This window comes from Urocampus carinirostris, chromosome 20, assembly GCF_059441175.1.
Source record: "Urocampus carinirostris isolate Australia breed hairy pipefish chromosome 20, RoL_Ucar_1.0, whole genome shotgun sequence".
Classification (NCBI taxonomy): domain Eukaryota; kingdom Metazoa; phylum Chordata; class Actinopteri; order Syngnathiformes; family Syngnathidae; genus Urocampus; species Urocampus carinirostris.
In genome coordinates this window covers 8,144,613-8,216,701 of record NC_142368.1, presented here as the reverse complement: position 1 = coordinate 8,216,701, position 72,089 = coordinate 8,144,613, and the positions used below count along the sequence as shown (strand labels likewise).

The 72,089-nt window shown below is 39.1% G+C and overlaps 1 protein-coding gene across 6 annotated transcripts; it reads left to right on the top strand.

Annotated features, from left to right (window-relative positions):
- The first annotated feature begins 14,537 nt into the window (after nt 1-14,537).
- On the top strand, nt 14,538-71,349 carry vegfab (vascular endothelial growth factor Ab). 6 transcript variants are annotated; one of them, XM_088324617.1, is made up of 9 exons: nt 14,538-14,612; nt 16,676-17,345; nt 27,554-27,596; nt 29,539-29,735; nt 31,559-31,635; nt 33,850-33,882; nt 41,631-41,663; nt 64,313-64,444; nt 66,634-71,349. In XM_088324617.1, the coding sequence occupies exons 2-9, from the start codon at nt 17,292-17,294 to the stop codon at nt 66,653-66,655; spliced, it is 591 nt and encodes a 196-aa protein (XP_088180743.1). In that variant the 5' UTR covers nt 14,538-14,612; nt 16,676-17,291; the 3' UTR covers nt 66,656-71,349. The 6 variants fall into 6 exon arrangements, with proteins under 6 accessions (XP_088180743.1, XP_088180745.1, XP_088180742.1 ...); XM_088324619.1 differs by lacking the exon at nt 33,850-33,882; XM_088324616.1 differs by lacking the exons at nt 64,313-64,444; nt 66,634-71,349 and adding an exon at nt 53,346-54,601.
- Nucleotides 71,350-72,089: the final 740 nt, after the last annotated feature.

Genomic DNA, 72,089 nt, shown 5'->3' with positions numbered 1-72,089 from the left:
TGGCGCCAGCTGTGGCTTGTTGACGGATTGGCTTTCCTGCTATTTAAACCCAGTCCCATACCTGTCAACCACCAAATGCCCGTACAAACTGTCGTATTTTCCCGTACAAAATACAAAATAATCCTACACCATATATATTTTTTTTTTTCGGAATGATGCATGATGGGAAATCCCCAGGCGGCAGAAGCATGCGAATGACAAATTTGCGTTTTTCCGTACAGATTTTTTTGTACGTCGTACTCGTCTTAAAATGCTCAACAAACGTACTTTGTACGGCAAAACCGTACAGGTTGACAGGTATGCAGTCATGTCACTCTTCTTTTGTCAGTCCGTCTGCAAATCTCCGTGTATACTAGGCTAGCCTTTTTTGACCCTGACTCTCGCCTGTCCCGTTTTTGCTCTCATTTGTCCGGCTATGACCTGTTTGTATCCTGAACAAGTCTGGTCTCCCGTCCCGGCTTACGATCCCTTTTTTGTTCCCGACTACGTCTACTCTCCCGTTATGGCTTAAGAATGGTTTCCGACCCCGACCACGTGTTGCTCTCCCAGTTCCGGCTACCGACCAGTTTTCCGCCCCTGACACCGCCATCGCTCGCGAAAGAAGATCCACTTCCGTGTTCGGATCACAATCCGAGTACGAGAGCGACTGCGTCCTGCGCCCAGTGAACAGCAGATCGTGGGCGCAGCCCTACCTCTCTCTTTCAATAAAACTTGTGGTAAACGTCATGTAAGTGGGTCCTGTTTCCGTTCTGGTCCTGACAGCCGCTTCCAGGACAAGTGGAGATTGCAGTCTTTCTCACCGAAACAGCTGCCAAATTATTTGCCATAAACTGTGGCTGTTTTCAAAGAATATAATATCAAAAGGCACTGCCGGATGAAACATGCTGACTACAAAAGGCCTACTGGAAACAAACGCTGTGATAAGATGAAGCAACTGGAAGCTGTTTTAAGGCACAGCAGCGCTTTTCCAAGAGACCCTGCAAGTCAAATGAAAATGCTACAAAGGCGAGCTACGAGGACACTGACGTAGACCAATACCTATCAGACGGTGTGGGAATTAAATAGTTTTTCACGGTAATGCATTTATCACAATTCGTGCTATTCTAATGGACTCTTTCCATTGATGATGGATGGTCCGTTTATTCAGGTGAAATCTTTTGCGTTTGTGTTTGCAATGATGCCGTGTACTCGGGGTGGCGGTAGCACCACAATGCAACATAAGAGCCTGTGTGTATTTGTACGTGTCTTTGGGAATTGCCTGTCGTCGCTACGCTAACACAAACACACCTGGAAGATGCACTAACATCAGATAAAGGCTGTAAAGGCAAAGCACGATAAACATTTAAAAGACCTAGCCTAAATCATACTTATTTTAAAGGGGGAGGTATTTGTTTGTTGAGACTATCTCTTGGATGCTATTTGAAGACAAGTAAAACAAAGAGATTAGTCTTGCTTAACTCCGCAAACAAACCACAGTTTGCATCTTGCCAGCGACATGACTCATGTCTAAAACTTTCCCTAACCTCAAAGGTTTCAGCGGGTAGAATAACTTTTGTGTTTCTTTAGTACGCCTTCAGGGAAGACAAATGTAATCATAATAAAACTATTAGCTTTGTTCCTTGTTTTTTTTTTGGCTTGTACTAGCATGTTCATTAGAATTGTTTGTTACATCAGTTCTAAAACAGAGGTGGGTTAACTGCGACCCAGGGGCCACATAAAGTTTTTTAAATGGCCTCGGAGTGCATGTAGACACGTAGACATGGTCAAGACCATCTCCTGAAGTTCAAACCGAGCATCAGTATGGGGAAGAAAGATGATTTGAATAACTTTGGAACGTGACATGGTTGTTGGTGCCAGAAGAGCTGGTCTCATTATCTCAGTAACTGCTGATCTACCGGGATTTTCACGCACAACCATTTCTATGGTTCACAGAGAAATATCCAGTGAGCTCCAGTTCTGTGGGTGGAAATGCCTCGTTGATGCTGAGGTCAGAGGAGAATGGCCAGGCTGGTTGGAGTTGATAAAAAAGGCAACAGTGACTCAAATAACCACCTGTTACAACCAGGGTAGGCAGAAGAGCATCTCTGAACAGACAGTACATCAAACTTCGAGGCAGATGGGCTACGGCAGCAGAAGACCACTACTGGTGCAACTTCTTGCAGCTAAGAACAGGGAATTGAGGCTACAATTTTGCTTAAGCTAATAAAAATTGGACAATAAAAGATTAGAAAAACGTCGCCTGGTCTGATGAGTCTCGATTTATGCGACATTCGGATGGTAGGGTGACAATTCGGCGTCAACAGCATCAACCAATCCTGTCTTGTATCAACGGTTCAGGCTCATGGTGGTGGTGTAATGATGTAAGGAAAATGTTCTTGGCACTCTTTGGGTCCCTTGAAACCAACTAAGCCTTGTTGCTATAGCCTACCTGAGTATTGTTGCTGACCATGTCCACACCCGGAGATAAGATCTGCAACCTCAGTGGAAGTTTCTAAATCGAGACTTAAGACACACTTCTATTCAAAAGCGTATGATTGATGCCCACCTCATATTTTGTATTGTCCTGTCTTTTTCCGACTGCCTGGCTGGTGGTGATACAAAGGAGAAGGACGATTTGAGATGAGTCAGCGTACCAGCGTCTGACCTGAAGCCTGCATTGACCAGCTGGCAGAGATGGCAAGCTGCGTCGTTGCCGTTGTTGCTGTTATGGACTCTCTGGACAAATTTCAACATGTTACCTAGTGTTCTCTTTTATTGATGTTTACTATGTTTGTGAACTGTAACTCAATGCTAAATCTATTGCACCCTGGTCATCCTGGAAGGGGGATTACCACTTGTGAGGCCCCTTCTCAAGGTTTCTTTTTTCCTCACACTGAGGTTTTGAGTTTTTCCTTGCCCGCATGTTGGTTTAATATAAGGTAATGGTGTAATTGTAATCCTGTGCAGTCCTTTGAGGCATTTTTGTGATTAAGGGCTATATAAATAAATGTGACTTGACTTGACTTTATGGCCGCAACGTACCCAACTTCTGACTGCTACTTTCAGGAGAATAATGCGCCATGTCATGAAGCTAAAATCATTCGAGACTGGTTTCTTGAACATGACAATAAGTTTGTTGTACTCAATTGGCCTCCACGGTCACCAAATCTCAACCCAATAGAGCATCTTTGGGATGTGGTGAATGGGGAGATTCGCATCATGGATGTGCAGCCGACAAATCAGTGCCAAATGTGTGATGCCATCATGTCAACATGGACGGAACTCTCTGAAGAACGCTTCCAGGATCTTGTTGAATCTATGCTATAAAGTTTTGATGCAGTTCTTATCAGGAAACCAGAACAGACCAGCGGACCCCAGAGCATTCGTTTAAGTCTTTTATTAAGGAAGCGTTCAGGGCTTGCTGGAGACGTGATGGTCGTCAGACGTCAGCAGCGGCGCCGGGGAGATAACTTCGGAACGAGTCCGGAATCGTAGTGCGGAAGTCAGGCAGGTCGTGTTTACCGGGGCTGTAGAGGAGATCAAAGCGTGGGACGGAAACAGGTCGGATCGGAGGCAGGCAGAAATGGGTAAGCAGAGTTCTTAAATGAACGGGATATCAGGAGAAATACAAAGTTACAAATGTACACTCTGACACTGATCTCTGGACGCAACACGCTTAAGAGAGAAGTGCCAGCCAATCAGAAGGCGCCCACCCAGGTGCCACATGATTGCTCCAGGTACCGTAATCTGAGTTAGTAATCGTGACAGTTCTGAAGGCAAAAGGGGGTCCAACCCTTAACTAACATGGTGTATCTCACAAAGTGGCCGGTGAGTGTTTATTTCGAAGCCATATCCCCCTAGAGGAAAGTGGCTAGAGTCAAGAACACATTCTTGCATTCTTGACTCCTTCTGAGAGATTGATACAGGAAGGGATTCCCAACCTCCTTGTTCAACCCATCTAATGTGTCGCAACACCTGTTGTTGGTAGTCATTGGGTGACAAAACCCCACAATTCCAATCCCTAATGCCGAGCAAGGAGGCAACAGGTACCAATGCTGTAAGTCTTAAGTATGACTCGGCCCAGGATCGAACCAGCGACCTCCCAGTCTTGGGGCGGGCGTATGTTCACAACCATAAGACGCACATGAGTCTCAGATATTCTTCAAATTGTGCGGTGTGCCTTAATCTGGCAGTGCGCCCTGTGTCTTATGTAAAGTGACAGACCAGCTCGGTGGCCTTAGGGTTGGGTGCCCTCCCTGATACTGGGAAGTCACAGGTTCGAGACTCGGTTGAGTAACACCTAAGACTTCCAACATTTTTATGTGAAATCCGATGTGATATCGTTCACATTTCTGACTAAATGGAACTACAATGCGCCTACAAAGAAGGCGGTTGGCATCACATGCCATGCATTGTTAGCGGAAGTGCTCATGGATGCTCACGCCGTAGCGGATATAGAAATTTGATAGTTATTGTGTTATCAGAGGTGGAACAGAGTTGTACCCCCAAATAATTATTCAATCCAAACCACACTTTCCCTCCACACCATTGTCACTAATGATTTCTACACTACGCTGAAGAAATAGAAACCAAGCAACCGCAAGATAATTATTGATCACTGAATCGAAGGCTGTCAACAAACAAAACTCTGACAAGTTCTCATCCGTGTGTTTTACTTCGTAATCAATACTCAAACCAAAACCAAACTCAGCCTTGCTACCGCTTTATTTTTAAATACACACACTTGTATGCTTGTCTGTGTTGTGCTAAAAATTGCCCCCCCCCCTGTATGAAATGTCCCCCCTCTTGCAAACGTTAAAAAAACCCGTTTGTTTTCTCATTTTTGCTGGAATTACAACAGTAAAGCAGGGACCGTTTGCAAATTCTATATGTGGGGGGGAAACATTTCATGCAACCAGAGGGCACCTGCACCCTATCCGGGTGGTGCGCCTACTGCAGTGTTAAATACATAGAACCAGCGACGGAAACTGCAGCCTTTCACACGGTGTGCCCTATGGTCCTGAAAATACTGTGTGTATATGTATATACTCGGGGTATAAGTGTAAAATTCACGGCAAATCCTGGTTATTTCATCATCATATCTAATGAAACCACTTTATCTCCTTTTGAGCGCCAAAAGGCTCATTTAATACGTTTGTCTTCTACTTAGCTATCAAGGCTGAAACAGCGCTAACTAGGCTAAAGTCCAGATTTGAGGGTGACTTGTTTACCTATGTTGTGTAAATTGTACAACAACATGACTGGAAAATTTCAAGCTTATGTCATTGTTGAATAGACTTGACGTTGCTTGGACCAAAGTCCAGTCCAGTTTGCATATTCTTGCTGTTTCTTAAAAGTTTGGTACCAAATATCGGTATTAGGATACTGAGCAAGTACCTGGATCAGATCAATACTATTGTCCTGGGTTTGATACTGTCTTTCCGTTTTAAGCAGCACTATAATACTTTTCTTACGTGATTGTAAGATTATACACACGATACAGTTTTCCAATCGGATCCGATCGTTGTTTACCTTTTATTGGTACTGCTGGCTTTATTTTTAAAGTATTTTTGCTACGTTGCTTTTTAGTTTGACTCAGATTACTTTTGTTCTGAAATAGGTGTAGCAGAAGTATTTCGTTTTTTATGCTGTTGAAGATTTTTAGATTGTATTGTTTTCACTATTACTAAATTCTGATTTTACTTTCAAATCGTTTACTCTCGAAGGTACTGTTGTCATGATGACATTGTTTTATGTGTATTTTTTTTATCTCATCTCATCTCATTAGCCGTACCGCTTATCCTCATTAGGGTCGCGGGGGTGGGGGGGGGGGGGGGGGGGTGGCTGGAGTCCATCCCAGCTATCTCCGGGCAGTGGGCAGGGGACACCCTGAACTGGTTGCCAGCCAATCACAGGGCACACGGGGACAGACAACTCACTCGCTCATTCACACCTAGGGACAATTTGGACCGGCCAATTCACCTGACATGCATGTTTTTGGAATGTGGGAGGAAACTGGAATGCCCGGGGAAAACCCACGCAAGCACGGGGAGAACATACAAACTCCGCACAGGAAGTCTGGAGCTGGATTTGAACCCACGCAGGAGGTTCCCATGACATGAACTGTGCCGCACATGCGCTAACCACTGCGCCGCCGTGCTGCCCCGTATTTTTTTATATTGCTGCTTTTTTTGTTTGACTCTCTTAACTTTTGTTCTAAAACTGTTATAATAGAAATATTTATATTGATTTTTTTTAAACAGTTAAAGGTGGGGTGTGTCGTTTGAGTTGTCCTTAAAAAGTTAAAAAGTATTTTCACTATCAAGGTATGCGTGAACCATGCCCAACTGCATTCAAAGAGCCTTTACAGTGTTTTCCACCACACCTATATACTTTTATCTTACTTTTAGCAACAGTGTTCGGGGAGAGCAACCTATCAGCAGGGTTGGGTAGGGTTACTTTAACTTGATTACTTTCAATTACTTTTGGATTACTCAAATAATAATAAAATTATGACTCCCAACACGTGGTAAGCTTTCTCTCCTGGCTTTGATCTCTTTGATCTCCGGCAAAACTAACATAAAATGAAAATAAATCCAAACAGCTTGCCAACATCATTTTTGCCGTTCCATGTATTCCGTTACTCCCCAAGCCTGCACAAAATTGAGTCATTTTATTCATATTTAGTTTCTTTTATCTTTTATTAGCATGTTTGGTATTGGAGTAACCTAAAAGTAATTGAAAGTAATCAAGTTAAAGTAACCCTACCCAACCCTGCCTATTAGGAAGAAGATAGGGGGGGTGATTTCATCCTTCTTCCTGTGTTTTCTCTGTTAGTGTAGCATGAAAATGGTGAAAGTAAGAAAAGACCTGTTTCAAATTCAGTCCAAACGGCATCACAAACTACCAAAAAGATGAAAAAGAAAAGTTTATTGTTTATTCAAGCATGTCGAACAAATGCACATACTTGTACGCGCCACACAAAGAGCAGAGAAAGTCAAATGTTCAAATTCCGGACCTCACCTTTAAAGTTTGCATTGCAGTAATTTAAATTAAAAAAATGTTTGGTCCAAAATATTTTGCTGTTTATCATAAATATAAAAAAAATCAAAGGGGAAAGGTGTTCAATCATTCGATGATCATGACATTTCCGAGCAAAAATTATCTGTATTGGATTGGTATCAAGCAATACTATTTTGAATTTACTTGAATCAAATCAATACCAAAGTTTTGCGACTGTAACAAAATAACAACTATAGATCTACAGATAAGAACACAGAATTACAGTTGAAAACATGGTCTTAATTATGATTGTACAAAAAAATTGGAGGGCTTCTACTTTCAGTGTAAGAAAGCGGTTTAGAGAGCATCGAGTAACCTTGAAATTAGCCAGGGGACAGTAATGATTAAAAGACAACCGTTCGAGATGTAGCGGTTTCCCACGAGATGCAGCTCCAGGTCATCTGTTTCATGGATAACGGATCTGGCTCGGTAGGGGTGGGGAGTGAGGGTTGTTAGCAGCTTAGCCGTAGCAGTAGGCCTAACCTGCAGCTTTGTAATTACTTTCTCTCCCAACGCTGCCTCAGGCTCTTCCAATAACACAATAACAATCTGTCACGGTTGCCATGGCGCCCAATTGGCCCCGTCTGTGTGGCGCCAGCTGCGGCTCGTTGACGGATTGGCTTCCCTTTAATTTAAGCTCAGTGCTCTCACTCTTCCTTTGTCAGTCAGTCAATGAACCTCTGCATCCGCAAGACGTGGGTTTTGACTCTGTCCAGTTTCCTGCAATTGTTTCCTGTCCGGTATCTATTTTTGTCCTGTTTAATATCAATTTCCAGTTTTGTTCCCGTCTAGTTTGTCCTGTTTAATTTTGATATTCAGTTTTGTTATCTATACTGTCTGTCCTGTCCTGTATTGACCCCATCTGTCCGACATCTGCTCGTGCAATTGGTATCGATCTCATCGGCCTCTGGCTTCCTGTCGTTCCACGCCAGACTGCTGCCTTATGTCTTCGAGGCAATTGCGTTTGGGTTAACTTGCATGACTGCCCCATTTCCCGTAAAATAAAAGCTTGTATGAGAAACGTCACGCATTTGGGTTCTCCTCCTGTTCCGATTCTTGACACAACCTACGAGGCACCCAGTGGTGATCAGCATTTCTTTGCACTCTTCTGAGTCTCCTCAGACTCCGATTTAATTACTGAATTCATTTTCAATGTAACGAGCCACTGAAATATAGCGGTCGCCATGCTTCCCAGTTCGTTTTGGGTTTAGAAATTGGCATGTGCGCCGGCCACGCTATTTGACTTACAGTAAACACCACCACTATTAGTCACACATGAAGTCATGCCACCCCAAAACACAAAGCCCTTCCTGACGGCGTTTTCTGTGTGCTGTCCGCTCATAACACAATGTACAATATGTTGATATCAATGACAATAAAAACAATTCAATAAAATATTTGCAGAGCAGCGCGAGGCAGCGAAAGGGTATACCAATGAAATATGTATTAAATTCATGCAAAAAACACTTTTTATTTCATACATATTTACTCACATTTTGCATGAATTTGGGCAAAACTTGAAGAGAAAGGGAAAAAGATAGAAAGACATCTTTCCACCTTTTTTTCCTGTTAGCGCACTTGAGCTTTAACCAAGGTTTTATCTAAAAAAGCACCGACTTAGGGGGAAGGCCCTAAACTTCTGCCTCTGTCAGGCCTCATCTGGGCCGGGTCAACAGTTTCGAGGCTGATGGGTTGATGATTTATTACGTGGCTATCAGACGTGAGCAAAGTCATCCGCGGAGCCGCAATTATCGGAAAATTCTCTCCTCGGCTTAGAATCGAAGGGACGCTTTGGCAAAAGATCGCAAAGAATGAAACAAGGTGCTTTTTGTGTTCCAAAGACTACAAACAAGGCGTGTACTTAGGCGCTGTTTTTGCCAGAGAGTAAACAGACCGTTCTACATCTGTACCTTGTCCAGAAACAAGAATATTCTAACTCCGGTAAGGGTGGGCGTATCGATCCAAATAACGATATTATCGATACCGAACGAGTGCTTGGATCTGATCGTTACATTTGTTCTCAGATGGATGCTGTCTTCCCGTTTTAACCATCACAATAAAAAAGTGATTTTGTCAGTGTGTTGTGAGATTATTCCAGAGGTAGGCAAACTGCGGCCCGCGGGCCACATGCAGCCCGTCAGACTTTCTCATTGGGCCTGCCTAATGAAAGTGGTCAAAATGTAGTCACAATACATCCATAGTATAATAGTAAATAAAGTATCACAGACAATTTGTTTTTTTTTCGTACCAACTTTGTCCTTGTTGTACATACTACAAAAATACCACATAATTACTACAAAACTAAACATCAAATTTAGTGCTTAAAATAGGGACCTTGTATATTATTTCGCTTTATTCTGAAAGCACAAAAAATAAGTAAGACGGAAAAAAAATACTACAGTAATATTTTGATACAGTAATATAAGAAAACATTAAAGAAATACTACACAAATACTACTAAAAATAATAAAAAACTAATACAGAAATAATATAGGAATTCTACAGAAGTACTACAAAAAATATTTTTACAGAAATATTGCAAAAATACCACTACACTCTTAATCCATCCATTATCTGCACTGCTTATCCTCAGTAGAACGCGGGGGTGCTGGAGCCCATCCCAGCTATCTTCGGGCAGTGGGCAGGGGACACCCTGAACTGGTTACCAGCCAGTCGCAGGGCACACAGGGACACAATTCGCTCGCTCATTCACACCTAGAGACAATTTGGACCGGACAATTAACCTGACATGGATGTTTTTGGAATGTGAAAGGAAACCGGACTGCCCGGGGAGAACATGCAAACTCCACACAGGAGGTTCGATCTCATGACCTCAGAACTGTACACACCTGCTAACCACTGCGCCGAACCTCTGCCCCGCAAGACGTGGGTTTTGACTCCGTCCGGTTTTCTGCCTGTGTTTCCTGTCCGGTATCGTTCCCGTCTATTATTTGTCCTGTTTAGTATTATCTCCAGTTATCGTTCCCGTCTATTTTTGTCCTGTTTATTATTATCTTTAGTTTTGGTTCCCGTCAAGTTTGTCCTGATTAATTTCGATAACCTGTTTTTATATCAATCCTGTCTGTCCCATCCTGTCCGGTATCGACCCCATCTGTCTGATATCTGCTCGTGCTATTGGTTTTGATCTCGTCGGCCTCTGGCTTCCTGTCATTCCGCGCCAGACTGCTGCCTAACGTGCATGATTCCCCATTTCCCGTAAAATGAAAGGCTTGTGTGAGAAATGTACGCGATTGGGTCTACACTTTGTGCTGGTCGTGACGCAATGAGGAGATTTGGATTGATATTACCCTGTATTTACTTGGATCGGATCGATACAAAAGATACCAGTACCACCCACCTCTTTGCCCCAGAAGTTTCCAAAAACACGTTTACTGTTAACGGTGAAACTGTTTTGACAGACAACCTGATTTGGCAGGACCTCCGAGGCCTAGCTTTTGGCAAAGATTGAGTAAAAGGTGTGGTAGAAGACAATAAACGGGTGTCAATGTGGCGGTAAGAGTTCTGGAATGTGGAATTTGGCTCAAGGTGTTTCGGCAAGCAGCCATTTTGTGCGTCTGGTGGCGCCACTGATGACATTTTCAGTCGAACCACAACAATGAGCATACTGCCACGCTTGCAAAACGATTTATTTATTGCAATGATGATTACTTGTTGCGCCAGTCTCCTTTCTGAAAGTATTTGATGCCACTGATGTAGTGATGGAAATTCCGGCAGTTTTAGAGAAGGACCAAAAGTTGTTTTTGGTTGATTTTCATTTTGAGGTTGTAGGGTTTTTTCAATCGTTTTTGGGTTTGTTTGTTGGGTCATTTTTCATATCTATTTCACGTTTCTTACTTCACTACTTCTTCAAGAAAGTAACTGAGTTAGTAACTGGAGTACTCTACAGTAAAAGTAACTAGCTACCAGGGAAACAAACTATTTCCGGTACTTTAAAAAGAAGTTGTTGTATTCAATTCGGTTGATTAGATAAGAATACGTAGTTGCGTTACAGAACCGTGTCATATTTATCGCACCTCACCAGCAACAGATTTATCCAACACTACAAAAATAAACAGTAAACAATTTTAAAAAAAATAACAATCAGCAGTAAGCAAAGTCAGTTTAGTATAATATAACTAACCCTCACAACCTGGGACAACCGGTCAAGTAGACAAAGCCTACTGTACTTGCAGTATTTTGTCCACAACAAAAGCTAACTGTAAAACAATATAAAGAGAGTTTCACGCTACTGAATAAATCCCAATGGAGGAGTAAGTTATATTTCCAATCCCTCACTCTATGCAATGTTACTTCCTTGATAGCATAAGAACTTCATTACCCATAATGCTACATTGTTAACAAGCATACACAATGTGTTCCCCAATTTTGACGATTTTGTGTTATGGTTTACTTGCGAGTGACACGAAAGCAAACACTCGTCCACGCCAACACACCTTATCTCAATGGCGGGAAAAAAAAAATATTAGATAAGTTACATTACTCGCTAATGAAAAAAATAACACTCGTTCATTACGGCATTATTTATAACGGCGTTATTTCCAATACACTCCAAAAATAAATAGCATACAATTTAAAAAAAATAAAAATCAGCAGTAAGCAAGTCAGTTTGATATAATATAACTAACTCTCACAGCCCGGGACAACCGGTCAAGTAGACATAGCCTACTGTACTTGCAGTATTTTGTCCACTACAAAAGTTAACTGTAAAACAATATAAGGAGAGTTTCATGCTACTGAATAAATCCCAATGGAGAAGTCAGGTAGACATCTGCTACTGTTCTTAAAGTATTTTCACTCAACAAAAGTTTGTTTAACTCTGCAGTGTAAAATAAATAAATCACACTTACAACTTAAGACACTGGTCAAGTAGACGTGGGCAACTGCATCACAGATGTTCAGTGCAGAAACACAGATTAGTACAGTAAACAGTGGTCTTTTATTCCAGAAGGGTTCAGTACACGGAAAGTCAGGTTGCGAACACTAGAGACAATTATCATGATCCAAGATGCAGGCGAGGTGTCAGTGTTCCAGTAAGCCCATACAAAGCAGGCGACAGTCCAAGAGTTCATCAGGCAGCACTTGTGATCAAGAAGATCAGGCAGGTGTCCAGTACAGAATGGACAATGCGAGAAGACAAAGAACTAGCAGGGAACCAAGGTGATGTAGCACAAGTAAAGGGAAGAGGCATGAGATAGAAGGAAAGAATGTGGGAAAATAAAGACAATTGACCACAAGATGCGAGGAGGAAAATTGAACCTGTAAGTGAGTTGCTAAATAAGAAAACCAGAAGAGAGGAGAGAGAAACATGATTGAAGGATCATGACCATTACTTTATTGATATGATCATATTGGAATACATTTGTTAGCATTTTAGTAGTAAAATTTGATCCACTAGACTATATGCGTTGTTTTAAATGTGTTAAACATTTGAGCAAAAAGGTGAAAAGACGTCTTGCCGACATTTTTCTAATTTGGCCCCCGCTTGACTTTGACACCCTTGCTCTAGTCTAGTGTGTGGATCTGCACGTCAGCCCTTCCTCTGTATGATTACCATTTAAATGGAACTCTTCTTCATCACTAAGGAAACTCCTCTATCCTCTCCTAGCTCATCCTAGCCAAGATGCACCAGCTGTTGAACCCCCCCAACCCCCAACCCAACTACACACCAAAAGAAGGAAAAAAAAATCGACAGGTGGCCCCCTATTGGCCGTCTTTGAGAAGCCTTATTCAAGCGATACTTGCAGTTTGGGTGCAAACGTTGCACTGCTCACGCACACTCGGGCATGGACTACGTGCCCCGACGCTCGCTAACATTTGATTTACTGCCATGACAGTTCAAAAGGACAATTGTTTTAACGCTACCTATAATAAGAACCGAACTCGATTGGCGACAGACACCTGCCGCTGTTAAACTATGGGCGGATCGATCCAAATATCGATATTATCGATACCAAGCAAGTACTTGGACTGGATCGATACTATCGCCCTGGGATCGATACTTCGCATCCTCAGGAATTTCCTCAAAGTGCCTCTTCTATACCCCTCTTTTCTCCGGCACTCTCGGCCACTCCCTAAGTTTATATCCTTATGTTTGACTGACAGGCACGCTTTTAGCACCTTTCCCTACCAGGCCTGCTGCTGAATTTTGCTTGCCAGGCAAAAGAGAGGGGCAAATCTATGCTCATCCTTATCATAAGTTAGATATGACGGGCAAACAGGAAGCGCAGGACTTTTTTATTATGTGCACCGCTTATCCTCAGTAGGGTCGCGGGGGTGCTGGAGCCCTTCCCAGCTGTCTTCAGGCAGTGGTCAAGGGACACCCTGAACTGGTTGCCAGCCAGGCGCTGGGCACACAGAGACTGACAATTCACTCGCTCATTCACACCTAGGGACAATTTGGACCGGCCAATTAACCTGACATGCATGTTTCTGGAATGTGTGAGGAAACTGAGGTGCCTGGAAGAAACCCACACAAGCACGGGGAGAACATGCAAACTCCACACAGGAGGTTTGATCTCATGACCTCAGAAAAGTGCTCCACACCCGCTAACCACTGCGCCGCCGTGTTGCCCTGTTCCTGTACAATAACCTATAAATCTAAAAAGGCCTGTTTGCTATATTAGTGATTTTCTTTTGTTAGGGTCTAGTGCAGGGGTGTCAAACTCAATTTACCTCGGGGGCCACAGGATAGAACAAACATTCTCTCGGGGGCCGGACTAGTAGATTAGAGAGAAAAAAAGAGAGAAAGAAATAAGACAAAGCGAAAGAGAGAAAAAGAGGGTGGGACAAAGAAAGAGAGAAAGAGAGAGAGAGAGAGAAAAAAGGAAAAAAGAGAGAGAGAGAACGTGAAACGTGAGAAACAAGAGATAAAGACAAATAATGAGAGAGGGGGAAAGAAAGATCGAGAAAGAAAAATATCCAAAGAGAAATAGAAAGAGAGGAGAGAAAAAAGAAGGAGAGAAAGAGAGAATGGGATAAGGAGAGAATGGGAAAGCAAGAGAGAGAGAAAGAGAGACAAGAGAGAGAGAGAAGGAAGAATGGAAGAGAGAGCAAAATAAGGTAAAAAGACAAAGAGAGAGAGAAAGAGACAAAGAGAAACAAAGAAAGAGACAAAGAGAGACACAGAAAGTGAAAGAGAGAGACAGCGAGAGAGAGAAAAAGGGAAGGGAAAAAGAGAGAGGGAGAGAGAAATACAAGTCCACCGTCTTTGTGAGAGGCACCTGGCTTTGGCAACATCAAGTGGACATATTTCAACCTACAGCTCGTTTTTCTCTTGCGCTTCACTGAGCGTTGTCTCGCGGGCCGGATTCAATCCCTTAGCGGGCCTGATCTGGCCCCCGGGCCGCATGTTTGACACCCCTGGTCTAGTGTGTTTCTCTCCACTAGAGGGCGCCTTATCAGTTTGTAATTAGGACAGGTGTGTCAAATCACACTAAATCTGTTTCTTATTAGCCTCACCCTTCCAGGGACATTTGGACAGCACTAGGGTGATTTCAATTTCTACTTTTGTTTTTAAACATCACCTTTTCCAGGGTATCTTGCTTTATGAGGTTTGTTTTTTTTGTATTTTTTCTTTTGTTTTCTTTTAGACAGTTTTAGGGTTTTCGATCGTTTCTTTCGCGAGTATTTTTGTGTTTTTGAGTACTGTGAGGTTTTTGCTTAGCAAAATCGTTTTTGGGTAAACAGTCTTGATTTTTGCTGTGGAACAGTTGTAGAATTTTTTTGTTTTCATTGTATAAGGTTTTTAGATTGTATTCTTTACGCTAGTATCACTTTCTGACTTTATTTTCCAAATATTTTGCGACTGTCCATTGTTGTATTTGTATTTTGCTGCATTTTTGGTTTGGCTCTCTTTGCTTTTGTTTTGAAACTGTCGTAATAGAAATATTCCCATTTATTTCTTTACACTTTTAAGTCTTTAATTATTTCATAAAATTATATGAATGGGTTAGATTTATTTATTGGAAACATGTTTTAAACCAGAGGTCTCCAACCTATTTCAAAATGGCTACGTTTTGTTTCTAATTAGCGGAAAAGGGCACCCAGTTTGATATGAATTTCTAGATAGCAACTTTGCTAGGTTGCTTGTTAAATAGATAAGGAGTAGCTTCAATGTTAGTAATAAATGTAAACAGTTAAAACGCTAAAAGGGAGCTAGCTAGCTAAAAGAGTAAAAAGACAACTAAATAGTCAGATAGAAATCTAAAAAAAGCTAGCTAGCTAGCTAGAAAAACGGCTAATATTTATCTTGATAACTAGCAAAAAAAGACAGCATGTAAACAGTGTAAAAAGCTAGCTGGATAGCTTGCTAAAGAGCCGCCTTCGAATGAAAGTTTAAAGGGACATTGAGTATTATTCAGCGTCTCATTCAGTGACTATAAACATGCTATGTTATAATGATAAATAGTGTCCTTATAAAATGATTGAGGGAGAAAAGGAGAAGAAGAGATAGAGGAGAATAATTAGAAAAGATAACAAGAGAGAGTGTGAGAAAAAGACAAAGAGAGGAAAAGGAAAAGCGCAAGTTTGAGAAAGAGAGAGAGAAAAAAAGACTGTGTAAGAGAGAAAGTAAGAAAAAAGAAAGAGCGAGAGAGAGAGTGAAAGAGAGAGGAGGGGGGGAAATCGAAAAGGGAGAGAAAGAGATAGTAGGGGTGAGAAAGAGGGTGAGAAAGAAAGAGAGAGAGAGAGAGAGAGAGAGAGAAAGACAAAAGTGAGAGAAAAGAAAAAGAGAAAAACACGAGGAAGAAAAAAAAAGAGAGGAGTAAAGAGAGAAATGGAGGGAAAGAGCGATAGAAATTGAGAAAATAGTGAAGAAAGAGAAAAAGAGAGAGCGGGAGATGAATAAAGAGAGAGAGAGAGAGAGAGAGAGAGAAAGGTGGGATAGAAAAGGGAGAGAAAGAAATAGTAGGGGTGAGAATGAGGGAGAGAAAGACAGAAAGAGTGAGAAAGACAAAAGTGAGAGCAAAGAAAAAGAGAAAAACATGAGGAAGAGAGAAAATAAGAGAGGAGTAAAGAGATCAATGTAAAAAAAGAGAAGTAGAAATTGAGAGAGAGAGAGAGAGAGAGAGAAAGAGAAAGAGAGAGAGAGAAAAAAAACAAAGGAGTCCCTATTGAACCATATTGTTGAGAGAGGGAGAGGGAAATGGAGAGGGAGAGAGAGAGAGAAGGGAACACTCCCAGTTTTGCGAGTCGCCTGGTTTTGGCAACATCAAGGGGACGGACACATGTAAGAGAGAAAATAATGAGGTAACAGAAAAAGGGAGAGTGAGAGAAAAAGAAAAAGTGTGAGAAAGAGTGATAGAGAAAAAAATATGAGAGAGTGAGAAAAAGGAAAGAAAGAGGGAGGGGACAAAAAGAGTAAGAAAACAGACAAAGTAAAAAGAATGAAAGAGAGATGCAGAGGAAAAAAAGAAAAGAGGTGGAAAAAAGTAAAGACATCCCGCAGTTTTGTGAGTGGCTTGGCTTTGGCGACATCAAGTGGACACATCCGAAACCACCGCTCATTTTTCTCTTGTGCTTCTTCCGGCAACACCGGCGCACGTCTGACGCCCGCGCTCCATTTTTGTTCCCCAGCAAACTTTGCATCCAAACAAATAAGCATTCTTCATTTCAGAGTTCCCCCAAACTCCACGGGACGTCACATGACGCGCACGACCACGCCCCCTTCCCCCCCTCGTCAACCAATCACCGCCCGCCGTCTCGATCCCCACAGAAACGCACACGCTTCCCTTACGCATTGTAGAGTCGAGCTGCAACCGGAGAACATCACGCGGATCACTCTCCTCCCTCCCATTTTCGAAAGGACACTCAGAGAGCGGCGTCAACTCGCTTTTCAACGCCTTTCGCTTGGATTTCCGAGGAAGAACCGCCGGGAGTGGGGGGGGGGAAACCCGCAGAGCATGGTGCGTAATGTTGCGAGGAAAAGCGCACGGGACCATGTTCAACATCCCGGATGGCGCTTTAGTCTTCATGTTTAGAATGAGTAGAATGCTTCGAATGTGTGGATAGTAAACACTCCCCCCCTTTACCCCTCACCCGGCATCCCCTTCCCCCCGGATTTTCAAGGATCTCCCCTTCTCCCGAGGATTTTTTTTGGGGTGCGTTTCCCCTGCAATGGACAGGGCAGGAAGGCGAGCTTCGAGACACGAACTTTTTCATGTGATTGTTGGGATTTGAGAAGCGAGCAAAAGGATTCTAACACGTCGCCCGGATTTGGATTTGACAACACGATGAACTTTATTGACAGTTTGACACTTTTATTTCTGACGCTGTCGGCTGTCAAGGTGAGTGCGCGCCGAGGAGGGGGAAAACGACCTTGCTTTGAAATCAGGACGTCCATTTGCGAGTATTTTGGGGGAGTATTATGGTATGTCATGTTTCTGTAGTAAGATTTTTGTAGTATTTCCGCAGAAGTATTATTCGAGTATTTCTGTGGGATTTTTGGGTGGTATTGCTGTATATTTTGTAGTATTTCTGGAGGAAGGTTTTTATGGTATTTCTGATGGATTTTTTGGGAGTATTATGATATAGTATGTTTCTGGAGCAATATATTTGTATCATTTACTCCGAAGTATTATTCTAATATTTCTGTGGGATTTTAAGATGTTACGGTATACTATGTAGTTAGTAGTTCTCTAGCGTGGGTTTTGGTAAGGTTTCTGTAGTAAGATTTTTGTAGTATTTCCGCAGAAGTATTATTCGAGTATTTCTGTGAGTTTTTTGGGTAGTATTGCTGTATATTTTGTAGTATTTTTGGAGGATGGTTTTCATGGTGTTTCTGATGGATTTTTGGGGAGTATTATGATATAGTATGTAATGTTTCTTGAGCAATATATTTGTATCATTTACTCCGAAGTATTATTCGAGTATTTCTGTGGGATTTTTGGGTGGTATTGCTGTATATTTTGTAGTGTTTCTGTAGGAAGGTTTTTATGGTATTTCTGATGGATTTTTTTGGAGTATTATGATATAGTATGCAATGTTTCTTGAGCAATATATTTGTATCATTTACTCCGAAGTATTATTCTAATATTTCTGTGGGATTTTAAGATGTTACAGTATACTATGTAGTGAGTAGTTCTCTAGTTTGGTTTTTGGTAAGGTTTCTGGAGGAATATATTTGTGCAATTTTCCCTGAAGTATTATTCGAGTATTTCTGTGAGATTTTTGGGTAGTATTGCTGTATATTTTGTAGTATTTCTGGAGGAAGGATTTTATGGTATTTCTGATGGATTTTTTTGGAGTATTATGATATAGTATGCAATGTTTCTTGAGCAATATATTTGTATCATTTACTCCGAAGTATTATTCTAATATTTCTGGGGGATTTAAAGATATTACGGTATACTATGTAGTTAGTAGTTCTCTAGTTTGGGTTTTGGTAAGGTTTCTGGAGGAATATATTTGTGCAATGTTCCCTGAAGTATTATTCGAGTATTTCTGTGGGATTTTTGGGTATTACTGCTGTATATTTTGTAGTATTTTTGGAGGAAGGTTTTTATGGTATTTCTGATGGATTTTTTGGAGTATTATGATATAGTATGTAATGTTTCTTGAGCAATATATTTGTATCATTTACTCCGAAGTATTATTTGAGTATTTCTGTGGGATTTTTGGGTGGTATTGCTGTATATTTTGTAGTGTTTCTGTAGGAAGGTTTTTATGGTATTTCTGATGGATTTTTGGGAGTATTATAATATAGTATGTAATGTTTCTTGAGCAATATATTTGTATCATTTACTCCGAAGTATTATTCTAATATTTCTGTGGGATTTTAAGATGTTACACTATACTATCTAATGTTTCCGTGTTATTTTTTGTAGTAGTACTGTATATATTGTTTAGTATTTTCCTAGTGTATTTTGCAGTATTTCTGTAGTAAGATTTTTGTAGTATTTCCTTGGAAGTATGTCTCTATTATTTCTCTGGGATTTCTGTATACTATGTAGTATTTCGCTAGTGTGTTTTTCTTTTGGTAGTGTTTCTGGAGTAAGATTTTTGTAGTATTTCCTCGGAAGTATGTTTCTAATATTTCTCTGGGATATCTGTATAATATGTAGTATTTCTCTAGTGTTTTTTTTTTTGTAGTGTTTCTGGAGTAAGATTTTTGTGGTATTTTTTTGTAGTAGTACTGTATATTGTCTCATATTTCTCCAGTGTTTTTTGCAGTATTTTTCAGGTATATCCTCAGAAGTATTATTCTAGTATTTCTGTGGGATTTTGTAGTATTATGTGATAGTATGTAGTGTTTCTGGAGCAAGATTTTTGTGGTATTTCCACAGAAGTATTTGGTCTAGTATTTCTTCAGGATTTTTGTATTGTTACAGTATACTATGTAGTATTACTGTAGTGTGTTTTTTTTTGGTCATGTTTTTCAAATAAGATTTGTAGCATTTCCTTGAAAGTATTTTTCCCATAATTTTTGTGGTGTATTTTGGTCGTATTGCTGTATATTTTGTAGTATTTTTCTAGTGTTTTTGCAGTATTTCTGTAGTAAGATTTTTGTGGTATTTCGTCGCAAGTATTATTCGAGTATTTCTGGGGGATTTTTGTAGTATGATTTAATATGTAGTGTTTCTGGAGCGAGATTTTTGTGGTATTTCTTCAGAAGTATTTCTGTGGGAATTTTGTGGTGTTAACGGTATACTATGCAGTTGTTCTGTAGTGTGTTTTCTGTAAGGTTTCTGTAGTAAGATTTTTGTAGTATTTCCGTAGAAGTATTATTCTAGTATTTCTGTGGGATCTTTGTGATGTTACTGTATACTATGTAGTAGTTCTTTAGTTTTTGTAGTAAGCTTTTTGTAGTATTTCCTCAATTTTTTTCCTAGCGTTTCTGTGGTATTTTGTAGTATTTTTGTTGCATTATTTTTAATGTGTTTCTGTCATTAGTGTATATTATTTAGTATTTCTGTAGTGGTATTCCTCCATTATGGTATTACTGGATTTTTTTAATTTTTTCTTTTAATATTTTCGTAGAATGTCTGAAGAAGGGTTTCTCGAATTTGATTGTTCTATTTCCTCAGAAGTATTTGTTTAGTATTTTTTAGTAAGTGTTTCTTTAATTGGATTTTTTTCTAGTTCCTCAGAAATGTTTTTCCTGGTATTACTGTGGTATGTTTTGGAAATTTTAGTCAATATTTTGTAGTATTTTTTGTTGCAGTATTTTTAAAGAATTTCTCTCATTGTTTTTCTTTAGCATTTTTGTAGTCTTTCTGTAAAAGTACAGTGTCTTTTGTAGTGATTCGGTGGTAAGATTTTTGTGGTATTATCTCGGAAGTTGTATTCTAGAATTTCTGTTTGATTTTTGTACTGTTACAGTATACTATGTAGTATTTCTCTAGGGTTGTTTTGTAGTATTTCTGGAGTAAGATTTTTGTAGTACTGTATTTCTTCAGAAGTTTTTTCCCATAATTTTGTGGTATATTTGGGTAGTATTGCAGGATTTTTGTAGAATTTCAGCATAGCTATTTGTCTAGTATTTCTGTGGCATTTTTTGTAGTGTTTCTGTAGTAAGGTTTTTGTGGTACAGTATTTCCCCTTAAGTATTTTTTCTGGCATTTCTCTGGGATTTTTGTAGTGTCACAGTAAACTATGTAGTATTTCTCTAGTGTTTTTTTCATAGTGTTTCGAGTAAGAATTCTGTAGTATTTCCTCTGAAGTATTTTCTGAGTAATTCTGCGGGATTATTGTGGTATTACTGTATATTTTGTAGTGGTATTTCTCATATAGTATTACTGTAGCAGTACTTTTGTATTATTTTTGTAGTATTAGTATATCTCTTGTAGTATTATTTTTAGTATTTTTGTAGAATGTCTGTAGAAGTGTTTTTCTAATATGATCATTGTTCTATATCCTCAGAAGATTTTTTGGTAGTTTTATTGGATATTTTGTAGTATTTCTGTTACAGTATTTTAAAAGTATTTCTGTAATTGTTTTAGCAATTGTTTGATTATAGTATTACTACATATTTTGTAGTATTTTAAAAATATTTTTGTAGAATGTCTATAGAAGTGTTTCTCTAATGGGGCTTTTGTTCTATTTCCTCAGAAGTAATATTTCATTATTTCTATGGTATTTTTGTAGTATTATTGTATTATCTTTGTAGTATATCTGTAGTGGTTTTTTTCTCTATCATAGTATTACTTTAGTAATATCTTTTTGTAGGATTTTCTTCTATTGTTCCTAGGATTTCTGTGGTATTTTTTGTAGCATTATTATATATTTTTTTGTATTTCTGTAGCAGTATTTCTTTTATCATAGTATTACTGTAGTAGTATTTTGGTAGTTCTATTTTTGTAGTATTACTATATGATATGTAGTATTTCTTTAATATTTTAGTATAATACTTGTAGAAGTGTTTCTCTTATTGGATTTTTGTTCCATATCCTCAGAAGTATTTTTCTAGTATTTCTGTGGTATTTTTTGTAGTATTACTGTATAATTTGTTGTATTTCTGTTGCAGTATTTTTAATGTATGTCTGTAATTGTTTCTCTTCAGCATCTTTGTAGTTTTTCTGTAGAAGTATTTCTGTAGTAGGAAGTTTGTAAAATTTCCCCTCAGGTATTTCTGTGGTATTTTTGTAGTGTTACTGTATATTTTGTAGTATTTCTGTAGTGGTATTTCTTTACTAAAATATTACTGTAGTAGTGTTTTTCTATTATTTCTGTCATAGTATTTTCTACTATTTTGGTAGTTTTATTTTTGTATTCTTACTATATATATTGTAGTATTTCTGTGGTATTTTTAAAGTGTTACTGTATATTTCGCAGTATTTCTGTGTATTTTTTCTTTCCTATAGTATTACCGTAGTTGTATTCTTGTATTATTTCTTTATTAGTATTTTGTAGTATTTTTGTAATCGTATATTTTGTAGTTTTTTTGTAGTATTTTTTAGAATGTCTCAAGAAGTGTTTATCTAATGCACATGTGTCAAACAGGCGGCCCGCGGGCCAGATCAGGCCCGCTATGGGATTGAATCCGGCCCGCGAGACGACACTCAGAGAAGCGCAAGAGAAAAACAAGCTGCAGGTTGAAATATGTCAACTTGATGTTGCCAAACGCCAGGTTCCTCTCACAAAGGCATTGTACTTGTATTTTTTTCTCTCCCTCTCTCTCTCTCTCTCTCTCGCTCTCGCTCTCGCTCTCGCTCTCGCTCTCTCTCTTCCACTCTCTGTCTCTGTCTCTTTCACTACCTGTGTCTCTCTTTTTCTCTTCCTTTGTTGCTCTTTGTCTCTTTCTCTCTCTGTGTCTTTAACTTCGTTTGCTCTAACTTCTTTTTTTCCTTTTCTCACTTTTCTCTTTCTCTCTTCCTACCCTTAGCGCTTTCTTTTCTCTCCTTCTGTCTTTCTATTTATCTTTGGATTTCTTTCTTCCTCTCCCTTTCTTTTCCCCCTCTCTCTCACAACTTTTTATCTTTTGTTTCTCACGCTCTCTCTCTCTCTCCTTTTCCCTCCCTCTTTCTCTTAATTCTTTATCTCTCTTTTTCTTTCTCTTTAATCTACTCGTCTGGCCCCCGACAGTTCTAATGAGTTTGACACCCCTGATCTAATGGGATTTCTATTATATTTTTATTGTAAATATTCTAGTACCTCCATGGTATTTTTTTTAGTAGTACTCTATATTTTGTAGTATTTCTGTAGTATTTCTGGAGCCGTATATTTATAGTATATTCGTAATTGTATTTCTGTATTATGCTATTAATGTAGTGCTGTTTTGTGGTATTTTGGTGGACGTGTTTTTGTACTATCTTTGAAATATTGTATTATTTCTGTAGTGGTATTGCATCGCGGTGATATAATATTACTGTAGTAATATTTTTGTATCGTTTTTGTAGTAATATTTTGTGGTATTTGGGCTGTTGTATTTTTGTAGTATTCCTTTATATTTTGTAGTATTTATTTATTTTTCTTTCTATTTCAGAAGTATTGTAGTATTTCTGTGTTTTTTTTTCTTGTAGTATAACTGTAGATTTTTTTAGTATTTCTGTATTGATATTTCTGTATCATAGTATTATTGTAGTATGATTTTTTTATTTTTTTATGGAGAAGTATTTTATAGTATTTCTTTAATATTTTTTTAGAATGTCTGTAGGAGTATTTCTCTAATAGGACTTGGTTATATTTCCTCATAAGTATTATGCTAATATTTCTGTGGTATTTTTGTAGTTTTACTATATATTTTGTTGTATATCTGTATTTCTCTAGCCGTATAATTATAGTATTTCTCTAATTGTGTTTCTGTATTATGATATTACTGTTGTAATGTTTTGTAGTATTTTGGTAAATGTATTCTTTTAGTATCACTGTATAGTTTGTAGCAATTCTATATTATTTATGTGCTAGTATTTCATTCGTACTGTATTACTGTAGTATAAACCCTGTAGTAGTATTTTGTTGAATCTCTGTAGTTGTATATTTTTAGAATTACTACATATTTTGTAGCATCTATAAAATAATTTTTCTACTATTTTTTGTACTATTTCTTCAAAGGTATTCATCTAGTATTTCTGTGGTATTTTTGTAGAATTGCTGTATATTTTGTAGTATTTCTTTAGTGTTTCTGTAGTGGTATTTCTGTATAATAGTATCGCTGTAGTGAGGTTTTTGTAGTATTTTCATATTAGCTTTACTATTGTATTTATGTAATAATATATTTGCAGTGTTTCTATAGTATTATTTCATAGTATTTTTCGATTATTACTGTTTATTTTGAAGTATTTCTTAAGCATCTTTGTAGTGGTTTTTTTAGAAATATTTCTGTAGTAGGATTTTTGTAGTAATTATTCCCTAGTATTTTTATAATATTTGTGTGATATTTTTGTAGTATAACTGTATATTTTCTACTATTTCTCTCATATTTCAGTAATTCTATTTCTGTATTCTAGTGTTATTGCTGTAGTATTTTGTATTATTTTGGTAGTTGTTGTATTTTTACTATATATTTTGCAGTATGTATTTAGTATTTTTCTAATATGTCTGTAAAAGTATTTCTGAAGCGTTTTTTCCAATATTTGTGTGGTATTTTTGTATTATTACTGTACTTTTGTAGTATTTCTTTATATTTTTGTCCATAGAAGTATTTTTGAACTATTTCCTCAGAAGTATTTTTGTAGTATGATGCCATATTTGGTAGTATATCTTTTGTACTCCTGTTGTAAGATTTTTGTAGTATTTCCTCAAAAGTATTTTTCCGGTAATTGTGTGGTATTTTTGTAGTATAATTGTATAGTTTGTGATAAGTTTCTTGTATTTCTGTAACAGTATATGTAAAGTATTTCTGTTGTATATCTGTATTATGTTATTACTGTAGTAGTATTTTGTAGTATATTGGTAGAGGTATTTTTGTAGTTTACTGTATATTTTGTAGTGTTTCTGTAGTGGTATTTCTGGATTATAGTATTACTGTAGCAGTATTTTTGTATCATTTCTGGAGTAGCATTTTGAAGTTTTTCAGTAGTTGAATTTTTGTCGTATTACTGTATAGTTTAAACGGTTTCTTTTGTACTTGGGTGGTATGTTTGTAAAATTATATCCGTAATGCAATTTTTGTAGTACTTGCTCAAAGGTATTTTCCTAATATTTCTGTGGTATTTTTGTAGTATTACTGTATATTTTGTAGTATTTCTTAGTATCATGTATTATTTCCGTAGCAGTATTTCTGTATTCGGATTTCTGCAGTAATTCTGTGGTGTTTTTGTAGTATTACTGTATATTTTTTAGTATTTTTTTAGTAGTATGTACCTTTTCTGTAGAAGTGTGTATTGGGATTTTTGTAGTAATTTTTCAAAAGTATTTTTCTAGTATTTCTGCATATTTTTAGTATTTCCATGGAAGTATTTCTGTAGAAGTGTTTTTTTAGCATGATATTTGTAGTATTTCTGAAGAAGTATATTCCACATATTCCTGTAGTAGTATGTCTGTATTATAATATTACTGCATTAGTATTTTTGGTCATATTTCTTTAGCAGTATTTCTGTATTATATTTTTACTTTATTAGTATGTTGTATTTATTTACAAGGTACTTAGTATTTTTTTCTTTTCAGAATAAAAGAAAGAATATACTTCAGGTCCACGTTTTAAGCAATTCATTTGATATCAATTTTGCAGTAATTTTGTAATATTTTTCTAGTATTTCCGTAATGGTATTTTTGTAGTGGACACTCAACGCGAACAATGTGGAAGTACTACAGAAATACTACAATAATAATACAAATATGTATACGAAAATGTAGTGCTTGAAGACAGGGACCTTAAGAATTATATTGCTTTTATACATATTACACCAGAAATACTAAAAAATACAACTACAGTAGAATTAAGATAATATTACCGAAAGTATGTAATACTGAAAGTAGTTGACGCGCTGTCCCTTTAAGTCCACTCGGAGTACCGCAGTCTCACGCAACATGAGCCAGGTATTGCGAACTCATTGAAAGTTGCCGGTAATCCTTTTGTGTGTTGCACTCCAACACACACAAAAGCAGAAAAAGTACACACTTAGATACGCACACATGCGTAAAGCAGTGAAAAGAGGAGGTGGGGAAAGTGGCCGGTTGACATTCTTACCGGATTTTAATGGGAAGTAATGCAGCCGGGAGTCCGGGGAGGTTACGAAATCCACGTAAGAGCGCTTGTAAAAAAAAAAAAAAAGGTTGCCACGTTCACTACCCAGGTCACATTGCCCCCATGTGTCGTGTAAATCATTAAATGCTTCTCAAAGCGAGGAAAAACTTTCAAGAGCGGTGTTTTAAAGTCAATGTCGGCACGAGATTGAGCGAATGAAAGCCAGTGTGTGAGTGAGCTGGAGTTATTGAGAGTTGTAGGAGTTGGCTTTTTAAAAAAGAAAATATATATTATTGTATTCTTCTCAGGGCAGCACGGCGGCGCAGTGGTTAGCGCTTGTGCGGCACAGTTCATGTCATGGGAACCTGTCGTGGGTTCAAATCCAGCTCCAGACATTCTGTGCGGAGTTTGTATGTTCTCCCCGTGCTTGCGTGGGTTTCCTCCGGGCACTCCGGTTTCCTCCCACATTCCAAAAACATGCATTTCAGGTGAATTGGCTGGTCCAAATTGTCCCTAGGTGTGAATGAGCGAATGAGTTGTCTGTCCCTGTGTGCCCTGCGATTGGCTGGCAACCAGTTCAGGGTGTCCCCTGCCCACTGCCCAAAGATGGCTGGGATGGGCTCCAGCCCCCCCGCGACCCTAATGAGGATAAGCGGTACGGCTAATGAGATGAGATGAGATGAGATTCTTTTCAATTATTAAGACATTCATCCATCTATTTCTTCTATTTCCTTTTTTCCAATTCTCTGTCTTCTACATTGTTTGTCTTTCTTTCTCTCTCTCTCTCTCTTGCTCTCTCTCTCTCTCTTCTTCTCTGTCTCTCTGTTTCTTTCTTTCTCTCTTCCTCTCTCTCGCTCACTCTTCCCCTCGACCTCTCTATTTCTTTCTTATTTTCCAAATCTCTTTCTTCTAAATTGTTCTGTCTATCTCGCTCTTCCTCTTCCTCGATATCTCTCTGTTTTTACTCTCATCTTCCCTCTATCTCTTTCTTTCTTTCTCTCTCTCAACGTCTCTCTCTTTCTTTACCTCTCTGTTTCTCTTTTCCTCCTTTTCACGCTTTTTTTTACTCTCTCTTTTTGTCTTTCACCCTTTCTTTTTCACTCTCTCACTCTTTTTGCTCCCCGTCACTCCATTTCTTCTCGTATTTTTCTCCCCCCTGTCTCTCTATTTTTCTCTCTCTTGCCCTCTCTCTATCGTTATCCTTCACTCTTTCTTTCTATCATTCTTTGTCCCTACATTTCATTCAGTCCTTTGTTCTTTGTATTCTGTTTTTTCTCTTTCTCTTGTCTGAATTGTTCTCTCTCTTTTTTGTCTTTCTTTTGCTCTTTCTTTTTCTCTTTCTTTTTCACTCTCTTGCTCTTCCTTGCTGTGGCTCTATTTTTCACTCTCTCTCTCTTTTTTTTAATTTCTTCTCTTTTTTTATCTTTCTCTTTGTCTCTTTCTGTCTTTCTTTCTTTCTTTCTCTCTTTCTTTCTTTCTTTCTTTCTTTCTTTCTTTATATCTTATTTTTATTTCTCTTTCTCGCACTTTTAAAAACACCTGTTGCATTTATCTTACATAACCGAGAAGCGAGCTGCCATCTTTGGCTACGGGTGCCCAAAATATTCAAAAAAGGCTGGGCAAAAAATGAAAGGTAACACGATATTTTTGGGGTGGATTTGAGTTTCCATAGTTTGTATTCTTCATTTTGATTTTTAGCACTCGCTTTCGGTTACTTCTACTGTAATTAAATGTGTCCGACTGCTATACTGTGTCTACGCGCGTATGTATGTGTATAGGGATGTATGTTTTTTGTTTTTTGTTATTGCTATTTAAAGAGTAGAACTTCAAATATAGTATATATGTTCTACATATATGTATGTATAAGTATATATATATTTATTCTCAAGGAGACATACTAATACTTACTTTTTCATGTTTTTTTTTCAGAGTGCCCAATTACCCAGGGAAGCACAGAGAGGTCCAAATGACGGTAGGTGACATAACATGTGTCTTTGTATTTTTTACCATAGTATTTCTGTCATAGTATTTTTGTAATATATCATTTTCTTTTTCAGAATAAAAGCTTATGTAGATATTAGGTCCCTGTTTTAACACTACATTTAATATTTAGTATTGTTGTATTTTGTAACATTTCTGTAGTATTTTTGCTGTATTTTTGTGTTTTCTGTAGTATTTATTTGGTAGTATTTCCGTTGTGATTTTAATCATTTCTGAAGTAGTATTTTAGTGTTATAGTATTACTCTAGGATTATTTTGTAGTATTTTCTTTTTCTTTTCAGAATCAAAGCATATTTGTATATTAGGTCCCCGTTTTATAACTATATATAATATTTAGTCGTGTAGTATTTTGTAACATTTGTGGAGTATTTTAATGAATTACTGTAGTATTATTTTGTAACATTTCTGTAATCATTTAATGTATTACTGCAGTACTATTTTTGTAGTATTTCCATAGTCGTATTTTGTACTATTTCTGAAGTGTTAATGTAGTATTACTGTCGTAGTATTTTTGTGGTAATTAATCTGATAGTAATTCTGTAATAGTATTTTGTATTATGATAGTACTGTAGTAGTATTTTTGTGGTATTTTCAGAATCAAAGCAAAATTCTACATTGGGTCCCTGTTTTAGCACGATATTTGATATTTAGTCTTGGAGTATTTTGTAACATTTCTGTGGTAGTTTATGTATTACTGTAGTACTCTTTTTGTAGTATTTTTGTTGTAGTATTTTTCTAGCATTTCTGTAGTATTTTTGTACTATTAGTGTAGTTGTATTTTTGTAGTATTTAAGTCGTAGTATTTTTGTAGTGATTTATATCATAGTATTTGTTCCGTAGATTTTTGTATTGTACTATTGTTGAAGTAATATTTTATAGAATCTCTTTTTCTTTTTTGAATTCAAGGAAATTTGTTTTTGATCCTTGTTTTAAGCACTAAATTTGATATTTTGTTTTGTAGTATTATTATAAGATTTCTTTAGTCATTTAGTGTATTCCTGTAGCAGTATTTTGCAGTATATCTGTAGTAGTATTTTGTAGTATTTCTGTAGTTGTATTTTTGTAGTATTATTGTAGTTGTATTTTTGTAGTGATTTATATCATAGTATTTATTTAGTATATTATTGTATTGTAGTATTGTTGAAGTAATATTTTGCAGAATTTGTTTTTGATCCTTGTTTTAAGTATTAAATTTGATATTTCGTTTTGTCGTATTATTGTAAGATTTCTTTGGTAATTTAGTGTATTACTGTAGCAGTATTTTGCAGTATATCTGTAGTAGTATTTTGTGGTATTTCTGTATTTGTATTTTTGTAGTATTATTGGAGTTATATTTTAGTAGTATTTCTGTCATGGTATGTCTAGTATTTATACCATACTATTCATATAGTTATATTTATGTATTGTATATAGTATAGTATATATATATTCTTTTTATTTTAGGATTAAAACAAAATGATATATTAAGCCCCTGTTTATATCTAAATACTAATAAAGAAATAATACAAGAATACAACTACGGTAGTACTATAGGAAAGAAAAAATACACAAAAATACTGCGAAATATACAGTAATACTCCAAAAATACCACAGAAATACTACAATATATATCGTAAGAATACCAAAATAAAACAACCAAAATACTAGAAAATACTATGACAGAAATAATAGAAAAATATAACTACAGTAATGCTATAATAAAGACTTACCACTACAGAAATACTACAAAATATACAGCCATTATTTCTGACTCTGCGGGGTCACTAACGCCCTCTAGCGGCCAAATTGGGTACAGCAGCTCCGACCACCCCAAGCAGCCGAATCCAATCTCCTATCGTCCGTTCGGCTCGTCTAAATTGCGAAAGTAGAAAGTGTGGAGGCCAACGTTCTCCCTCTGATGTCCTCCTCGGCAGTGATCCCCCTGATGGAGGTCTTCAACAAGAGCTTGTGTAGGCCTCGGGAGCTTCTGGTGGAGATCCTGCAGGAGTATCCAGAAGAAGTGGAGCACATCTTCATCCCTTCCTGCGTGGTCTTGACCCGATGTGCCGGCTGCTGCAACGACGAGACCATGCAGTGCATGCCCACTTCCAGTTACAACGTCACCATGGAGGTGGGGGAATTCAGGGGGGTGGCCGACGTGCGGCCCGCGGGTCGGATCAGGGACCCACGAATGGTTGAATCCCAATATATGAATTTAGCTGTTTTTCCTCCCTCTCTTTTCCTCTCTCTTCCTCTGTCTCATTTTTTCTCTCTCTCTTTTTTGTTCTCTATTTCTTCTCTCCTCTCTGTCTTTTCTCTCTATACATAGCTCTCTTTTTCTCTCCTTTTTCTCCCTCTGTCTCGTTCTCATCCCTCTTTCCATCTCCCTCTCTCTTTCTCTCTATCCTTCTATCTTCCTTTAATTTCCAAGTTTCCTTTTCCTTTTTACTCCCTTTCTATTTTGATTTCTGTCCTTCCTAATCACTCTCTCTCACTCCCTCCCTCTTTCCTTTTGTCTCGTTCTTCCTTTCTTTCTCTTTAATTCTTGATTTCTTTCTCTCTTTAGTTTTTCACTCTTTTCCCATTTTCTCTCTTTCTCTCTTTCTCTCTCTCTCTCTCTCTCTCTCTCTATAAGCGAGAGAAAGGCAGAATTCAGAGACTGAACGCACACAGAGAGAAAGAGAAACATAGAAAGAGAGAGAACAAGATAGAAAGAAAGAGAGAAAGAGAAAATGAGACAGACATAGAGAAAGAAGGAAAAATAAGAGCGTGTGAGAAAGAAAGAAAGAAATAAAGAAAGAGAGACAGAGTAAAAGGGAGAAACAAGAAAGGGAGAAATGGGGGGAAAGAGATAAAGAGAGAGCTGAAGAGAAAGAGCGATAGAGAAAAGCAGTCAGAATGACAGAGTTATAGAGAAAGAGAGGGAGAAAAGAGAGAGAGGGAGAGAGAGAGAGAGAACAGGGGGGAGAAAGAAAAGAGAAACAAAGAAAGTGGTAAAGAGAGAGAGAAAATGAGACAGACATAGAGAAAGAAAGAAAAATAAGAGAGAGTGAGAAATAAATGAATGAATAAATAAATAAATAGAGACAGAGTAAAAGGTAGAAACGAGAAAGGGAGAAATGGGGTGGCAGAGAGATGGAGATAGCTGATGAGAAAGAGAGATAGAGAAAAGGAGAAAAGCAGTCAGAATGACATAGCTATTGAGAAAGAGAGAGAGAAAAAAGAGCAAGAGAGAGAAAGAAAAGAGAAAAATGAAAGAGCTAAAGAGAGAGAGAAAATGAGACAGACATGGAGACAGAGAAATAAGGAAAAATAAGAGAGTGTGAGATCGAAAGAGAGACAAAGGGAGAAACAAGAAAGGGAGAAAGGGGGAGGCAGATAGATAGAGAAAGAGAGAGATGAAGAGAAAGAGCGATAGAGAAGGGAGAAAGCCCATCAGAATGACAGAGAAAGAGAGGGATAGAAAGAGCAAGAGAGAGAGAGAGGGGGCAGAGAGAGAGAAAAGTAGAGTAGTGTTTGTGAGAGGCACCTGGCTTTGGCAACATCAAATGGACATATTTCAAACTGCAGCTGATTTTTCTCTTGTGCTACTCTGGGTGTTGTCTCACGGGTCTGATTCAAAACCTTGGTGGGCCTGATATGATTGACACTTGTGCTTTAGAGAGAGAGAAGGGAAAGATATACAAATACAGTATACTAAAACTGATATTATTTATTCATGATAGAGATTTAAGTTTAACCCTACGGTATCTTGAAGTATTACAATGTTCGATTTTAGAATTTTTGGGTGTTTTCTTTGTACGCAGGGTTAAATTGTAGGTGAATTCGATTTTCTCGGTCCAATAGATATCTGCATCTACTCCTCACTGTATTTTCTACCATTCACACCGACAGGCAGCTGATATCGTAAGTATCCCTTTAAGGAACTGACTCTCTCTCGTTTTCTATTTGCAGATTAAAAGAATAAGAACCCAAAGGCAACAGAACGATATCTTCATGAGTTTCACAGAACACAGCGCATGCGAGTGTAGGTGAGAAACCCTTGGCGCACAAACACACACTCGCATGGTAAACAAACCGAATCACCTCTTGGCTGCCGTCATTACTACATCCCCCGGATTCTGACACAAATGACAGGTCTGCCGGATTCATATCTCCTTATCGTCCGTTTCTTCCTCTTGGCCGGAGATAAAAAAGCCGGCAGCAGGTCCAGGCCTATCCCGCCAGACGTTCTTCGTACATGTGTGTCGGCTTATCTTCATTCCCTCGACGCTCTTCTCCTCCATCTGAATCTTCAGCTTTCGTATTAAAGATCTTCTATGGCAGGGGTGTCACACAGGTGGCACGCAGGCCGGTTAAGGGCCTGCTAAGGGATTCAATCCGGCCCTCGAAATAACACTCAGAGAAGCGCAAGAGAGAATCGAGCTGCAGGTTGAAATATGTCCACTTGATGTTGCCAAAGCCAGGTGCCTCTCACAAACGCTGGAGTTGTATTTCATTCTCTCTCTTTCTCTCTCTTTCTCTCTTCCTCCCTTTTTATCTCACTCTCTATCTCTCTCTCTCTTTCACCCTATCCGTCTCTATTTTTCTCTGTTCCTCTTTGTCTGTTTAGTTTACCTTCTTTAGCTCTCCCTTCCTTTCCTTTTTTCTCTTTTCTCCTCTTCTCTCTTTCTATTTCTCTTTGGATTTCTTTCTCTCTCTTTCTTTCCCCCTCTCTCACTCATTCTCTTTTTTTGTCTCTTTTGTTTCTCACACCCACTCTCTCCCTTTCTCTCTCTCTCACTCTCTATCTTTCTCTCTTTCACTCTCTCTGTCTCTATTTTTCTCTTTCTTTGTTCCTCTTTGTCTTTTTACCTTCTTTAGCGCTCTCTTCCTTTCCTTTTCTCTTTTCTTCCCTTCTCTCTTTCTATTTCCCTTTGATTTATTTATTCCTCTCTCTTTCTTTCCCCCACTCTCACTCATTCTCTTTTTGTCTCTTTTGTTTCTCACACCCTCTCTCACTCTCTCTCTGTTCTCTCTCTTTATCTCTCTCTCTTCCTCCCTTTTTCCTCTCACTCTCTATCTCTCTCTCTTTCACCCTATCCGTCTCTATTTTTCTCTTTCTTTGTTCTTCTTTATCTGTTTACCTTCTTTAGCTCTCTCTTCCTTTCCTTTTCTCTCTTTTCTCCTCTTCTCTCTTTCTATTTCTCTTTGGATTTCTTTCTCTCTCTTTCTTTCCCCTCTCTCACTCATTCTCTTTTTGTCTCTTTTGTTTCTCACACCCTCTCTCTCTCCCTCTCTCTCTCCCTTCTCCTCTCTCTCTCTCTCTCTCTCACTCTCTATCTCTCTCTCTTTCACTCTCTTCGTCTCTATTTTTCTCTTTCTTTGTTCCTCTTTGTCTTTTTACCTTCTTTAGCGCTCTCCTCCTTTCCTTTTCTCTCTTTTCTCCCCTTCTCTCTTTCTATTTCTCTTTGGATTTCTTTCTTTCTCTCTCTTTCTTTCCCCCTCTCTCACTCATTCTGTTTTTGTCTCTTGTTTTTCACGCCCTCTCTCTCTCTTTCTTTTCTCTCTCTATCTCCCTTTCTCTCCCTCTCTTTCTCTTATTTCATTCTCTCTTTTTTTCTTTCTCTCTAATCTACTAGCCTGGCCCCCGACAGAAAGTTTGTTCTATCGTGTGGCCCCCGAGTTAAAATGAGTTTTACACCCCTGTTCAAAGGCCTGGGATTGGGAACGTATGGCTCTTTACATCTGGCTCAGAAATAAATGAAGGTTATTGTCATCTTCTCTATATCGTTCCAATTTCAATATTTACAGAGCCAGGACGACGCAGTATGTCGTTGGTTCAGTCCAAAATATATGGAGCAAAAGATCAACTAGAGTTCACAGTGATGGTGTTACACCAACAGACCCTGTTTCTACTGTATTTCTCTATGAAACAATGTATCACTGTTGAGACACTTTATGATGAAAACCCACAGAACAAACTGCAAACACCAGAAAACAGCAATCCAAGCACCCGGAGAAATTTGGGGGTGGGCGGATCTCTGCACACATAGCATGCTCCTGTCTCTAGTCTAGCGCCCTCTGGACTAGGTATGGCTCTTTTTCTGAGCATATCTGGCTCTTTACAGGGATTGTTTTGTAAACTATCTATACATATTTCATCCGTATATTCTGATTATTTTCCGGTGACATCTAGTGGTCAAATTGATACACACTGTCTCTTTGAAACAAGGTAAAAGGCTCATGGACAGTTTTTTCCCCAGGGCCATGACCACCCTAAATAAGAGCGACTGTGAGTAAGTATCTATCTGGCCAGTTGTATTGAAAAATTTAAAGTAGGTATTCATATCTGTGGACTCATTTGGGGTTTTTGTTGCACTATCTTTCATTGCACGGCCTTTAACCCCCTGGGTCGTCAGGGCACGATTTCCTCTGGTGTGTCTTGGGCAAGTCTTCACGGTTCACTTTTCAATATTTTTGCCTATTTCTCCTGATATTCATATTCCATTTTTTACTTTTACGTCTTTGTGTAGTTTTTATCCCTCCGAGAAAAACAAACGAGCTGCGTCGGTTCATTGGTCATTTTTCACATCGAGGGTAATTTACCCGACTGCTTCAAAAAGATCGCGATCCTGGCCAAACTTGTTTTTTTCGGCACAGTTCATGTCATGGGAACCTGTCACGGGTTCAAATCCAGCTCCAGACTTCCTGTGCGGAGTTTGCATGTTCTCCCCGTGCTTGCGTGGGTTTCCTCCGGTCACTCCGGTTTCCTCCCACATTCCAAAGACATGCATTTCAGGTGAATTGGCAAGTCTAAATTGTCCCTAGGTGTGAATGAGCGAATGAGTTGTCTGTCCCTGTGCCCTGCGATTTGCTGGCAACCAGCTCAGGGTGTCCCCTGCCCACTGCCCGGAGATGGCTGGGATGGGCTCCAGCCCCCCCGCGACCCTAATGAGGATAAGCGGTACGGCTAATGAGATGAGAGATGAGATGAGTAGAATGTCTTTCAGGGAAATCTGCTGAGTCGGCAAAAAACAAATCGCCAAGTCTTATATTTTCGGCAGTTTTCACATCTGGGATAACCTACCTAAAATATGGTGTTGATATTCCTGCCATGTCTAATTTTGTTAGTGGTAGAGGGGGGCGTTGCTTTCGCAAGGCACTCTACATGGCGCGGCTCTCCCAAAAATACATCTCTATTTTGCTTTTACGGCTCTTTGCGTCATAAAGGTTTCCGAGCCCGGGTCCACGGTGATAAAACGAGTCGTTGGGAAATCATGTCTCCAGTTGGGAAGCATCTGTGAGATGCATTGGGACCTCCCCCAGGGAAGGGTGTCGTCCTCTTAGTCAGTGATTCCCATTGACTGTGCTGTCTCATGTCATTCCTGTGGTTTGAGACGGACCTTCTGACTCAGTCTATTGAACTGTAGTGACTAGCAAAGCAATTAGCTGTTCTTCCACACAATTAACTCCTTTGACTTTTTGACATTCACCGTGGCATTTTGGTTTGGTGGAGTGCCATGGTTTGGTGCAATGCTCCGTAGAGCTTACTGACGCCACTGAATAACAGTCATTCTTCTCAGTTCCTTGTGACCTTATCTAAAAAGTAATAGTTATTCCCTGGATTACTGACACCCAAAAAAATCTAGTTACAAATTACCATCGAATAAAAGACGACCTCCGAGAAAAACAAAAGAGCTGTGTCAGTTTTTTGGTCATTTTTCACATTTTAGGTAACCTACCAGACTGCTTGTGATGTTGTTGGTATTCACTGTCGTTCTGGCCTGGGAGAGTGGAATGTCTTTCTGGAAAAAAGTCAGCAAATCCATAAGTGCTGAGTCAATTTTTTCTGTATATTCCCCACGTATATTCCACTTACCTGGTTGCTTGTGAAATATTATGACCCTGGACAAATTTGTTCTGGCCTGAGTAGAATGTCTTTCTGGGAGTTCCCAAAACCAAAAACATTCTGTTCTGAATGTATTACTGGGGAAAAAAGCCAAGTCAACACAAACAAAAGTGCTGAGTCAGTTTTTAAGACATTTTTCACATCGAGGGTATAATTTACCCGACTGCTTCAAAAAGATTGCGATCCTGGCCAAACTTGTTTTGTACTTAGATAGTAGAATGTCTTTCAGGGAAAGCTGCTGAGTCTGTCAAGAACCGGAACAGGATCAGGACCCAAATGCCTTTTATTTTACGGGAAATGGGGAGTCATGCACGTTGGGCAGCAGTCCGGCGTGGAATGATAGGAAGCCAGAGGCCGACGAGATCGATACCAATTGCCTGAGCGGATATCGGACAGATGGGGTCGATACCGGACAGGACGGGACAGACGGGATAGATATCAAAACAGGATATGAAATGAAACAGGACAAACTCGACGGGAACGAAACTGGAAACTGATATTAAACAGGACAAAATAAACGGGCACAATACTGGACAGGAATTACCAACAGGAAACAGGACCGAGTCAAAACTCACGTCTTGCGGGGCAGAGGTTCGTTGACGGACTGAGAAAGGAAGAGTGAGAGCAATGAGCTAAAAAAGACGGAAAGCCAATCTGTCAATGAGCCGCAGCTGGTGCCACATGAGCGGGGCCTATTGGGCGCCATGGCAACTGTGACAGAGCAAAAACCAAATAGCCAAGTCATATATTTTGGGTAGTCTTCACATCTGGGATAACCTACCTGACTGCCTGTAAAATATGGTGTTGATATTCACATGTCACTTTAACATGGGGGAGTGGAGTGTCATCTCGCAGTTTGTTACTTTGTTCTTTGCATTTTCCAATTCCAGTTTTGGTTTTTGTTTCTGGTTTGGGTCATGTGAGGTTTAGCTTTGCTCGGACATGTAAATTGTTTTGTGCCGATGTTTTTTATTTTGTTCGTTTGTTACTTTGTTCCTGGTTTTGTTAGTAAATGCAATCATTTTTTTGAGCACCCTCAATAAAATAAAGCCTCGGTAGCTTATGGACCAAATTGAACTCAAAGTCAGTCTTTTGGGCGTGAAACATACTTAGCAGGACTTTGACCGAGAAACTCACAAATATCAAAGCCCGAACGTTGAGACATTTCCGTGACGGATACTAAATGATCCAATCCCCTGGTCTACCCTAGCCGGCATGCGTGTAAAGTTGAATGATTATGCAACTGTGAGACGTCAGCAAAATCTATCTGAGAGCCCAATGGAGGCCGTGGCTGACAGACAGTTTTACATCAGGGGCCTTGAACTTAATGTACTTGGGGGCCGCTACGCCTAGGGTCTGGGTAAGGTCGGGCCAAATCGGGTTTTCTATTAAAAACAACTTCCGATAAAATCAGTCCTTCGGATATTAAATCATTTTCTGTACAAAATAAGATCTCAAAAATAACATTTTGGGTTATTAAGAAAATAAATCAATCAGTCATAAATGAATCCCTAGTCAGCTAGGGCTGCAATTTAATGCAGCAATGCTTCTTCTTCTTCTTCTTCTTCTTCTTCTTTGTCCTCATTGTCGTCTTTTTCTTCTTTGTCATTGTTGGCCTCTTCTTTGTCTTCGTCTTCTTCTTTTTCTTTGTCTTGTCGTTGACTTCTTCTTCTTTGTCTTCGGCATATTTGTCTTCTTCTTTGTCTTCGTCATATCTGCCTTCTTCTTTGTTGTCGTCATATTTGTCTTCTTCCTCTTTGTCTTCGTCGCATTTGTCTTCTTTGTCTTCTTTGTCTTCTTTGTCTTTTTATTTGTCTTCATCATATTTGTCTTCTTTTTTGTCGTCATCATATTTGTCTTCTCCCTCTTTGTCTTCGTCATGTTTGTCTTCTTCTTTGTCTTCGGCATATTTGTCTTTTTCTTCTTTGTATTCGGCATGTTTGTCTTTTTATTTGTCTTTATCATATTTGTCTTATTCTTCTTTGTCGTCGTCATGTTTGTCTTCTTCTTTGTCTTCGGCATATTTGTCTTTTTCTTCTTTGTATTCGGCACGTTTGTCTTTTTATTTGTCTTTATCATATTTGTCTTCTTCTTTGTCGTCGTCATATTTGTCTTCTCCCTCTTTGTCTTCGTCATATTTGTCTTCTTCTTTGTCTTCGGCATATTTGTCTTTTTCTTCTTTGTATTCGGCACGTTTGTCTTTTTATTTGTCTTTATCATATTTGTCTTCTTCTTTGTCGTCGTCATATTTGTCTTCTCCCTCTTTGTCTTCGTCATATTTGTCTTCTTCTTTGTCTTCGGCATATTTGTCTTTTTCTTCTTTGTATTCGGCATGTTTGTCTTTTTATTTGTCTTCATCATATTTGTCTTCTTCTTTTTGTCGTCATATTTGTCCTCTCCCTCTTTGTCTTCGTCATATTTGTCTTCTTTGTTGTTGTCATATTTGTCTTCCTCTTTGTCTTCGGCATATATGTCTTTTTCTTCTTCTTTGTATTCGGCATATTTGTCTTTTTATTTGTCTTCATCATATTTGTCTTCTTCTTCTTTGTCGTCGGCATATTTGTCTTCTTCTTCTTCTTCGTCATATTTTTCTTCTTTGTCTTCGTCCTCTTCTTCTGCTTCTTCTTCGTCTTTGTCTTATTCTTCATCTCAGGACAGTGCCCCCTGGTGGTAGCAAAAAGGAATTAATTTAAGGAATGTATTTAAATAATATGCAGAAAAAATGTAAACTATCATATACCTCTGCATTATTTTCAAATATTTGTGACATGTACCTCACCTAGAGTGAATTTTCATAATGGTTAACCATCTTGTTCACGGGTACTCGGAAAACCGAAAAATCTGACGAAAGGCTGAGCAAATATTTTTTCTAAATAATTAGTTTGAGTCTCAGAAAGTTCTTTTCTTTTTTCTTGCTTTTTAGTACTCCTTTTCAGTTGCACCACACAATACAGCGACATCTAGGATTTATATAAGACACACTATCCCTTTAAAACAGTATGATGCTTTCAGGTAAATTAAGGAACTACCAATATATACATTTCCTTTTTTTATTATAAAAAGATATCAGCTGAAACGTAAACAGAAAGGACAGATGTATAGAATAAAGGATATCTGGAAAAACGTGTTGCACGAGAACAACACAACGCCACCTTTTGGTCAAATAATTCACACTATCTCTTTAAAAATGTGTGATGCATTCAAGTTCATCTAGGAAACACCACTACATATTTTTTCATTTTTTTATGTAAAAAAAAAAGCTAAAAATATAACAGAAGGGATCAATGGATGGAATTGAAGATATCTGAAAAACGAGTTCCATGATACAATACAGCAACACCTAGTGGTCAAATAATATACACTGTCCCTTTAAAAATGTATGATGCATTCAAGTTCGTATAGGAAATACCACTACATTGTTTTCCTTTTTTTTATAAAAAATAAAAATATATTTCTGAGTATATCTGTAGTGTTTTTGTAGTTTTACTGCAGTTTGTTTGTAGTATTTCTGTCGTAATATTTTCTGGAGTATTTCTGTTAAAGTATTTTTGTATTATAGTGTTACTGTAGTGGTATTTTGGTTGAATTTCTGTATGTTTAAGTATTTTTTGGTAGTATTTTTGTAATATGTCTTTAGTAATTTTTAATATTACTGTAGTTGTTTTTGTAGTATTTCACGTCGTGATAATTTTGGCGCATTCGAAAGGTTCTCGGTTATAGTATTTCTGTAGTCAGATTTTTGTAGTATTTCTGAATATATTTATAGTATCACTGTACTTTCATTTTGAAGTATTTTCTAGTATGCATACAGTAGTATTTATGTAGTATTTCCATGGTAAAATAATTGTAGTATGTTGTTATATCTTCTGTAAAAGTATTTTTGTAGTATTTCTGTCGCAGTATTTTTGTATTATACTGTAACTGTAGTGGTATTTTGGTTGAATTTCTGTATTTCGAAGTATTTCCTTGGTAGTATTTTTGTAGTATGTGTTTAGTAATTTTAATATGACTGTAGTTGTATTTTTGTAGTATTTCTGTCACGATAATTTTGTAGTATTGCTTTAGTATTTCTGCATTTTTATTTTTGTAGTATTTTGCGGTACTATTTTTGTAGTATTTCCATAGTTGAATTTTTAAAGTATATCTGAGGTATTTTTGTAGTTTTACTGTAGTTGTATAGTTGTAGTATTTCTGTCGCAGTATTTTTTTATTATAGTGTTACTGTAGTGGTATTTTCAAATGAATTCTGTAGAAGTATTTTGAAGTATTTCCATACTAGTGTCTTTGTTGTATGTCTTTAGTCATTGTCAATATCACTGTAGTCGTCTTTTTCCAGTATTTTTGGATTGTAGTGTTAATGTTGTGGTGTTTGGTTGAATTTCTGTATTTTGAAGTATTCTTTTCTAGTATTTTTGTAATATGTCTGTAGTAATTTTTGATATGACTGGAGTTGTATTTTTGTAGTCTTTCTGTAGTATTACTGTATTTTATTTTTTGTAGTAATTTTGCAGTAGTATTTCTGTCGTATTTCCATGGTTGAATCTTTTGGTATATCCATAGTATTTTTGTAATGTTATTGTAGTTGTATATTTGTAGTATTTCTGTCGCAATATTATTGTATTATAGTGTTACCGTAATGGTATTTCTATAGAAATTCTGTAGAAGTATTTTGAAGTCTTTCCATATTAATGTCTTTGTTGTATTTCTTTCATGAATTGTAATATTACTGTAGTTGTATTTTTGTGATATTTCTGTTATAGTATTACTTTATCACAGTTTCATTGTAGTAGTGTTTTTGTAGTATGTCTGTAGTATTTGTTTTCTTATCAGAACGAGGACAGATTAATATGTTAGGTTCATGTTTTAAAGTATTGAATTTGATATTTAGTTTTGTAGTACTTTTGTAGTAATTTTGTAGTATTTTTGTTGCAGACAAACAAAAGGACAGTGAGGACACAGTTGGCACGAAAGACGTTTTTTTATTAGTAGAAAGATGGATACTTTATTTATCCCCGTAGGGAAATTCACACATCCAGCAGTATCCGTTTGTTGTTCATTAACAGATTAACAGGATGGCCTCGGGGTGCTGTGTTGTAGTTTAGCAACAGCGGAGTGGATAACGTCACACGCTAGGCCGAAAGTTCGACGTCCCTGCAGCAGATGGAAATCTTTGTGCCCAGGGTTACACCATCTCGTGTTCACGTAGATAGCGAGTCCGCCTCCTCTCCGCTTCCCGCAGGCTTTTGTGTCTCTGTCTGCCCTAACAGCTCTGAAGCCGGGTAGCTCCACGTTAGCGTCCGGGATGCTAGACGTGAGCCACGTTTCCGTAACACACAGCAAACGGCACTCCCTGTACGCTTTGATGTTTTTCACCAGCACAGCCAGTTCGTCAGTCTTATTTGGTAGAGAGTTCACATTTCCCAAGATTACGGACGGTACAGAAGGCTTATAACGCCGCTAGCCGCTTAGCCTTCACCTGAGCTCCGGCTCTGCATCCACGATAGGGCCCCCTCATCGCGCCGGCACGAGAAATCTCCAGGTCAAGGAGTTGATTCCTCGAATAAACGCATTTTTGTGCGTTGAAACCCATAACGATAGGATAGAAAGTAATCCAAAGTGTAGTTGTCAAACGGGACGAAAAACACCGAGGATAGAAGCAGACACTTAAAACAATAAATCACAAAAAGAGCGAAATAACACGGAGCTGCTGGAAAGGCTGTATACTAGTACGATATTTAGATGTGTATATATATCTTCATTGTAGTTCTACCATTCTTTGCTTGGCGGGTCGGATGAAGAAACCTGACAAGGCCGCATATGGCCCGCAGCCCGTAGTTTTGCGTACCCCGGGTGCTCAGCATCCCATTAAACTCCGAAGCTAAAATCTCCCCCGGTTCCAGACGCGCCCAAAACCCGGCCCGACGAAAATGCGATTTCAAAACGCCGGCGCGTGAGCCCGCAGAAAGAAAGGCGGCGCCTTTCCTCACCCGTTTGCGCAACGAGAGATTTCGGCACAATAGCTTTATCGGACTATTGTGCGCGTACGCATAGTGAAAGCCAGTTGAGCAACATTTGCCAAGAGTGATGATGTTTAAACGGTCCCGATGAACTCATTTTGTCTTTTCTTGCTTTCAGGTTAAAGAAAGAAGTCAAAGAACTGCGGGAGAAGTGAGTACCGAGCATAACAGTCTTAACTCCTCTATTTGAACAATAGCCCAAAAGAGATTCGATCTGGTTCCAGGGTGGCCCTTTTCACCAGCTTTTTTACTAGCTACTACAAAGTGGAACAGTATATTTCATTCTGTGAATGCTGGTAAATATCCAGGTTTTTTTAAAACCTTGAACCAAGGTACCTTTTTTACAGGGGTTCCAAAAAGGTTCTGAGATAGTCAAAACCAAGTTCTGCGCTCTTTTTTTACACGACACTTAAAATGGTTTAGGATCATTCAACACTGTTCAATGTCATTTCCCATTTGTGAACTTTCCGTTACTGTTTGTGATTAGCAGAAAACACCATGTTCAGTTTTTGCCCGTTTAATTCTCTAATCGAGTACACACACAAAAACACATGTAGAAGAAGAAGAAGACAAGGAAGAAGAAAAAAAAATAAGAAGAGGAAGAATGAGAATAAGAATAAGAAAACGGAGACAAAGAAAAAGACGAAGAATAAAAAGATGAAGAATCAGAATAATTAGACGAAGAATAAGACAAAGAATAAGAATAAGAAAAAAAATAAGAACAAGACGGAGACGAAGAAAAAGACGGAGAATAAAAAGATGAAGAATAAGAACAATAAGACAAAGATTAGAAATAGGAATAAGAATAAGACAAAGAATAAGAATAATAAAACGGAGAAAAAGAACAAGAATAAGACAAAGAAGAAGAAGAAGAAGAAGAGGACAAAGACAAAGAAGAAGACAAATATGACAAAGACAAAGAAGAAGACAAATATGACAAAGACAAAGAAGAAGACAAATATGACAAAGACAAAGAAGAAGACAAACATGACGAAGACAAAGAAGAAGAAGACAAATATGAAGAAGACAAATATGCCGAAGACAAGGAAGAAGTCAACGACAAGACAAAGAAGAAGAAGATGACGAAGACAAAGAAGAAAACAACAATGACATAGAAGACAACGAAAGAGATGACGATGGGGACGAAGAAGAAAACAAATATGACGAAGACAACGAAGAAGAAAACAAATATGACGAAGACAACGAAGAAGAAAACAAATATGACGAAGACAACGAAGAAGAAAACAAATATGATGAAGACAACGAAGAAGAAGACAAATAGGCTGAAGACAAAGAAGAAGAAGAAGAAGACAAATATGCTGAAAACAAAGAAGAAGACAAATCTGCCGAAGACAAAGAAGAAGAAGTCAATGACAAGACACAGAAGAAGACGATGAAGACAAAGAAAAAGACAACGATGACAAAGAAGACAAAGAAAAAGACGACGATGAGGACAAAGAAGAAGAAGAAGAAGCATGGTTGCATTCAATTCAATGCAGCTAAAACGAGGAAAGTAAATAGTAGTTCAACGTAACCACCAACTCTCACCGTGATGCACTTGAGTCCCCACAGACTCTGCCGCTATGCCGCAAGTGACACTAGCCTGAGCCGAAGACGAGCGGGGAGGCTGTGAGAGAGGTGCTAGGAATCAATTGTTCACACTTTTGTTTTGTTTTACTTTAGAAAAAATGTGATCTGGCGGGTTCCATCATATTTCAACCTATATTGTCCTTTATTTAAAAAAATATTTTGAAAATATATATATTTTTTTAGGGGGGCTGAACATTTTGAGTGGTTGGAAGCCAAAAGTGTTCATAAATTATCACACTCTGCGTTCACGTCCAAATTACGTACACTGACAAGAATTGTGCAAGGTTTTGGGGGAAACCGCTTTTGTCAAATAAATTGGAATGTAATCTTAGTCACCACTTTTTTTGGACCGTATGAAATATTCCCTTGGAAATATTAAGTATACGTATATACAGTTTAGTTAGTTGTCTTTAGATAGATAGATAGATAGATACTTCATTCATCCCCGTAGGGAAATTCACACTTCCAGCAATCTCCTTGCGTTGAAAAATAAAACAATAAAATAAAAGGTATAGAATACAAAAACACCAATTATAACGTGTTGATATAGAGCACAGGTGTCAAACAGGCGGCCCGCGGGCCAGATCAGGCTCGCTAAGGGATTGAAACCAGCCCGCGAGACCACACTCAGAGAAGCGCAAGAGAAAAACAAGCTGCAGGTTGAAATATGTCAACTTGATGTTGCCAAAGCCAGGTTCCTCTCACAAAGACATTGTACTTGTATTTGTTTTTCTCTCTCGCTCTCTCTGTCTCTCTCTCTCTCTCTCTCTCTCTGTCCTTCTTTCTCTGTCCTTCTCTCTCTGTCTCTCTCTTTTCCACCCCTTTTCTCCCTCTCTGTCTCTTTCACTCTCTGTGTCTCTCTTTTTCTCTTCCTTTGTTGCTCTTTGTCTCTCCTCTCCTTCTCTCTTTTTCTCTTCCTTTGTTGCTCTTTGTCTCTCTTCTCTTTCTCTCTTCATACCCCTCGCGCTTTCTTTTCTCTTTTCTCTCCTTCTGTCTTTCTATTTCTCTTTGGATTTCTTTTTTCCTCTCACTTTCTTTTCCTCCTCTCTCATGACTTTTTATCTTCTGTTTCTCACGCTCTCTCCCTCTTTCTCTCTTTTTCTTTCTTTGTCCCGCCCTCTCTCCTTTTCCCTCCCTCTTTCTCTTATTTCTTTATCTCTCTTTTTCTTTCTCTTTAATCTACTTGTCCGGCCCCCGACAGAATGTTTGTTCTATCGTGTGGCCCCCGACTTAAAATGAGTTTGACACCCCTGATATAGAGTATTTAGACTGAAAATACACACTGTATTAAAAACAGGGTAATATGCAAATGTGGGGGTGGGGTTTAATGTGGGCTTTTACACCCCCGGGTGGAGTTAAAGAGCCTCATGGCATGAGGCTTTATAGGCGTTTTTCAGAATTTGACTCTCCTACTAAACATTTTGAGTGGATGAAAGTCAAAAACCATTTATAAATATCTGAGCTATCCCACTTTTAATTGAACTTCCCAAAAATGTACACCGTCACAAAAGCAAACGCGTGCCCCGAGGGTTAAAGCTGCCGTGTTTAAAATGTACCGAAAAAAGTCGCGGCTTTTAATCGGGAATTTATGTTAATATACTTTCCGTGCATTTTTCCTGTCGTTTGCATACTGATCCACGCCGGTGGCTTTCGGCACGCCAGTAAATAAGTGACTCATAACGAGTTTGTTGCCCTCGCCGTGCCTGACCTTTCCTCCCCTCGTTTTATCTCCTATTTACATTTTTCCTCTCCTTTACATCCACTTAACTCCCACTTCCCTGATTGCCACCGGCTCTAATAAAGATAGCGGCGTCTTTTTGAAGAGGCGCCCATTTTGAATGACGCGCGCTTCGTCGTCACTAGAAGCCGTTAAAGACCTGTTGGAATAACTCCCTAAGCCGATAGCCGAATGCACTGCTCGCACATTCTCAGCGCACAAGAAAATCTAGCCAGCGCACAAAAATCAGGGCTCAAAATTACTAATTAAGAAGCGACTTAAGTCAAAGTTACAGTGCATGAAGGTAAAAATACAGAGGTTCCCCTGACGTTGTGTTTAAATGCAGTATTTTGAAGTCCATGTCGAAGTCGAACGAAGTGGAGTAAAGTTAGTAGAGTTTGTCGAGAACCGGCTTCTTCGGCTCAGCTCACTAAAAGGAACCGGCTCTTTCGAGTCCTAAACGGCTCTTCGGGTTGTTTTTGCTTCTTTAATCCCAACATGACCAAATATTATGTAAAACTATGCACAAAATGACTTAAAAGAAGGGGGGAATAGAACAAAAAAGAATAAAATACCAAAATGGAAAAGTTGAGAAAAAAAGAAGGAAAAATTTAGAAAAAAGCCAGAAAAAAAAGAAACGTAGGAAAAAAAGTAAATAGAGAACAAAGAGAAAAAAGTAACAGCTCGGAAAAATAAACACAATGAGATTTTTTTAAAGGAATTTAAAAAAGGTAGGAAAAAAACGGAAAAAAAATAAAAAGTTTGTGTTGCATTCAAATAATCCCAATTATATCAAGTGAATCTTGTTGCCAACATTGTACTTCCACTAAAAATGTGATTAAGTACAGTTCTGTATCTTACAACCGACGAAATAAGCCCCCAAAAATGTTAATCTTATGCGACAAAATAAATCAGGAAATAAAAAGAAATGGATATCTCGTGAAAGAATTGTACGAACAAACGACGTTTGTAGGCCGTACAACCTTTGCAATACTACATGAGTCAATTCATTCAAAAGAGAAAAAGAATTTTGCATTGCCGGAAACTCAGCAAAATGTCAAGTGCACATGTTTGATAATGACTTAGTTGCCACACTTGGGATTGCTGTTGCTCACTGTTGTTTCAAGCGTTGCTCACCGACTTTGTGTGAACGCTCAGACCCGTAAGGAAAATTACAGGGAACATTGTTGGGCGGTTGATGTCTTTATTGCCATTGATGACGATGGACTGAACATTGTTTGCAGCAAGATTATACATGGCTCTCCAGGGTCAAGTTTTAAGGGTGTTACTCGAAAATTAGAATTAGTTATAGTTATTAGTTACTTCATTTAAAAAGTAATTGCTTTACTACCACAAATTAGAAAGACCCAAAAGTAGTGTGATCATTTTTTTACAGCGCATTGTCCCACCCAAGAACTCTTTGAGTTTGGTCATCCTTTTATTTTCTTATTTTTTATTCTATATTATACTTTGATTAGCCAGCTATCCATCCATCCATTATCTGCACCGCTTATCCTCAGTAGGGTCACGGGGGTGCTGGAGCCCATCCCAGCTGTCTTCGGGCAGTGGGCAAGGGACACTCTGAACTGGTTGCCAGCCAGTGGCAGGGCACACAGGGACAGACAATTTACTTGCTTATTCACACCTAGGGACAATTTGGACTGGCCAATTAACCTGTTTTGGATTGTGGGAGGAAACCGGAGTGCCCGGAGGAAACCTACGCAAGCTCGGGGAGAACATGCAAACTCCACACAGGAGGTTCGATCTGATGACCTCAGAACTGTGCGCACACGCGCTAACCACTGCGCCGCCGTGCTGCCCTACTTTAATTATTCTATATTCTGTTTGTTATTTTTGTGTTTATTAATACAACATCCATTGCAGCCAGGTCATTCCGAAAGGGGGGTTACCTCATGTGCGGTCCCCTTTCAAGTTTGCTTCATTTTTCTCGCTTTTTGAGATTTCCCTTACCCTAATGGAGGTTTTGTATCAGGGGATGGTGTCATAATAGTCTGTTGTCTGTACAGCTCTTTGAGACTTCTTGTGATTAAGGGCTATACAAGTAAACATGAATTGACCTTGACATATCGCTGCATTTCAGGCTTCAAAGTTTAAGATAACGAACTTTCAGAGAATCAACAACATGTGAGACACAATCGTAAAAGAAAAAAAACGTATTCAACATTTGATATTGTGCTATATGGTATGGTGAAGAAAAGTAACCCCAGAGCACGATGCTGCCACCACCATGCTCGACAGTGAGGATTTTGTTTTCGTGGTGATGTGCAGTGTTACTCTTATGCCTAACGTAATGCTTTGCATCCGGCCCAAAAAGTTTGATTTTGGTCACATCTGACCAGAGAACCTTGTTACACACGTTATTAGTGTCTCTCATGTGGTTTCTTGCAAACATCAAACAGGCCTTTATATGGTGTTCTTTCAGAAAGAGCTATTTCTTGCCACTCTTCAAATAAAGGGTAGATTTATGTAGAGTACGACTAATATTTGTCATATGCACGGATTGTCCCACCTCAGCTGTGTATGCCTGCAATGTGGACATGCATCTCTTGGTTGCTTCTCTGATTAGATTTCTCTTTGCATATCCGAATGTTAAGAAAGACGGCCAGGTTTTGTAGTGGTTTTATGCTCTTTCCATTTTGTTATTATTGGTCGCCCAGTGGTAGATGAGTAAATGTTCTTGTATCCCATTCCTGCAATGAAATTTTCCATAACTTTATTTGGAAAATATTTTCCGTTTTTAGCTTTAAGTTTGAACCCCGAAATGTGGCAAAATAACAAAGCGGTTTTTGAGGTACTAATACTTTATCTAGGCACTGTAGTAATAAATTACCGTAAATAATCACATTAAAGTCCTAATGTTTTTTGAAAATAGCCCCAAAATAAAAGAAATAGTAGAAAACGACACCAACCCTTAGAAAGACCTTCATATTTTTGGCTCGTGCAATTTTGAGAGCCTGCAAACCCACACGAGACAGTCCGTATCCATTTTGTCTCTGTACTTTAAACCACTCGAATCTTTTGTTCTCCGTTTCTGGGTAATGTCCAAGACATCTTTCCCAAGATATTGCAAAATACATTTTACAAATTAAAAGACAAAAATTCTGCAATTTTTTTACTGTAAATTTTGTGCTCACGTTTGCTCCATTTATTTCCTTGTTCTTTTTAGGCCGCCCCTTCCCTACGAACTGCCTATTATTCGCTACTGGTAACACACAGCCAAATATGCACATTTACACTGACTCCCTGATTTGAGTATCTTTCATAGGATATGAGTGAATGTACGGTCTATCAGAATATCAGTGGGGAGAAATTACGCGCCCTCCTCCACCGTAACTGTACTCAGTTGTAGTTCTTAACACGCCCATCTTGCACAAAAGTTGTAGTCAATGTCGTGTTGCTGGTCGATCATGAGTACAACGAGACAGTTATCGCAGTGGTTAGGGCGTGTGCGGCACAGGTCTGAGGTCGTGAGATCGAACCTTCCTGTGTGGAGTTTGCATGTTCTCCCCGTGCTTGCGTGGGTTTGAGTTGTATGTCTCTTTGTGCCCTGCGACTGGCTGGCAACCAGTTCCGGGTGTCCCCTGCCCACTGCCTGAAGATAGCTGGGATGGGCTCCAGCACCCCCGCGACCCTACTGAGGATAAGCGGTGCAGACAGTTGCGTTACAAAATGTTACAGATAACGAGTTAAGGTACGGTACGGTTCTTTTGTAAGGTGTTAGTTCCACCACTGGACTTTAAAGAGAAAAATTTGCTAAAAGATTGTCAGGATAAATAGGCAAAATTATTTACAAGGTAGTTTTTGGCGTGACGTTTCGTAGGGGAGCTCCTCTTTAACCTCCATTCGATTGTTTACGAATCGTCCCGCGGTGGTTTGCGGTCGTCAGCGATGACGCTTCGGGGGTCATTCAACTTTACTGCTTTTCGTTCTGTTTTTTGTGTGTTTCCCTGCAGCGTGAATTAAGTCATCAATGCAAAAGGTCGAGAAAACAAGTGAAGTAACTACCAGGGTTAGGCGGATCGATCCAAATATCGATATTTAGTTGTTTTTTTAAATTTTGAAATGTTGCTTCTACTAAAGGCAGGGGTGTCCAAACCTTTGAGAAAGCGGGCCAGATTTTGTTTGCTGTAAATGTGAGAAGGCTTGCCATTCTTTGAACGGGTTCGCATTGCTTGGCGATCATCGTCGCAACCTCTTAGCTCGCCTGTGTAGCATTTTCATTTGACTCTTAGGGTCTCGTGAAAAAACTCAATGGATATACTTAAATAATGTATTTTGCAGCTCAATAAACATATCTGCTGCTGTACCGTTAAAACAGCTTCCATTTGCTTCACCTTTTCACAGCGTTTGTTTCCAGTTAGCTTGTCCTAGTCAGCATGTTTGATCTGGCAGTGCCTCTTGATTTTAAATTCTTTGAAAACAGCCACGCAGTTCTTTTAGATTTTTGAAGAAAAAAACACTCCGATATCACTTGTCCTGGAAGCGGCAGCCCTCACAGTCTGCGTTCCTTTTTTTTTTATATCAGAAATAAAATTCTCCTAGAAAGCCAAGGGCAAGGTGGCTAAGGGGCTACTGCCATCATCTGGTGAAATGTTGATTTTTTTTTGGGGGGGGGTTATCAAATGTATCTTTTATTGGCGAGTCATATATTATTCATTTTATTCAAATCACTCACATGTTTGGCGAAAAGCAGATGTTTCTTGGTCATCATGGAAGGAGGATTAGCTCATGTGCGGTCCCTTCTCGAAGTTTCTTCATTTGCCTCATGTTGAGGCTTTGAGGTTTCCCTGGCCCTTATGTAGAATTTAGATCAGGGGCTGTCATAATAATAGTCTGGAGTTTGCCAAAGTCTGTGGTCTGTGCAGCCCTTTGAGACTCCTTGTGATTAAGGGTGTCACAAATAAACATGACATGACTTGACTGGGGTTTTTGAGTTTTTCCTTGCCCTAATGTAGGTTTTAGATCAAGGGATGGTGTAATGATAGTCTGTAGTTTGCAATAATCTGTGGTCTGTGTAGCCCTTTGAGGCTCCTTGTGATTAAGGGCGTGACAAATAAACATGACTTGACTTGACTGACGTTTTGAGTATTTCCTTGCCCTCATGTAGGTTTTAGACAGGGGATGGTGTAATAACAGTCTGTAGTTTGCAATAATCGGTGGTCTGTGCAGCCCTTTGAGTCTCCTTGTGATTAAGGGTGTCACTGATAAACATGACTTGACTTGACTGAGGTTTTGAGTTTTTCCTTGCCTTCATGTAGATTTTAGATCAGGGGATGTGTCATAATCGTCTGTAGTTTGCATCTGGTCTGCGCAGCCCTTTGAGTCTCCCCGTGATTTAAGGCATCACAAATAAACCTGACTATTATCGATACGAAGCAAGTACTACTTTATTGAACATTCTCATGTACATTACCATTCCAACATCTTACCACAGTTATGCGTAAACAGTACATTCAAACTGTACAGCAAACCAAAATACCAAGAAATAAAAAGATATAAAAAACAAAACATTAAAATAAAACATGCCAGTGGAGGGGAAACAAAACATTACATAAGGGTCAGAGGAGAAGTTATCCCCAATTTTCTTTTATTTATTTATGATTAGTTGCAAACAAATGAAAGGTTCTATGTTCCAGAAATTGAAGTATTTTTCTTATCTATCAAGATATTAGTAAAATCTAACGAAAAACGTCTGAGCTAGGCGTATTGCATTTGTAGTTTTCAAACGCATATTATCAAATTTAGTACTTAAAAAGAAACAGAACTAATAATTGTGCTTCAATTCTGATCATTTTTTGATGGACAAAAATAAAGAATTATAACATGTACTTGTAAATGTCTGCATGTTTGTTTACCCATAAATGCATATCGTCGTTGCTAGTCTAAAAACCTTTGCCTCTATTTTTATTTGTATTTCTTTTTTTGCATTAAAATGATGTTTTTTAATATAGCAGCGAAGACTTCAAAAAAACTAGAATGTGCGTGATAAGTGTATCACACGCATTGAAACACTACTTCTGGGTGGCATTTCCGATTTCTGGCCTGGGAGACTGGAATGTCTTTCCGGGAAAGCTGTTGAGTCAGCAGAACAAGAAAAGGCTAAGTTAGCTTTTTTTCTGGGTAGTTTTCTCATCTGGGGTAACCTATCTGACTGCCTGTAAAAGATGGTGTTGACATACAATTCGCCCTGTCCTGGAAGAGTGAAATGTCTTTTTGCGAATAAATGCTTAGCCAACAAAGGGGGTTAGGGTTTTCACAAATATTCGGTGTTAAAATAACTGCTTGCGGTCTGTGAAATGAATTCCAAGCGTGCACTTCTAGGGCTTTCATTAGTCTTCACAAACTTTAATTTAAACTGCCCAGTGGGCAAAAAGTGCTCATGCAACACCCCAGGTGCATCCATTGTAAGCGTTCATTCTTTACGGCCTTGTTCCCATTCTATTGTGCTTTGAATCAATAACACAGTTAACACTTGTGTTGATGAATGTGATCCTGAGAGAAATTTATTATCATTCATTTATGTGGGAGGTTTTTATGGATTTTATATTCTTTTTTTTTTAAAGAGAACACAATGAATTGCAAGCACGCTCGTCTTCACACGAACAATTTAGGTCCACAACGTTCCATTATTTATGTGGGGCGTGTCATCAGAAGGTTGTATGTTTCACATGTGTTTTTGAATCATTCTCCCTCCCGTAAAACTAAACCTCTTTAAATGACCAATGGGCCATAATATGGGATTGGGTCTTAAACTTAAACCTGAAATACTCTCATACATTGAGTGAAAGAAAACTCAAGTCAAAACCTTGCACACATACCAGTAAAACAGGTTCAAACACACTGATTAAAACGTTTGTTACAGGACTAAAATGGTCTCACAAATCTAATGCAAAACCTTACACACAAGCACTGGTTCAACACTTCAATAATACACTAATCGAAACATTTATTTTCATAAACATAGGTCAAAAACGCTCACTTACAGCACTGAAATGGTCTCATAAGTCTATTTCAAACCCTTACATACATATACTGGTGAAAGACTTTCAAACACGCCAGTCAAAAGATTTGTTTTCATAAACATAGGTCAAAAACGCTCACTTGCCGAACTGAAATTATTTCATAAATCTATAGCAAAACCTTACACATATCTACTGGTGAAACACTTTCAAACACACCAGTCAAAACATTTGTTTTCATAAACACAGGTCATAAACGCTAACTTGACGTACTGAAATGGTTTCATAAATCTACAGCAAAACCTTACACACATCCACTGGTGAAACACTTTCAAAAACACCAGTCAAAACATTTGTTTTCATAAACACAGGTCATAAACGCTAACTTACCGTACTGAAATGGTTTCATAAATCTACAGCAAAACCTTACACACATCTACTGGTTAAACACTTTCAAACACACCAGTCAAAACATTTGTTTTCATAAACACAGGTCATAAACGCTAACTTACCGTACTGAAATGGTTTCATAAATCTACAGCAAAACCTTACACACATCTACTGGTAAACACTTTCAAACACACTAGTCAAAACATTTGTTTTCATAAACACAGGTCATAAACGCTAACTTACCGTACTGAAATGGTTTCATAAATCTACAGCAAAACCTTACACACATCTACTGGTTAAACACTTTCATTCACACTTGTCAAAACATTTTTTTTCATACGCTCAATTATCACATGGAAATGGTCTCATCAACAAACTAAAATACCTTCCATTGCACAATATTTTGAATAAAAAGTCATCAATGCAAATCAAGTGTAAACACAATTGATCATATTTGAAAGTTATAATGTACTGTATGTATGTTGAATTCACGAACAACATTACTATTGTGTTTTTGAAAACTCTAAGATAGTATTGATCCCAGGGGAATAGTATCGACCCAATCCAAATACTCACTCAGTATCGATAATATCGATATATGGACCGATCCACAAACGTTGCAGCCTATTGCTTGGAAATGTTTGTAAATAAATACATTATACCTATTATTGTTTTGTGAAAACGTCAAAAGCTGCAAAACAGAAACCTAACCTATTTTTTAAAACGTATAACTCAAGATCAAATCCAATTTACACGCTCAAGTATTTGTTTAACAAATGAAAGTACTGTATTTTATAAATGTTTATTTTTTTACTAATAACTTCTGTACTGTCAAATTATAATTCTACAAATAATTTGGGGTTTTATTTCACATTTTTATGATACATTGCCGCTTTCACGTGGACGTTACGGAAAACTTTATTTACTTTTTCGGTTCTCTCACCATTTCTTTATCAAATATATTTTAAAAAGTTGCCAGGGAGCCACTAAGGAGCGCCAAAAACCTGCATGTGGCTCCTGAGCATGTTTAGCAGGTGGAGAGTTCCACCTTTGTTGGCGATAGAAAGCATCCTCCTCTGTTAAGCCAATCAGAATCCAGAACACAATGAACTATCTCAGACTCTCTCTCCCTCTGCAATGTTGTTCTCTCTTCCAGACAATCCCAGCGAGGCCGAGCTAACGGCCCAAAACGAAAGCGAAAGAAAAAGCCAGACTTAACAATTGGCGATGCGTATGTCAGCTCCGCCTTCTCCACCTACCTGCACCTGAGTGTCGTGCTTCTCGTAATTGAGATGGTTTGGGAGGAGATCTTTTACCCTTTTTAATGTACTACAACTACCCGACCATTAGCATGTTGCTAACGTACCCGCCCGACCTGTCATCCCATGGCTATGTGTGTTTTGCTAGCTTGATTAAATGATGCTAAATACTATTTGAATCCACCTATTTTAGCAATTACTCACCCATATTACTAATTGGCCGTAATGTTACTGCACAAATTAATTGTTTTAATATCCATGTACTGGATTCTCAAAAGAGTAACTACAGCTCTAACACAAAACTATTGTATAAGCTTTCTTTATATCCGATCCGGGGTGAGCAAACTACGGCCCTTGGGCCACATGCAACCTGGCAAGGTTTTAAATCTGGCCCGCCTAAACTAAAATGGTAAAAATACAATGACAATAAATAAAATACTAAATACGGTACCATCGATGAAAAAAATAATTAGGTATTTTGATGATAACTTTGTGCCTTTGTGTGTCTCTTACAAAATACAACTACAGAAATACTCTAAATGTACTACAAAACTAAATATCAAATGTAGTCCCTGGTATAATATTTTGCTTTCATCCTGAAAATGAAATACTACAGAAATATTGCAAAACTACAACTACAATAATGCTACATAAAAGAAATAATAATACATAAATAATATTGATGTACTAATGTATTCATTAAATATTACTACAGCAATCCTACAAAATTACTACTACAGAAATACTACAAAAATACAACTACAGTAATACTACCAAGCTAAATATAGAATGTAGTGCTTAAAAACAGGGACTTGATATATTATTTTGTTTTTATTCTAAAATGGCAAAAGTATAACATAAATACTACTGCAGTAATACCAAAGTACAGAAATACTACAGCAGAAATTTTACCACACAAATACTACAAAATTACCTTTAAACAAAAACTACAAAAACACTAATACAGAAATACTACAAATATACAACGAAATTACTACAAAACTAAATATCAAATGTATTCTTAAAAAACAGGGACCTAATATATTATTTCACACTCTTTTAAAATCAAAAAGTTTTACAAAAATGCTACAAAAATACTACTGCAGTAATATTTTAACACGTACACACTACTTTAGAAATATTACTGCACAAATACTACTATAGAAATAGTACAAATATTCAAAAACAATCTTCTATAAAATGCATTATTTAAAAACAGGCACATAATATATTATTTTGTTTTCATTCTGAAAAGAACTCAAATACAGAAATACCCCCAAAATACAACAACCCCATACGAAAGAAATAGTACAAAAATTCTACAAGAGAAATGTTACAACCTAAATACAACAAAATTACTTCTTAAGAAAAACTACAAAAGTTCCACGACAGAAATACTACAAATAGACAAAAAAATACTACAAAACTAAATATCAAATGTACTATTTAAAAACAGGGACACAATAAATAATTTTGCTTTTAATCTGAAAAAAATAGAATACTAAAAATTATTACTACACTAATACAACAGAAATACTACTAAAATCCTAATACAGATATACCACTAAAACACAACTAAAATACAACTACAGATACAAAACTTATTTCAAAATGTTGTGCTTGATTCATTTTGCTTTAATTGTGAGTGGTTTAACACCAATTTGATGAAACTAATATTATATTTTAAACATAAAAAATAATATAAAATATAGATATACTGCATGTATACAGTGAGGAAACTAAGTGTTTGAACACCCTGCTGTTTTGCTATTCCTTCCACTTAGAAATCATGGAGGGGCCTGACATTTTCATCGTAGGTGCGTTTCCACTGCGAGAGAGATAAACTAAAAAGAAAAATCCAGGAATCACAATAACAATATATTTGTGTGATACAGCTGCAAATAAGTATTTGAATATCTACACATGTATACAGATTAAACCAGCTCAGTAGCCTAGATGGTAGTGTGCCCGCTTTGAGACTGGGAGGTCGCTGGTTCGCGCCTCGGCCGAGTCATACCTAATTGGTAAAATGGCGGCGCCCTCTGTTGGCTGCGGCTGCATCGGCTCGCTACAACGGGTCAGGTGTATCGACATTTCGTTCTGTGTACATTGTTACAAAGAATGACAATACAAAGGAAATTATTATTATTATATATGTATATATTTATGTTACCTTTGTTTTTTTTTTCAGTGTTAACGTTTAAGTGTTAATTTTGCTTGATTTTTCCTTTCTTAAGACATTCCTAATAATTCATGATAAATGGATTTAACAACAAAAATTAACCTAGAGAGTCATTTGGGAGCTGAAGAGCCAAGCCAAAAAAGCCAGTTCTCTAAAAAGAGTTGGAACTCCCATCTCTACGACGGACGATTGAGTTACGTATTAAACTCCCTTTATACTGTTGACGACTGATTGTTATTTTAGTATATTGTTATTTTCGTAAATGTAGGATACAGTAAATCGTTTACTGTTATGGTGTAATAATTATAACAAGGTCCTATAACACAACCACCTGTCTGTTCCCTATTCAAGTCACTATAACTTTATTACTTTTTTTGAAAATAACATGCCTAACACTGCCTATATGTGAGTACAATGTGTACTATTGCATGGTACTATCGGTTTAACATCATCAACAGTTGTATTCGCTCAGATGTGTCAAAAAAAAAAAAGTAAAAGCACAGGTATATTTTCCTCGAAACTTGAGATGCCTGATAACGGACGAGCAGGAATTAATGCACGGAGTGTAAGCTGTTGACATTGTTTCGGCCGTATCAGTAAAATCGTAATCGCCGTGTTTAGTCTGTGTCGCTTTGCTATGTCTCGCCTGTCTTCTTTGTGATTTTTGTGCTTTTCATCTTTTTGTTGTCTCCCGTCGTGCAATGCTGGTACTTTTTCTGATGATTATCGACTGCTTTCCGTCCCCTCTGCTAGGGGCCGTTTTTAACCCTCCTCGGGTGTTGGATTTTACATATTATTTTATATAATATCAGTGTCTGAAATAATGTCTGCCCGGACGCCCGCGGCGTGCATCTTTTACGTCGGGCGTACAACTTACACAACGTCTCCGCCCGGGTGGCCGACAACTTTTTCAAGAAAAAAAACAAAATTTCGGTTCGTTTGGCAATTCTCATACTCGGCAGCCAATCAGAAGCCTGCATTGAATAACTTCGTGCTTCCGGACTTTCCCGAGCGTTATAAAGTTAGGCATTAGCATATCATTTTCCAAAGTAGACGCACAGAGAACACACAGGCAAAACCTCAGCCCGAGAAAAAAATTCAAAAGAAGCTAACAAATGTTATGACGCTACAAAGTGTAAACGTTTATTAAGAGGATCGTGGAAAGAGGAGTTCATGTGGCTTGTAGCAGACGACGCAACGCAAACATTGCATGAATGAAGATGAGTCAATACAGGTACATACTGATGGCAGATGGAAAACAGCCATGTCATATACATGCAGTGAATGTTATTAGTAGATTTATAATAAACTTCATTTTAAAGTTTTGTTTTGTTATATATTCTGATTATTAATCCTTAATACTTGGGGGGGGTTTGCGATTAGTCGTCTTATTGTGTTTCAAGTTGTAAAAATGGGGCACGCAACTTTATGGCTGGGAGGAGTTTTCTGGTTTCCTGGTTGTCAGTTTCAGACACTGATTTCATGCATTATGATTTCTAGATTTTTCTTTTTAGTTTATCTCTCTAACAGTGGACAGGCACCTACAATGAAAATTTCAGACCCCTCCACGATTTCTAAGTGGGAGAAAAGGCAAAATAGCAGGGTGTTCAAATACTTAGTTTCTTGACTGTACATATATACATAAATATTATATAATATTATATTATATATATAGATATATATATATATATATATATATATATATATATATATATACACACCGTATTTTCCGCACTATAGGGCGCACCGGGTTATAGGGCGCACCCCCCAAAAACTATTTTTGGTCCTATATCTTCCATAGATAAGGCGCACCGTATTATAAGGCGCTACAATGGGAACGTCGACAAAACAGTCAGATGATTCAGTCCAACTGATTACCCCCTTGACATTCCCAAAGCTTGCAAAGAAGCAAATACGTGTCGTAGACACGTGCGGATGCGGTGTCCGTACGATGTCACTCAAATGCATCGTTTCCAATATCATTCGGAAGGTTAAAGTCTTGGGATTCAAGAAATGCCAACCATTCCTTAGTTTCTATTTTCTTTTTCACTTGCAACTTTACTGTGCATATGACAATAAACACTTGGAATTGAGTTTAATTCACTCAACTCATCACATCAACATCAAGATCGTTCTAAAACAAGAAACCGGGAAAATATAAAGCCGCATAACTCACCTAAGTTCTCACGTTCAATAATGATATGCAACCATGGTCTTCTTACAACCGTGAGTGTAGTAAATCCAGGAGTGTAAAATGTTTACAAATACAGACTAATGAAACATGTTTCTTTATGGCGTAGTTTAGCAAGCTTGCTATTAACAGTCATCTTTTTCGGCCAATTGCAGGGTTTGTTTTGGCCCTCTAGCCTATCCGAGGCTCCGAATAACTTTAGCCAATAGCGATCGATTCAAATGATGGTTGACACATTGGTTAGCCAATGAAACGCCGGTATATAAATCCCCGCATACACCGCGGACTACTCCACGTTCGGGGGAAAATCGAGTCGGCGGCTGTTGCGTAAGTTGCGAGACCTTGCGATTTAATATTGAGCCATATATAAGGCGCACTGTATTATAAGGCGCATGGTCAGCTTTTGAAAAAAATTAAGACTTTTAGGTGCGCCTTATAGTGCGGAAAATACGGTGTGTGTATATATATATATATATATCTATATATAAAACAGAAAAGCCTTTTATTTATTCATATAATCATGTTGAGGTTCGTTTCACCATTTTTTTCAAATATTTTAATTAAAAAGTATACTGGCAATAAAAAGACCCAGAGATCATACCCAACACCAGAAAAAAACAGTATTTTCATGGATAAGGGCGCTTAACAAGGTAACCAAGAAACGAGGAAAAAATTGGGTGATGTTTTTGGCAAATTTCGCAGCAGATTTCAGTAACCGGTCACAAGCGAACTGCTAACATGAAGGGTGTTACCTAAAAGTTAACACCAAAAAAGTGTCGAACCTGAGTGCACTGTTCCCCGACTAAACTGTTGTCTTGCAGCAATACTGCGTTCGTTTTGTGTCTCAAGTGCAATTCTTGCTTTGTAATCCATGTATGAAGCAATGGAGCAGCTGATGACTTCCATCATTTTACAATAAAATGAAATTCCACAAGGCCAGAGCAAGCAGATTTCTTCTTTGACCACGGTTGACGGATAAAAGTCACGTTTTCACTGAGCGGGCTAGTTCAGTTCGGATGAAATACGCTTGTAAGCTGTGCGAGCAAAACCACTTTAAAAACAAATAACACATTTGATTGGGGGCAACGGAACTGTTTTCGGTATGTAAAACACATTTCACATGGTCAAAACTCTCATATCTGGAGAACCGAATTTGACGTACCTGTCATGGTTGCCCATTGCCCTCACTTGGCCCCGCCTGTTTGACGCCAGCTGCGGCTCTTTGCCTGATTGGCTTCCCTCCTATTTAAACTCGGTGTTCTCACTCACCCCTTGTCAGTCCGTCAACGAACCTCTGCTCCCGCAAGACGTGTGTTTTGACTCTTTCCGTATCCTGCTTTTGAATCCTGACTGGTATCGATCCCGTCTGTCTGATCCTGTCTGATATCTGACTCCAGTCTCCAGTATCGGGTATCGATCCCATTTTTCTTGTCCTGTTTGATATCTGACTCCAGTATCCAGTGTCTGGTATGGATTCCGCCTGTCTCATCCTGTCCGATATCCTGTGCCAGTCCCCAGTATCCGGTATCGATCCCGTCTGTCTCGTCATGTATGATATCTGAATCCAGTATCTGGTATCGATCCTGTCTGTCCCGTCCTGTCCGGTAGCGATCCCGTCTGTCTGGAATCTGCCCGTATATCTGGTATCGATCTTAGCTGTCCCGTCCTGTCCGATATCGACCCCGTCCGTCCTGTATCTGCTCATGTATCTGGTATCGATCCTGGCTTTTCCCGTCCTGACCGGTATCTTCCCATGTATCTGGTATCGATCTCATCAGGACATTGAATTAATATATCAACAAGCTTTATTTCACAGGAATGGGGCAGTCATGCGCGTGAACAAAAACGCCCGTGCTTCGGCAATTGCTGGGCGGAAGAAGAAAGACAGAAGTCCAACGTGAAAAAAACAAGAAGCCAGAAGTGGACGAGATCGATACTAGATCCACGAGCAGATCCCGGACACACGGGGTCGATACCGGACAGGACGGGACAAACAGGAACGATACCAGATACAGGAGACTGGAGTCAGATATCAGACAGGACGAGACGGACGGGATCGATACCAGATACTGTAGACTGGTGCAAGATATCAGAAAGGACGATACCAGACACTGGGGACCGGAGTCAGATAGCAAACAGGACGAGACAGACGGGATCGATACCAGACACTGGGGACTGGAGTCAGATATCAAACAGGACGAGATAGACGGGATCGATACTGGACAGGATACACAAGCAGGATACTGGACAGTCAAAACACACTTGCGGGTGCAGAGGTTCATTGACAGACTGACCAGGGGTGAGTGAGAGCACTGAGCTTGAATAGGAGGGAAGCCAATCAGACAACGAGCCGCAGCTGGCGCCAAACGGGCGGGGCCAAGTGAGGGCAATGAGCGACCGTGACAACATATTTAACAACTTTTGTAACTTAGAATGAGAAATAGTAAAATTTTAAATAACAAATGAGGGACGCACGTTATACACAAATAATGCATTTATTTTGGCGAAACCCAGTGATTTCATTGGTCATAGTTTCCAAGGTCCAAAGTGGATATCAAATATTTGACGTCAAGTACAACAGTGTACACAATAGTCAAGCAGGTTACACAATATTTCGAGAGTTTCCCAATGCTGCCATTTAAACAGTAATAGAAATCAAGGTGTGACATCTAATACAGTACTCCTGCTTTAAAGTGTTGATTGTCACTCAGCACTAATTGTTTTTTTCTTTTCATTTAGCAAACCAGATCCTAATTTTCTGTTGGGTGGCATCTATGTATAAAGAACCTTTGAGAAATGCCCGTCCCATCTAGGTTTTGTGTAACGATTGGTGTTCCATGGTCTCCAATTTTATATATATATATATATATATATATATATATATATATATACCGTAAATTCCGGACTATAGAGCGCACCTGATTATAAGCTGCACCCGCCCCATTTTAAGAGGATAACCGCTTTTGTACTTACACAAGCCGCACCTGTATATAAGCCGCATGCGCCTACATTAAAAAATGTAACACAGTCACAAAATTAACCCAAACCCGACGTTGTGTCCCGCGATTCCACAGCCGTCAAAATTAATGGATAATGATACCGGTACTTAAGGTTTGATGCAGACCTGCAGAGTCCGGGTCCCGTTGAAAATAATCCAAGGAAAAAAAATGTATATTTCTAAAGGTAGGGGTGGGGAAAATAAATATCCACTATTGTCTGCTGCATCCACAAACACGTCTCACCTTTACTCCACTTCCCGTCAGCCCCCATTGTTTTTCGCCCCTTCTTTTTGATTTGCCCGTGGAAAACATATCAGAATAAGTCTCTAAAATAAATACATTACAAAAACATACAGTTGCAAATACATGTTATACATGGTTACACATATTCACAAAGAAAGACGGTACACCGAGAGAGTTTTCAAAGCTTTGATAATAATATTTAATCCCAAACTGGGCCTGTGAAGGGTAGCAAAACGCTACTAGCGACACGCTCGCAACACAGTAATCGGGTCTGTTAAGAAAACTTACGATTCTTGTAGAAATCACGGTTCACCTTCCTCATCTTCTTCCTTATATCGACGTCTTCAAAGTCGTCTTCCCCAGTATGGGAAAGAGACTTTCTCATGTAAACGTCGTCCCACGCTCCCTTGATCAAAAACACGCTAGCAACATGCTCGCAAAGTGAAACTTACGTCCAGTAGCTTTGTTTCCTTCTTTATCGGACTGCTCGATTGCATTTAGCTTGAAAACTGCGTCATGTGCCTTTCTTTTTGCAGTTTGCATGATGAGGGTATGTTGTAACAGTCTTCCCCGGCGCATATATTCCACAGGTCTAAATCTTACCTTTTGTACTCGAGCGCCGCTGGCGGCTGTTAGAAAAATTACATAAATTGGCCGCATCACTGAATAAGCCGCAGGGTTGAACGTTTGGGAAAAAAGTAGCGGCTTATAGTCCGGAATTTACGGTGTATATATATATATATATATATATAAATCAGAATCCTTTGTCTCACTATTGCCCCCTGCCATGAGGCAAAAGGATTGCATGCCTCGCTCTGCATCTGTAGGCACTCACCATTGATAATATCCATATTGGAATGTGTATTGGAATGTGAAAAATTAGTAATTTTCTTAAAGAAAATCAAATATGTGTAACATCAAATGTAAACTTTAACACTGGATATTATAATTATTCTGTCTATCCTTAGTTTTATATCTCCATGATGACAAGAGAGTTACACCTGCCTCTCCTGACTGCAAATCACAGATATTAGATTACCGATGGGACTCAGCTGTGCCCGCTCCTTTGGCGCCAACTGCCTCGGACTCTGATTGGCTCCCTGTCCCTATTTAAACCCACTCCTATCTGTCCCCTTTTGTCAGTCCATCTGCGAACCGCAGTTAACACTAGGCAAGCCTTTTTTAGACCCTTACTCCCGCCTTTTTTTGCGCCTGACTGTCCCCCGGCTTCGACCCGTTTTTGATCCTGACCATGTCTACTCTCCCGTCCCGGCTTTCGACCTTTTTTGTCCCCGACCACGTCGACTCTCCTTTCCTGGCTTACGACTCGCTTCCGACCCCGACCACGTTTTTGCTCTTCTGTCCCGGCTACCGACCCGTTTTTCCGTTCCCAACACTGCCATCGCTCGCCACGGAAGATCCACTTCCGCGTTCGGAGGGACCTGCTTCCCGGATCATGGGCGCAACCCTTTATCTTTCTTCCTATAAAAACGTGAAAAACGCAAGTGGGTCCTGTCTCCGTTCCGGTCTTGACAAAAACCATTGTTTATTTTGGGCTACTAAAATTTGAATCACTGGATTAACAGCAAATTTCAGTGGGTTTCTTTGGTTTTATTTACAATTGAATGAGGTTGATGAAAATAAATGAAATGATACATGTTTGTCTTTGTTGGCATGCCTAACAAAGGTATGGTGTGTGAGAGCTCTCCGATAAAAATGGAGTTCAATTGTTGTAAAGAAGAGTTCACTTTACCTCCTGCATTTTTTGCCTGTATACTAGCAAAACGGGTGCCGTCTAGGCTATAATTCATGATTGACTCTCACACTTGCAACTGAAATACTATCATTCATAAGAGTGAAAGGAAACGCAAAACTGGTCAAAGCTTTCAAACACACTGGTTTGTCTTCATAGACACAGGTCAAGCACACTCTCTTACAGAACTCAAATGGTCTCATAAACCTCTGTCAAAACCTTACACACATACCAGTCAAAAGCTTTCTAACACCCTGGTCAAACGTGTGTGCTCATTAGTCAAACACGCTCACATAGAGTACTGAGATAATCTCCTAAACCGACGAAGAAAACTTTACACACGCACTAGTCAAATGCTTCCAAACACGCTGGTCAAAAGCGCTCATTCCCTCAAGTGATGTCATGAACCGGAACAGGATCAGGACCCAAATACGTGACGTTTCTCACACAAGCCTTTTAATTTACGGGAAATGGGGAGTCATGCACGTTAGCCAGCAGTCTGGCGTGAAATGATAGGAAGCCAGAGGCCGACGAGATCGATACCAATTGCCCAAGTTGATATCGGACAGATGCGGTCGATACCGGACAGAACGGGACACACAGGATTGATAATGAAACAGGATATCGAAAATAAACAGGACAAACTAGACGGGAACAAAACTGGAAACCGATATTAAACAACGGGACAGACAGGATTGATTTCAAAACAGGATATCGAGAATAAACAGGACAAACTAGACGGGAACAAAACTGGAAACTGATATTAAACAGGACATAATAAACGGGAACAATACCAGACAGGAAATACCAACAGGAAACAAGACCGAGTCAAAACCCACGTCTTGCGGGGCAGAGGTTCTTTAACGGACTGACAAAGGAAGAGTGAGAGCACTGAGCTTAAATAGACGGAAAGCCAATCTGTCAACACGGGCGGGGCCAATTGGGCTCCATGTCAACCGTGACAAGTGAGACATGTTTGTTCACAGTACTAAGATGCATTCATAGATGATGGTGAAATACACTCATAAACACACGACAAACACTTTGGTGAAATGTTTGTGTTCATAAAGAATAGTAAAACATTTCACCGGCATGTGTGAGAGCGTTTGACATGTATTCATGAGACCATTGCAGTACTGTAAGTGAGCATGTTTGACTTGGTTTTATGATGAACAGTGTGTTCGCGAGTTTTGACAAAGAGACAATGTTAGTGCTGTAAGCAAGCGTATTTAACCTATGTTTATGAAGACAAAGGTGTTGTCCTGTGCTTCCTTTCACTCTTATGTATGAGAGCATAACAGTTTCAAGTGTGAGAGCCAATCCTGAACCCCATGCAAGACTGTCTCATGCTATGCAAACACTTGGAAGGTCAAACTGCTCAACATATGACTCTAAGGAAGGGTGACTGATTCCTGGGTTTGGTGGTATCAACACTCTGTAATCCTCATCCCTCTCCTCGTTTTCTTCTTCTTGTCTTTCTGTCTGTCCTGCTCTAGTGTTTGCAAGCCGTGCTCTAAGGGAAGGAAGCACTTATTCCTGCAGGATCCGCAAACCTGTCGCTGCTCCTGCAAACATACCGATGAGTTTTGTAAAGATCGACAACTAGAGCTCAACGAGAGGACCTGCAGGTGAGATCCGCCACGAGCCCTGATTCGGAATCTCTCTTAAAGGGACAGTGTGTCTTATTTGATCAGGGGTTGCCAGTTTTTGAAGCTGAGAGCTACTTTTCTGTTACTGATTTGCGCAAAAGTCGACCAGTTTTGTTTTTATAATAACATATTGCTACTATTTTAATACTATGTTATTACCAGGTTGTCATGATTACTTAGTCAAAATCACATTTCCTAGAAAATCACAATGACCTATGATATATTTTCAGAACCAGTTCACAGGCTACTCTGCCAGGACCAGAACGAAAACAGGACCCAATAGCGTAACGTTTACCACAAGTTTTATTGAAAGAAAGAGGAAGGGCTGCGCCCACGATCCGGTGTTCGCTGGACGCTTTAAGCAAGTCGCTCTCGCATTCAGACAGTGATCCGAACACGGGAGTGGATCTTCCGTAGCGGGCGATGGCGGTGTCAGGGACGGAAAAACTGGTCGGTAGCCAGGACTGGGAGAGCAAAGCGGGGTCGGGGTCGGAAAGGAGTCGTAAGCCAGGACGGGAGAGTAGATGTGGTCGGGATCAAAAATGGGTCGTAAGCCGGGACGGGAGAGCAGACGTGGTCAGGATCAAAACAGGTCATAGCGTGAGACAAGCGGGAGCAAAAACGGGACAGGTGGGAGTCAGGGTCGAGGTAGGCTTGCCTAGTGTACACTGAGGTTTGCAGATGGACTGACAATAGGGGATTAACAGGACAAGGTTCAAATAGTGACAGGGAGCCAATCAGAACCCGCGGCGGTTGGCGCCAAATGAGCGGGCACAGCTGAGTAACATCAGTAATCATGACAATTTGAACCCTTGGCGTCGCTGTGTTGAGAACTGCAACCAAAAATGAGTGCTAAAAGGCACAATAAGTATACAAACTACAGAGATTCAAATGACCAACATGCACCATTTTACATTTATTTACCGCAAGATTTTTGTTTTTGGGGTATCAGACAATTATTTTAGCTCCCCTTGACGAGTTTATAGTTTAGCAGACATTCAAAATAAGAAATGAAGACATCAATGGATTTTGAACTTGTAAGGAGAACAGGGAAGGACCCAAATACTCAGAAGAGGAAAAATCCAACCTGTTCCAAAACACCCTCCTCTGAGTTATTTCTGTTATCAAATCTCCTAGGTTAAAAAAGTAGATCTGCCCTAAAGGGTGTGGATATCAAAGAATAGCAACAGGATTGGCCGGGTGTGACAATAATATAAAGAGTGCATAATACTTAAAACAACATTGAGGTATAATAGTCAAAATAACTGGCATCCTATGCAGTTGTCACGGTTGCCATGGCGCACAATTGGCCACGCCCGTGTGGCGCCAGCTGCGGCTCGTTGACGGATTGGCTTCCCCTTCTATTTAAGCTCAGTGCTCTCACTCACCCTTTGTCAGTCCGCCAACGAACCTCTGCACCCGCAAGACGTGGGTTTTGACTCTGTCCAGTTTCCTGCCCGTGATTCCTGTCCGGTGTCTTTCTCTTCTATTTTTGTCCTGTTTAATATCGATCTACAGTTTCTCAGTATTCCCGTCTAGTTTGTCCTGTTTAATTACGATCTCCAGTGTCTGGTATCGTTTCCGTCTATCTAGTCCTGCTTGGTATCGGACTCCAGTCTCCAGTGCCTGTTATCAATCCTGTCTGTCCCGTCGTGTTCAGTATCGACCCCATCTGTCCGATATCTGCTCTTGCCATTGGTATCAATCTCGTCGGCCTCTGGCTTCCTGTCATTCCACACCAGACTGCTGCCTTACGTCTTCCGCCCAACGATCGCCGAATCACTGGCGTTTTGGGTTAACGTACATGACTGCCCCATTTCACGTAAAATAAAGCTTGTGCGAGAAACGTCACGCAGCTGGGTCCTCCTCCTGTTCCGGTTCTTGACAGCAATCTCATTTGCAGGTGTCCGAATAAATCTTGCTCAGAATCATACAATGTAAAATGAATCATACTATACACGTATTTTTTAAATGCACATTTATATTATAGTTTATGTATTTTTTACTGTTTTTTTAAATCAATATTGTTTGAAAAAAAATATACTAGTAATAAGCGCTAAATAATAGACACTGTCCCTTTAAGTAAGAAAATGACAGGTAATTCCACACTCAGGTCTCGCCTCATAAAGATACATTGTGTACCTGACTTTCTATTCCTCCCTTTTCAGGTGTGACAAGCCCAGAAGATGAGAGAGGAGGAACACTACACACGTAAAAAATGAAGGAATACTCCGTTCTGTTATGAGAACGCAGTACAACGGATATTTTACAGCACAGCACTTTGAGATTGTTGACCCGTAAACTTATTTTCTGTGGAAAAGCGTTCTGCTCTGAACTGACAGAGATGGATGGACTGTTGCCTCCCACCGTGTATCCACATATTGTGTGAGAGTATGTGTGTCTGTGTGTGTGAGTGAGAGTGTAGACAAGCATGCTGCACAACTGTTTTCTGTGAGAGGTCCTTTGAGAAGTAAATACTACTTGCTTACGCATAATATCATACACCCACGCATTCACAACTATACTCTTATACAAACAGTCTCACTCATGCCGAAAAAAGACTATACTCTCTCATCTATACTACTATACTCTCATTCAAACTACTATACTCTCTCACACATTGTCACAACAAGAACGGAATTAGGACCCATTTGCGTAACGTTTACCACAAGCTTTATTGAAAGAAAGAGGAAGGGCTGCGCCCACAATCCGGTGTTCGCTGGACGCGGGAAGCAAGTCGCTCTCGCAATCGGATTGTGATCCGAATACGGGAGTGGATCTTCCGTAGCGAGCGATTGCGGTGTCAGAGACGGAAAGACAGATCTATAGTCGGGACAGGAGAGCGAAAACATGGCCGGAGTCAGAAACGGGTCGTTAGCCAGGACGGGAGAGCAGACGTGGTCGGGAACAAAAACGGGTCGTAGCCGGAGACAAACAGGGAGATCAGGACCGGACAGGTGGAAAAACGGGTGCAAAAACGGGACAGGCGGGAGTCAGGGTCAAAAAGGCTTGCCTTGTAACAACAGAGGTTCGCAGACGGACTGACCACAGGAGAGTGACAGATCAGGGTTTAAATAGGGACAGGGAGCCAATCAGACATGCAAATGAGCTGGCACAGGTGAAATGAATGAGTAATAATGACACACATACTGCTATACTCTCATTCACACTACCTTTCATACATACTACTATGCCCTTATACACACAACTATACTCTCTCACGCATATTACTCTATCCCTATACACACATTACTATGCTGTCACATTCTACTATACTCTCATTCTCACACTACTATGCAGTACTCTCTCACACCTACTAGTTTAATCTCATACACGGGCATTTCTAATATTCAGTATTAAACAGGAAGTTAGGTTGCTCCAACAGGAAAAGACATTACAAACCCATTGAGTGATCAACTTACCCACAGATCAGTGTCAAGTACCCAAAAATGTACCTAAAGTAAAACAATACTGAGAGGTGAGGTGATCATTACACTATGTGTGAAAAGCAGCAATTTTAATGATGAGTGTGAAAATATAATAGTGTTTGTGAGAGAGTATAATACTGTGTGTGAGAGTTTATAGTATTGTGTGTGTGTGTGTGTAGGAATATGGTAATGAGTGTGTAGAAATAGAGTAGCTCGTGTGAGAAAGTATGATAAAATAGTGTATGTGAAAGACTTTAGTAGTCTATTGGAGTATAGTAGTATTACTGTGAGAGTATAGTACAGTGTCTATGAGAATAGTTGTATGCATGAGAGAGTACAGTAGTGTGTATATGAGCCTATGATACCATTTATGAGAGAGTCTTCTTGTTTTCTACCCACTTCCTCTTTCGTCCTACTTTTTGTATCGCTCGAAATCTAAAAAGAGTATAGTAGTGTCTTACGAGAGTATAGTTGCGCAGGTGTGAGAGTACCAAGTAAAATCTGAGAGCCAGTAGGATTCACTTCTCAAACGGCCTCTCATAGTTTGCTGCTACAAGACATCAACATCAACAAACCAACTACAACAACGCATCATTGGATAGAAGCGTCTTCTTTGTTGCTTTGACTTCACTGGATGCGAGACTACTGTGCCGGTGCGCAAAATGCTTGGAGATTTAGGACCGAGATTTAGGACCGACAACCAGGAAGAGCCTTCTGGTACGGAATTACACGCCCACGTCTGTATTTACTGGCACGGCGAGATGGGGAATCTTCCAAAAGAAGGCTGCTTTTTCCTCCGAGGACATATTCGGCGCACGTCACGACAAGTGCCTGGAAAGGGATACCGCGAACCGACGTGCTATTTTAAAAAAAAAACACTGAATGAAAACTCTACTGTAGTTTGATTCCATTGTGAAAACCAGTGCCTCTCTTCGAAACAGAAAGACTAAAGAAAGTGCTTTATAAATTATTTGTTCCTTTTTCCAGTAAAACGGGGTTATAACGCCGTCGCGCTTTGATTACCGTATTTTCAGGACTACGAGGCGCACCCAAACGCCCCAAATTGGCCATAAATGCGAACATGCGCCTTGCGATTATTGTTATCGCTGACCACCATTGCAAAACACTTGTAGCGCAGTGATTGAACCCGGGTGGCGACAGTAAGAGCCGTGAATTCTTACCAATGGGCCCCAAGGAACGTAGATTTGGTAGGAAAAGGCAATGGTCTTCTCGTTGTTAGGGTCTAGGGATCGCTTTGAATTTGAAAACGGAGTCTCCGATCACCCCACACCTGTCCCTGATTCGCCTTACCCTTCATAAGGACCTTTGGACAGCACTCAGCGTCAGGTGAGTATCTTATGATAAGCCGGTGGACCCAAACGCAGGAAAGCAGGAACCTTGCAGTACTTAGGACCCAATTGAAATGATGGTATCCATCTATTATCTGGACCGCTTATCCTCAGTAGGGTCACGGGGGTGCTGGAGCCCATCCCAGCTATCTTCAGGCAGTGGGCAAGAGACACCCTGAACTGGTTGCCAGCCAGTCGCAGGGCACACAGAGACAGACAACTCACTCACTCATTCACACCTAGGGACAATTTGGACCGGCCAATTAACCTGACATGCATGTTTTTGGAATGCGGGAGGAAACCGGAGTGGTCGGAGGAAACCCACGCAAACACGAGGAGAACATGCAAACTCCAGGTCCGATCTCATGACCTCAGAACTGTGCCGCACATGCGCTAACCACTGCGCTGCCGTGCTGCCCCTGTTTTTGATCACAAAAATGCTAAATAAAGTAACACTAAAAAACAACAATGAAACTGCCTGAATTCCAAAACAAAAAAAAACAAACCTCGGAAAACAGGATGGACTGGGAAAAAGTAAAAGGGGAAATCACCCGACCCTGTGTGCTGTCCAAATGTCCTTATGAAGCTCATTAGGAACAGGTGATGGGTGATTGGACACAACTGTCCCAATAACAAACTGATTAGGCGCCCCCTGGTTGATGGAGGAGAGCCATACCCTAACAATTATACTCTTTACTCATAAATGTTTCACTTTATCTCAAACAAACTAAGGATTGCAGTGACAAACATTGTTGAATACATGCGGCCATGTGTTTATTTATATCTTTCAATGACCAAATTACTTCCCACAATGCCTTTCTCTCCATTTAGTTCGGAATCTCTCGCGCTTTATAAAGACTTTGCCAGTAGCCGGTTCGATACTGTATTTTAGCGGTCCCCAACTTTTTCTGTACCACAGACTGGTTTTATGTTCTCGCGGCCCGATGTTCTGCCAAAACGGCCAACCCCGTTGAGACATTCTACTGTAGGCTGTTCTGACAGCAATTTTGTCAATCGAGTAAAACTAGCAATACTGAAACTCCAAATTATTGCAGACAGAACGTTAACAGGTGATATAAAACGAGCATATATACACCGTGTAGTCAACAAACACCATGCTAAAAGCTAGCGCAGAATAACACAGCAGGCTTTCAGAAAACTGAATTTAGAAGCAGTGAAGGAGTCATATAAGATAAAAATAAATAACATTAAAAAATAACTCAAATTATACTCAAATTATAATAAGGATCTGAAAAATCTGACTAACATGTGTCGTCTATATCCTTGGCAATCTGGTGGTTGGAATCCAACGCCCTGCCCGCCGGGATCCGGGTTCATTTCCCATTGTGTCCAAATGTTTCAACTATTATCATCGATTTATTTCGACTCATCAATGCACAAATATGGTACTTATTTTGAGGGCAACACTAGCCCTTATAATCCGGTGTGCCTTATATTTGAAAAAATAGCACAAAAGACTAGTTTTTGGGGTTGCGCCTTCTAACCTAGTGTGCCTTATAGTGCAGAAAATACGGTACATGTCCTCCCCCAACTTGTATATAGATAATATTATCCTCTCATGCCATAGTCCATTTTTGATAATTTATGTCATAGAGTATTTTTCAGTATTCATTCTATTGCACATATTTAATGTGCTCTATTTATATATGCAGTGTTGTCACCTCTTTCCTCCCAGTGACTTTTTGTCTTCATTTTCATTTAAAACTTCGATATGTCAACCAAAAAAGATCCGATATTTACTAACATTCCCTAGATATAGCGAGGAGGACACCCGAATTATTCAGCATACGCAAAACATGTGTTTCAACCATGAGCATCTTTGTAAATGTAAGAGAGTAGCACAGGGTGATTCGCCCATCCGAAAACCTGCATTTAACAACAAATACTGCTACTTTTGCCAACACGTTTCGAAAATGTATGTTTAAAAAAAAAAAAAAAAAAACCTCCGGCATCAGTCTTAGAAACCTCATTTATTAGCTCGTTTTGGTTTCGTTGTCCCATTACTAATAGCCTGTTTTTATGTGTCCATGTAAAACAGTATTTATTTTCAAATTATATTGTTTTATATAAAATACAAAGAAAAGTGTGTTGTGTTGAATTTATTTGTGTATATAATAGAATAGAAAGCCTTTATTGTCATTAAACAGAACTACGGACTATTAATACACCATCCCCTGATCTAAAACCTACATAAGGGCAAGGAAAAACTCAAAAACCTCAGTCAAGACATGTTTATTTGTGACGCCCTTAATCACAAGGAGTCTTAAAGAGCTGCACAGAGCACAGAGTACTACAGACTACAGACAGATTATTGCATATCACAGACTATCATTAACCTCATCCCCTGATCTAACACCTACATGAGGGCAAGGAAAAACTCAAAACCTCAGTCAAGCCATAATTATTTGTGACGCCCTTAATCACGAAGAGTCTCAAAGGGCTGCACAGACCACAGAGTATTACAGACTACGGACTTATATTACACCTTCCCCTGATCTAAAACCTACATGAGGGCAAGGAAAAACTCAAAAACCTCAGTCAAGCCATATTTATTTGTGACGCCCTTAATCACGAAGAGACTCAAAGGGCTGCACAGACCACAGAGTATTACAGACTACGGACTTATATTACACCTTCCCCTGATCTAAAACCTACATGAGGGCAAGGAAAAACTCAAAAACCTCAGTCAAGCCATATTTATTTGTGACGCCCTTAATCACGAAGAGTCTCAAAGGGCTGCACAGACCACAGAGTATTACAGACTACGGACTTATATTACACCTTCCCCTGATCTAAAACCTACATGAGGGCAAGGAAAAACTCAAA

Excerpts from the sequence above, each read along its gene's own strand:
- vegfab (XM_088324621.1), top strand. The coding sequence starts at position 17,292 with ATGAACTTTATTGACAGTTTGACACTTTTATTTCTGACGCTGTCGGCT. Across the intron at positions 17,346-27,553 it reads TGACGCTGTCGGCTGTCAAG|AGTGCCCAATTACCCAGGGA; the intron begins GTGAGTGCGCGC and ends TTTTTTTTTCAG. Across the intron at positions 53,421-64,312 it reads GACTTAACAATTGGCGATGC|TGTTTGCAAGCCGTGCTCTA; the intron begins GTATGTCAGCTC and ends GTCCTGCTCTAG.